This window comes from Bos mutus, chromosome 16, assembly GCF_027580195.1.
Source record: "Bos mutus isolate GX-2022 chromosome 16, NWIPB_WYAK_1.1, whole genome shotgun sequence".
Classification (NCBI taxonomy): Eukaryota; Metazoa; Chordata; class Mammalia; order Artiodactyla; family Bovidae; genus Bos; species Bos mutus.
The window spans coordinates 1,106,189-1,178,277 of NC_091632.1; positions in this window are offsets into that span (position 1 = coordinate 1,106,189).

The window sequence follows — 72,089 nt, forward strand, 5'->3', positions numbered from 1 at the left end:
ATGGACGTGAGTCTGGGTGAACTCCGGGAGTTGGTGATGGACAGGGAGGTCTGGCGTGCTGTGATTCATGGGGTCGCAAAGAGTCGGACACAACTGAGCGATTGAACTGAACTGAAGGTAACTCAGCTGATAAAGAATCCACCTGCAATGCAGAAGACCCCAGTTTGATTCCTGGGTCAGGAAGATCCTCCGGAGAAGGGATAGGCTACCCACTCCAGTATTCTTGGGCTTCCCTGGTGGCTCAGCTGGTAAAGAATCCACCTGCAATGTGGGACACCTGGGTTCAATCCCAGGGTTGGGAAGATCCCCCAGAGAAGGGAAAGGCTACACACTCCAGTATTCTGGCCTGGAGAATTCCACGGAGTGTATAGTCCATGAGGTCACAAGGAGTCAGACATGACTGAGTGACTTTCACGTTCAGAGATACATCCAGAAAATTTAAACCCATTCAGAAATTTTAAAATTTATTTATTACTTTTTTTAAAGTTCTTTTTTGTTTCTTTTCATATATGTTGGCTTTAAACCATATTTTCGATTTTCGTTTTTATTTCTAGAAATTTATTAAGTATACTTTAAAAATTTTCCTATTTGGTGTCTGGTAATTCCAACATCTGATGTCTTTTCTGTCATTTCTGCTGACTCTTGCTCATGGTACTTTGTTTCCTGATAGTTTTGTGATTCAATTTTTGTTTTGTTTTGTTATTGCTGTTTTACTTTGAACTGATTTTTTTAAAAACACCTGTTTAGGAAGTTTGAATGCCTGAGATAAAGATGAGTTCCTTCAAAGGGATTTGCTTTTGCTTCTTTTGGGCACCTGAGGGCATCGTTGTACTAGGACGACTTTAAATCTAATACCTGGCTTTAGATTTTTTAAGTACCCAGGGTGTAAGTGTTTGGGCTGCAAACTTGCATTCAAGTTCTCTGTGGTTATTGACTCTTAGAGGATAAAATCTCTTCTTCTTCTCAACTTGCACAGGATATTGAGATGAGTAATTTTTGTTGTAGTCTCCTGGTGATGATAGTTGTGGTAGGGAAATGCATAATTCCTGATTTGTCTCACACTGAGAGTGTAACACTTTGAGGACTCATTTGTACTGGGTGGAGAGGGTGGTTGAAGAAGAATCTCCTAAATCGAGATTGCCTATTTTAGATGCTCCTGGGCTTTGAGTTCTAACTTGCATGCCATGCAACACAATAAATATTGAACCTTAAGCTCTTCCAGTTTTTCTAGACATCTTATTTCTCTCCATTCTCACTTTATATTTGAATATTTCATTATTCAAAATATACCCTCTTTCACATTTTAAAATCTCTGATATTAGTGTGCAGCTTAAATTGGTGGCACCCTACAGTCATGGTCAGCCAGGGTCAGCCATAACATAGATAAATACATTTTTTTATGTGTGTGTGAATATCAAAAGTGAAGCATCAAAACTTGCAGGATAAACATCAGTGGCTTAGAAGAAAATCTTGAGGCTGATAGTGAAACATATTTTAACCCCTAGGGATCAGTGTCTACAGAGAAAAGCTGTCCTCTTAGTGAACTAGACATATTCAGCAACATTCCTGAAACATAAGTCAAAAGTCAAGTCGCCTGCGTGTTCAGTCATGTCTGACTCGTTGTGACCCTGTGGACTGTAGCCCGCCAGGCCGCTGTCCATGGGATTCTCCCAGCAAGAATACTGGAGTGGGTTGCCATTTCCTCCTTCAGGGGATCTTCCCAACCCAGGGATCGAACCTGCATCACCTGAGTCTCCTGTGTCTCCTGCTTTGGCAGATGGATGTTTTTACCACTGAGCCAACTGGGAATCTTCAAAAATAAGTTATTACTGCATAATTACAAAGTCAAGCTTAAGAGTCCAGGATCAGTGGTTTTTCATTCTTTTAGGGATTATTTTCTGAGATAATACATTACCAAGGTTCTTGATGTCACAGAGCATTGATTGTGTGGAAAAGTAACACTAATTGGCAGGTTTTAGACATAACTTCAGTGATTATAATATTAACATATAATATTAACATTTTACTTTTTATGTATGCCCGTACAAAAGAAGAGAGAAACAAGTGTAGTAAAAGAAAGGGTCTCTTCTTTAGGACACGGAAAAATTTGGCTTGTTCGTGCATTACCTCGTTTCTAGTGCTTTATGTATTTTCTTTCTCCTTGATTAGATTTGCCAGAGGCTTGTTTATTTCATAGCGTTTATATAATGACATTATTTTTATTTTCTAATAATTTTTGTTTTGGTCTTAATTATTCCCATTCTTCCATTTACTTTTGAGGAGTTTGTTGTTGCTTTTTTAAAATCTTTTTTCTCTGTCAAGGTAGAATAATATATTAGAACTACATTTTCCTTCAAATACTGCTTTGATTTATTACAAAGATTTAGACAGTTGGCATTTCTTTAGTTTTTTAAAGAATAGTAGCTAATAAAAATTGCTAATATTTGCCACACACTTTTATAACCTACAGTGCACTCTCTTTTTATGTTTTCTCTTTCTATTTGTCCACGTTCTTATTTGTGGCTATTTTCCAGGTGGTTAGGGGCTATTTATAAGAAAATACATATGCTGCTACTGTTCAGTTGTAGACGCACAATACAGCCCATAATATATTTGACTTTATTGCCTTTAATGACAACTTTCTCCATGACCGAGGATGCTCAGTTTCTACACATGAACATGTGTAGGTATTATTGTAGAAAATAAAATCTGAAATAATGTTCTACATTATGAATATTTTAGATAGTCCGTGCAAAGGCATATATTATCTGCTTAACTTGTCCATGATATTTAAGTATTAAAATCTCTCATTATAATTGTGTTTTTATTATTTTCTCATTACAAACCTATCAATCTACATAATATATTTAGATGCCAAGTTGATCCATATCAATTATTTATTATTATATTTTCATTATTGACTACCTTTTCTGATATGCAGTAACTCCACCTGTCTTAGTGCTTTTTTTGCTCTAAGTTCTACTCTATCTGACATGGATATTGCTATCATTGCTTTCCTATTTTATCAGTTTAGTTTATCTTTGGCCATTCGCTGATGTTTAGCCTTCCTAGACCTTTTGACTTTTAAATACCCTGGTTGCTCAGTGGTGAGGAATCCACTTGCCAATGCAAGAGATGCAAGAGACACAGGTTCAGTCCCTGGGTTGGGAAGATCCTCTGAAGAAGGAAATGACAACCCACTCCAGTACTCTTGCCTGGAGAATCCCATGGACAGAGGAGCCTGGCAGGCTACAGTCCGTGGGGTCACAAGAAGAGCTGGATATGACTTAGCAACTAAGCAGCAGCAATTAATAATATATTCTTTAGTTTTTAAATAATTTATGCTGTTTTGCCTTCTAATGCAGGATGTTAACTGTTTACAGTAATTTTAATTGCTATGCTTGGTCTATCTTTCTTTCTTTTTTTTTTTCCTTCTATTTTATGCTTCCTAACTTTTATTATTGTTTCTTCAGTTTTGCCTTTTAGTTTGATTTGTGTATGTTTGTCTTTTAAATCATTTTGCAAGATAAATTTAGCAGCTTGAATAGCAAACAGCTATCGTATCACCTGGTTTCGTGTCGGGAATCCGGATGTGGTCCAGCGGGGCATTTCTTACACAGGCTGTGTCAGGAGGCTGCAGCCCACTACCGCCTGGTAGCTTCAGCCTTTCGACAGCCTGACACAGAGGGGCAGGCGCTGCAGGTTGGCTTCAAGTTCATTCAGCGGCTGTTGTCAAAGGCCTTGGTGGCTTGGTTGTTGGAGGCCTTGCTCCTTACCTCATACACCTCTTAGCAGGACTGTTGATGACATGGCAGCTGGCTCTCCACAGAGCAAATGCTCCAAGAGAGACTGAGGATTCAAGATGGAAACCACAATATCTTTATAACCTAACTTCCCAAATGACTTACTATCACTTTTGCTATATATCCTATTAATCACGCAGACCAAGCCTAGGGTAAGCGGGAGAGAACAGCACAACAGTGTAAGTACAGGAGGCAGAGGCGCTGGGAGCTCTCTTGGAGGCTGCCTACCTCAAGCACCCTCTTTTTAGTTCTGCTGGTGAATATCTTAAGCCAAGAAACATACTTAATGCGATATTTACCTACTTTTAACTTTAATAAAAAAAGAATTTGCCTCCCAAATTATAGGATGAACAGTTTAGGACATTTGGCTTCTTTACCTTATAACTCTCTCATGCTTTCTCATTGTTTATTAATTTACTATGAGGCTTTGTCTGTCCTGAAGCACTTTTTCAGGACTTCCCTGTAGCTCAAAAGGTAAGGAATCTCCCTGCGATGCAGGAGACCAGGATTCGATCCCTGGGTTGGGAAGATCTTTCGGAGAAGGGATGGCAACCCACTCCAGTATTCTTGCCTGGAGAATCCCATGGACAAAGAAGCCTGGTGGGCTACAGTCCATGGGGTCGCAAAGAGTCAGACATGACTGAGTGACTCACACACACACACGAGGCTTTACAGCTTCTAAAATCAATCTCTCTTTGATATCGCTTCCTGATATCAATGAAGATGACTTGTCACTGTAGTTAATAGCACTGTTAGTCAAGTTTCCACTAGAGAAAGAGAACCAGTAGGAAAGAGGTATTAGTAAACTCATCGCAAGAGATGAACTTTTGTAATTGTAGGGACAGGCGTGAAAAGTCTAAAATCCATAGGGTCGGCCCTCGGGAATGCCAGGCTGAAATCCCTTGGTGAGCTGAATGTTCAGTCCTGGAGTGGAAGTTTGTCTCAATTCTCCTCTTATGAGCTTTTCGCTGATGAATTAGACCGACTCAGATTATTTAGAATAATCTCCTTTACCTTTACCTGTAGATATCTAGTCAATTTCTACAAAATACCTTCAGAACAATACCTAATTTAGTGTTTGATTGAATAATGGGGTTAAGCCTAGCCAAGTTGACACATAATATAGCACTTATCCTCAAAATCACTTTTCTTCAAATAGTAGCTCTCAAAGCTTTTGGTGCCTTCAAAGACATCAAATACACAAGGCCTCATAAACACTTTGCCAAACTAATATTGCTTTCCTGGTCCATTTATTTACAAATGAAACTCATATTTGAAATAAATGTGTTTATTTCCTCTCACTTTCCTTAAGTTTTGTTTTAATGGCAAAATAGAAAGCTGCTCTAATTTACAGAGAGCTTGCTTTTCTTCTCAGGTTGGAAGGTTTAGAATATTTCATTTTTATCAGTAATTTAATTTATTTATCCAAAGCCATGGTCTTGGTCTCTGCTAGTTAACTTTGATTTCTTCTGAACTTTTTTGTGTCTGATATCAGTTCTTTTAGGGGGTGAAAAAATATTCTTTTATACCTCGATTGATCACATCTGTGACTGTTTTTCTGTATTCTTTGAGACTTCTTTTATTCAAAGTTTGGTTCTGCCTTCCTCTTTCATTTTCTTTTAAAATCTACTTATATTTTTATTTTTTAATGCATTTCTCTAAATTATTTTTTGCTTCACTGATTCTACTTTTTCCTGTTGGATCCATTTTGCTTTTCACTGTTTTGCACAATTATCTGGCTTGCTAATGTGATAATCCAATCAGGTGTTGAATTGGTAAATGTGTGTGTGTTGCTCACTCAGTCCTGTCAGAGCCTTTGTGACCCCATGGACTGTAGTCCGGCTGTCCATGAAATTCTCCAGGCAAGAATACTGGAGTGGGTAGACATTTCCTTCTCCAGGGGATCTTCCTGACCCAGGCATCAAACCGGGTCTCCTACATTGCAGGCAGATTCTTTGCTGTCTGAGACACGAGGGAAGCCCAAATCGAGTCTCTGGGGTGATAAGTCACGGTCTTGTGCAGATAAGGCTAAGCAAAGGTGGGTCCAGATGCCTTTCCCTGTGTAGATGCAGAGAGTGTGTTAGTTGCTCGGTCGTGTCTGACTCTTTGTGGCCCCACCGCCTATAGGCCAGGCTCCTCTGTCCATGGAATTCTCCAGGCAAGAAGACTGGATTGGGTAGCCATTCCCTTCTCCAGGGTATCTTCTCAACCCAGGGACTGACCTGGGTCTCCTGCATTGCAGACAGATTCTTTACCATCTGAGCCACCAGGGAAGCCCCAGAGACAGCCTGTGATTTGGAGAAAGTGTTAGTCGCTCAGTTGTGTCCAACTCTTTTGCAAACCCATGCAAGAATTCTCTAGACTGGATATTCCCTTGCATCTTCTTCGGGAATTAATTTTCAGCTCGTCTCTAACATAATTTTGTGTTTCTGATGGCTCAGCTATTTCAATGGTTGAGTTAACCATGAGATAACAGGCTATTATTATTTTTATAGGGCCTCTGTTAGTTTTGTGTGTACTTCTGCCTTTAATTTCTTGAGTGTTATTGTTGATACTGAAATTTCACTGTTTCAATGATTTGTTTCTGAAACGTAGTTTATTGGAAGCCTGGGGTCTGGGCACAGTTACTCTTTGTCATTTTTCAGGAAGCCCTAAGTTTTTCATTTTACTTTGTTTACTTTTGTTAATATTATAGCAGAATGTTTGGAATAGTAGGCCAAGAGTCAGGAGAATTCTACTTCATTGCCAGCTACCCTTCTAAATACCATATATTACTTAGTCTAGTTCCTTCATTTTTATTGGCTTTAATCTCATCATCTACAAAATGTGAAAAAGAAATTGTCCATTGCCTTTTAAGAGTGTCAGGAAAAATGTGAAGGTTTATGAGAAAGTAAAGATATTCATTCCTTTTAACAACATCAGGCTGAGGACAGGGCACTGAGAGTGGGAAAAGAGGGCAGGAATTTTGAAATATGTAAAGGAAATCACTCATTCACTCTGCATTTGCTTATCATATGTCTATAAGACAGGTACTTTTGGAGTTATTTTATATAAGCTGTTTCAGATAATTCTCACAACCACTTTGAAAACTGGGTTTACTTTTTTTCACTTTACAGTAAAGAAACCAACGCTATAGTAATTCAAATAATCCCAATTCTGTACCTTTTGAATTGTGGGACTTGAATAAATTCACACAACTCAAAAGGGACCAGAACTCAAATTTTTGAAAAATAGAATTTTTTCCTCTTCACTCTAAAGTGTTGATCTACTGTGAAGAAGGCACAGCAGCAAAACTGTGGCATTGGTAGGAGATGGGGTGCCCATACTGAAATTACTCCATTCATACTTGTCTTTTTTCCTTCCACTTAAATTACAAACTATTTCAGGCAAACAGAAAATGCAGTGACAATTTAAAAGCAAGGTATTCATCACCCAGCTTGTCAAATCTTAACATTTGGCCATGTTTGCTTCAGATTTTTTTTTTTAAGAAATTAAACATTGGTATATATATATGTATTTATATAGATTTGAAAGTGTTAGTTACTCGGTTGTGTCCGATGTTTTGAGACCCCATGAACTGGGGCCTATCAGGTTCCTCTGTCCATGGAATTCTCCAGGCGAGAATACTGGAGTGGGTAGCCATTCTCTTCTCCAAGGGATCTTCCCAACTCAGGGATCAAATCCAGGTCTCCCAAAGTGCAGGCAAATTTTTTACTGCCTGAGAATATAACTATATATATATCGTTGAACCCACTTTGCACTCACTATGGTAAAATTCCTTCCTCTGTCTCCTCAGTGGTGTCCATTATGTTAGTATATATCATCTTCCTCCATGTCTTTATACATCTACTATATACTATAATATATGCTAGTGTTTTGCCTATTTCTAAATTTTATTTAAATGGTGTCACACAAAAGACAAATTGCTTTTCTATTCAAGATTATTTTTTATATATTAATATTTATTCATGCTGGCATATGTAACTAGTACATTCATTCTATTGAATTTCTTATGGAATTTATACCTCAATTTTTATTTATTTAAGGACCTATTGATGGACATTTATATTGTTAGCAATTTTCCATGTTACATCAATGCTGCAGTGAATATTCTTATACACTTCTCATTGTACACACACAAAGAGTTTTCTAGAGTAGATTTATTTATACCTAGGAATAGATGTTAATGGTGTGCAAGATCCTAGTTCTTCACAGCCTCACCACTACTTGTTTTTGTAGACTTAAAAAAAATTATTTTTTTGATATGATGAGTATGAATGATCTGTTGTTTTCATGGGTATTTCTCATAGTAGAGATTGAATTTCTTTTCTGTGTTTTCCCTTTCGCAGATTCCTTGTTCATATCTTTTGCTCATTTTTCTGTTAGGCTGTTTTTCATTTTCTTACTGTGTTATGGAGTTGTTTACATATTCTAAATACCAACCCCATGTCAATTATGTTTATTGCAAGTATATTCCCTTAGCATCTTGGCTTATTTTTCACTTTATTTATGGTGGCTTGTTTTACAGAATTTTTACATTATAGTACTTTAAAAATTGCTGTTTTTTTCCTTAAGGCTTCCACTCAATAAAAAAATTCTAGAATTTTCTCTTCTAAAAATATTAAAATTTTTCTGTTTGCATTTAGGTCTTGATCTGCCTGGATTTTTCTTTCTGTACATGATGTATTACAGATGTAATACAGATGTATTATAATTTTTTCAGTTATGGATTATTGATTTTTCTAACATTAATTTTCCAATAATTAATTTTTTGCTATACAATTTGTGGTGTCCCTTTGATCATATTTTACGTATCTACACCTATCTCTCTCTTCCGATTCACTGGCAGCCTTGACAATTCCTATACTATTATCATGGTGTTCAGTATTATGTTTTTATTATAGGTCTTTTTTTTTAAACATCACCATGACCTAAGTGGAAGTGTACACACTTTGATCCCACTCACCGATTTTGCCCACCCCCTTTCCCCCACCTCTGGCAACCACCTAAAGGTTTTGATATTTGGTGCATAAGTCCTTCTACTTTGTTCTTGTTTATAATTCTCCTGGCTATTTTTCACCTTTGAATCTTTCATGTGAAGGATTGCTGTTGTTCAGTCACAAAGTCGTGTCCAGCTCTTTGTGACCCTGTGGACTAAAGGATGCCAGGGTTTCCTGTTTCCTGGAGTTTGTTCAAACTCATGAGCATTGAGTTAATGATGCCATCCAACCATTTCATTCTCTGTTGCCTCCTTCTCTTCCTGCCCTCAATCTTTCCCAGCATCAGGGTCTTTTCCAATCAGTTGGCTCCTTGCATCATGTGGCCAAAATATTGAAGCTTCAGCTTCAGCATCAATCCTTCCAGTGAATATTCAGGATTGATTTCCTTTAGGATTGACTGGTTGGATCTCCTTGCAGTCCAAGGGACTCTCAAGGGTCTTCTCCAACACAATTTGAAAGCATCAGTTCTTTGGCTCTTAGCCTTCTTTATGGTCCAACTCTCACACCCATACATGACTACTGGAAAAACCATAGTTTGGACTATCTGGACCTTTGTTGGCAAAGTGATTCTCTACTTTTTAATATGCTGTCTAGATTTGTCATAGCTTTTCTTCCAAGGAGCAAGTGTCTTTGAATTTCATGGCTGCAGTCACAGTCTGCAGAGATTTTGGAACCCAAGAAAATAAAATCTGTCACTGTTTCCATTGTTTCCCCATCTATTTGCCATGAAATGATGGGACTGGGTGCCGTGATCTTCGTGTTTTGAATGTTGAGTTTTAAGCCAGCTTTTTCACTCTCCTCTTTCATCCTCATCAACAGGCTCTTTAGTTTCACTTCACATTCTGACATAAGGGTGGTAATCATTTGCATATCTGAGATTATTGATATTTCTCCTGCTATCTTGATTCCAGCTTGTGATTTATCCAGCCAGGCATTTTGCTGGATGTACTCCGTATGAAAGTTAAGTAAGCAGGGTGACAATACACAGTTTTGTCATACTTCTTTCCCAAATTTGAACCAGTCTATTGTTTCATGTCCAGTTCTCACTTTTGCTTCTTGACCTGCATACAGGTTTCTTAGGAGGTAAGTAAGGTGGTCTGGTATTCCCATCTCTTTAAGAATTTTCCAGACTTCATTGTGATCCACACAGTCAAAGGCTTAGCATAGTCAATGAAGTATAAGTAGGTGTTTTTCTGAAACACTCTTGCTTTTTCTATGATCCAATGGATGTTGGCAATTTGATCTCTGGTTTTGCTGTCTTTTCTAAATCCAGCTTGTACGTCTGGAAGTTCTTGGTTCATGTACTGTTGAAGACTAGCTTGAAATATTTTGAGCCTTACTTTGCTAGCTTGCGAAGTGAGTGCAATTGTACAGTAGTTTAAACATTCTTTGGCATTGTCCTTTTTTGGAATTGGAATGACAACTAACCTTTTCCACTCCTGTGGCCACTGCTGAGTTTTCCAAATTTGCTGGCATATTGAGTGTAGCACTTAGCATCATCTTTTAGGAACTGAAATAGCTGAGCTGGAATTCTATCACATCCACTAGCTTTGTTTGTAGTATAAGTTCTACAAAATAAGTCTTCTGGGATTTTGTCTGGAATCTTTTAAAATTTTTGGATTAATTCAGTGCCATCTTACTTTCTTATTAACTTTAACATTGAAGTTTTCTATGAACATAGTATGTTTTTTATTTGATTTTATGTTTTAGAATTTCTTCCATAAGATTTTTTGAAGACTTTTTCCTGTAGGTACCTTTCCCCACCCCTACTGAGGTAATAAGTACAGAAATAAGTACAGTAGCATGGATCTTGGGAATGAATAATTCAAAATATTCTGAAGAATAAGGAGAAAAAGTTTGTAAGACCTGTCCAGTTGTTGATTCTTATGATGGCTTTGTACTGTGTCAACAGTAGCTAAGCTAGAGCTACATTTCCCATAATTTCCTTCCCTGCAAAGCTTCTTGGGTAGTACTGCCCACAAAAGAAGTTTGCATGACATTTTGAAGGTAGAAATGAAGGTCACTGTAGGGCCAAGCAGTTACGTAGTTCACACATCATATATCAGTTACTGACTCATTTTGTTGGTTTGAGGCTGGTACCAACCATCTCCCACTGGATATCCTTCATTCTCTCTGAACCCTGGGCCATGTGCATGTACAGGAAGTTTTCATATATGCTAAGGAAAGCCAGCCTTTAGAGTAGGAGTACGGAGGACACACACAGTTCCATTCTGTCCTCACCGGTTGTTCTTGGTCTTTTACATCTCCCACATCACATCTACTCCTCTTGCCAACTGCTGCCCTCGCTGATCAGGCCTAGCACTCAGTGCAAAAGCAACAGACTTACACAGACGGCTTAACGGTCCCCAGGATTGTAAAGACCCAACCCCCGTAATAAATCCTTTATTCCGTCTCACTCCTAATAGTATTCACCTCTAATCAAATCCTAACTGATATAATTTCCATTTCCCTAAATGAATGTCCCAGAAGGAATACTGGAAAATAGAATGAAGAAAATGATTAATCGCATACCATCTCTGAGGGATTGAGAGAACATCTTAAAGAATTCAGGGACAGATACAGTTCTTGTAATGAAATGAGTAAAGACTGTGGAAACTACAGTGGCTAGTGTCAATGGAAAAGAGTTTGAGACATACCTCCATAGCTCAGCACAGATCCAAAATCAATGAGCAGAAGTCAATTTGGGAATGCAGGATTTATTTGGTAGTTAACTTCGTTTTTTACTGTTGGTAATTTATTTTAGAAGCCCCTTAGTATAATGCCTGGAACAGTATGCATGCTCTCAACAAAGTGTTTTGAAATGAATTGAAATTAGACTGTCTATTCTTGGCAATATTGTGAGACTCGATTTTGCCAAAATACCATTAACTAGGCCAATGAGAAATATTATTGCCCTGTGTTTGAGAGAGAAAATGAATACTTAAAGAGATAGTACAATATGGTCTCTTTTCATCTGAAAATACAGACTGGATAATAAAATCTCTGAATTTTGGAATAGGAAATAAATTTAACATAACCTTTGGTTCACATGGACTTCCCCAGTGGCTCAGATGGTAAAGCATCTGTCTACAATGTGGGAGACCTGGGTTCGATCCCTGGATCGGGAAGATCCCCTGGAGAAGGAAATGGCAATCTACTCCAGTACTATTGCCTGGAAAATCCCGTGGACAGAAGAGCCTGGTAGGCTACAGTCCATGGGGTTGCAAAGAGTCAGACATGACTGAGTGACTTCACTTTCACTTTGGTTTACAAACCGTTGAAGCCTAGCTTGAAGGATTTTGAGCATTACCTGTTTGAATTTTTTCCAAATGAGTCAAAAGGAGTTATTTAACTTGACAAAGTCAGTGGCAGTTTGTATCAGAATCATGTTCATAGAAATCTCAGTCCATTATTTACTTACTAAACAAACCTCTGTCTCTTCCCTGCAAAAATAGTTGGGTGAATTTATTTATTGTTGATTGAAAAGTTAAACTCAAGTACAGATAAGATCAGTTTCAAATTGATAAGAGATCTTTAAGGGTCCAGGCCTTACTTCATACAACAGTTTCTTCAGAAACCTGGATAAAGACCTATGAGAAAGATTTGTATGAAATCATCAGGTGACATAAACTGTACTGTATTGACCAACACAGTTAGGATTCCAAATGCTAAGTAACAAGCTGTAAATTTACAGTAGTAATTGGAAAGTCTGGCATATACATTAAATATATATAATAAGCATAGGAAGGGAAAAACTTAGTTTGGTAACAGTTCAAAAGAAAAGGGCCTAACATTTTGTAAGCCCAATGAATGATGCAAAGGAACTTAAAAAAAAAAATGTTTATACAATCTTTGGTTGTAAGAAGATGGAGGAGACTTCCCTGGTCGTGCAGTAGATGGGAATCCTCCTGGCAAAGCAGGGGACACAGGCTTGATCCCTGGTCCAGAAAGATTCCACACGCCTCGAAGCAACTAAGCCTGTGCATCACAGCTGCTGTGCCCGTGTCCCTGAGCCACAACCACTGAGCCCGCTCGCTGCCATTACTGAAGCCTCCGCCCCTAGAGCCTGTGCTCTGCAGTGAGAAGCCACCTGCATGGGAGGTCTGCCCGCTGCAGCGAGAGTCGCCCCCACTCGCCCCAAAGGGAGAAAGCCCTGGAACAGCAGCAAAGACCCAGTGCAACCAAAAATAGATAAATAAGATGGAAGAAGAAACATTTGTTTTGTGGGTGTAGATACTGTACAATTTAAAGACCTGAGACACAGCTTTAAGCGATGAGATTTCTAAATCTTTTCCAAGAAATCAAGAGAAGCAAATGCATAGCTTGTGGGAACCCCTACTACACTAGACCTTGCTTGCTTCAGATTGTTCCACCTCCTCATCGTGTACCTGCAGTGCTGTCTTCATATGTATAAAGTGTCCCCTCTGATCACCTCTTTTTACAAAAATATTATTATGTGTTTGACTGTGCCCAGTGTTAGTTGAGGCACAAGGGATCTTCTGTCTTTGTTATGGCACGTGGGATCTTTAGTCGTGACTTGAGATCTAGTTACCTGACCAGGAATCGAACCTGGGTCCCCTGCACTGGGAGCACAGAGTCCTGGCCACTGGACCACCGGGGAGGTCCCTGATCGCCTTAATTCTGTCTTTCATTCAAGCCCACCTTCAGTCCCACCCGTCTCTCAACTCTGTTCACGATAAACTTTCTCTTACTCTGAACTTCTTAGCATTTAATTTTGTTATTTAATCACTAAGTCATGTCACACTCTTTTGTGACCCTATGGACTGTAGCCCACCAGGTTCTTCTGTCCATGGGATTTCCCGGGCAAGAATATTGGAGTAGGTTACCATTTTCTTCTCCAGGGGATATTTCTGATCCAGGGATCAAACCTGCATCTCCTACATTGTCAGGCAGATTCTTTACCATTGAGCCACCAGGGAAGCCCCTCCTTAACACTTACTTATTCTAGATCTTGGCTTCCCGGGTGGCCCTAGTGGTAAAGAACCTGCCCGCCAATGCAGGAGATGTAAGAGACACAGGATTGATTCCTGGGTCAGGAAGACCCCTGAAGAAGGACACGGCACCCCACTCCAGCATTCTTGCCTGGAGAATCCCACGGACAGAGGAGCCTGGCAGGCTACAGTCCATGGGGTTGCACAGAGTTGGACACGACCGAAACGACTTAGCACGCATCCCAAATCTTATACCTTTTAGACTGTTGCTTTTGGTTAATGATAATTGTGACGATGATACGAGTGGCAGTAGTGACAAGTGGCAGTGGCAATATATAAGAATTAGTTGAGAATGAGAAAATCTTGAGGAGAGGTGACTCATTTCTAAAAAATACAGTGCTAATTGTAAAAGCTAAAGAACGAAGTAATTTGGAAAAATCGCTATTCTATTGTTGCTTTGAAATTTGGCTTTTTAAAAAATCTGTAAAATTATCTTATAAAGGGGCAACATATAAAGAAACTGAGTCCCAGTATGTTAAGTGACTTTGCCCAAGACCACTAAACAAAAGATCAATTTGATTCTGCGGTGTGCTAGGCCCTACACTATGTCTATCAGATAAGGCTCTTAGGAGTTTATGTTGTAAGAACTAGAAGCCAGCTTTAGCTGGTCTAAGCAGAAATGGAACTTATTTGGTCAACACATCTACTTATTATATATTTCTTGAGTGCTCACTATGTGCTAAGAACTTTTTTAGGCCCAGGGGATATAATAAAAAACAAAGGTCCTATTCTCAAGGAATTTACATTGTTGTAGGGAAGATAAACAATAAACCAGTGCATAAATGTACCAAAGAAATAAAATAAAGAGGAATGATTCAGATTCAGAAAAGAAAATGATTTAGAAAAGAAAAATGGAGGGCTCCAGCAGAGGAAAGGATCTGGCAGAGAAAAAGATTGCTATCTTAAATAAGGTGGTCAAGGTGGCCTGTCTTCAGTTCAGTTCAGTTCAGTTCAGTCTCTCAGTCGTGTCTGACTCTTTGCGACCCCATGAATTGCAGCACGCCAGGCCTCTCTGTCCATCACCAACCCCCAGAGTTCACTCAGACTCAAGTCCATCGAGTCAGTGATGCCATCCAGCCATCTCATCCCCTGTCATCCCCTTCTCTTCCTGCCCCCAATCCCTCCCAGCATCAGAGTCTTTTCCAATGAGTCAACTCTTTGCTTTAGCATCATTCCTTCCAAAGAAACCCCAGGGCTGATCTCCTTCAGAATGGACTGATTGGATCTCCTTTCAGTCCAAGGGACTCTCAAGAGTCTTCTCCAACACCACAGTTCAAAAGCAGCAATTCTTCAGCGCTCAGCCTTCTTCACAGTCCAACTCTCACATCCATACATGACCACTGGAAAAACCATAGGCTTAACTAGATGGACCTTTGTTGGCAAAGTAATGTCTCTGCTTTTCAATATGCTGTCTAGGCCTGTCTTATAAATGAGATTTAGGTAGAGACCTAACTGAGTGTGGAAGCAAGCCACGGTGGCCTCTTGGAGAAGAGTGCTCCATGCAGAAGGGACAGCAAGGCTGCAGGCTTAGTACAAGGAGTGTGCTCGGCACTGTGATGTGCAGCAGGGAGGCTTGTGTGGTCAAAGCAGAGCAAGTGAGGGAGAGAAGGGAAGTAAGATTAGAAAGGTAGCAAGCAACAGGCCAATCATCTAAGACTCGATATGTACTTTGAAATTTATTTTGAGTAAAATCAGAAATATGGGTTGGTTTTAATCAAAGGAGTAACAGGATCTGACTTAAGATTTTATTTTTAAAATATATCTATTTATTTATTTGGCTGTGCCAGGTCTTAGCTGGCAGCACACAAGATCTTCAGTCTTTGTTAAGACATGTGGGATCTAGTTCCCTGCCCAGGGATGGAACCCCAGCCCCCTGTATTGGGAACTGAGAGTCTTAGCCACTGGACAACCAGGGAAGTTCCCTGACTTAAGATTTTAAAAGACCACTGACTATTATGTGGAGACAGGACTGTACGGGAACAAAGATGAAAGCAGGAAGGCCAGTTAGAGGCTGTAATCCACTGAGGGATAATGGTGGCCCAGGCCTGGGGGTACCAGTAGAGGAGATGGGCCACTTTCAGAATTTCCTGATGAATTAGATACAGGGCTACAGAGAAGACTCACACACATCTCCAAAGTTTGAGCCTGGAAAACCCAAACCCTGAGAAGAAGAGTTGGATAGTTCATAGAATTTCCTGGAGACTCAAGCTCTGAAAATGGACATATAATTAAAGAGGGGGGAGGGAGTCACAACCGCTGCAAAATCATACCATGGAGCTAGTCTGATGAAGCCTTTCTTGCTGCAAGCTCTGGACATTGTATGCCATCCTGGCATGGAAACTAGATATTCTAGAATAAATTCTGTTTCCCTGCTTCTTTCTCTGCATTATTGTTTCCTGAGTCAAAACCCCAGGCTCAGATGGTAGGCAGCCACAAACACAAGGAACATCTGAGCAGCTATGTCTGAGCAGTCACTGAGGAAGGAAGCTACTGTAGCTCATTTAAGAGCTAGGTGTTTAAAGGAATTTTAAAAAACCAATCTGAGAGAATTTCATTCATAACTAAGAGCACTTCAAACTCTTCAACAGGAAGAGGAACGGTTGTGTTATCACTTGATGGCATGAAGTATCAGTAACAGACTTCCTTCTCCTTTGACCACTTGCTTCACCACAGCCCTGTGAGCCTGGGATTCTTACAGAAGCGAGGTTTGCTTTCAAGGCACCCAGGGCCCTATCTATGTATTATTTATCCTTCTTAATCATTGCAGCATCAGGGGAAAATGAAGCCTAACAACACTGTGATAATTGCTGAGAGAATCAAATGTACTTGAAAGCAAAGGGCTGTACCAGAGTCAGGCATTACTGAGCAGTAGTTTTTAAGAAGTTTTTTTTTTAATTTATTTTTAATTGGAGGATAATTGATTTACAGTATTGAGTTGGTTGCTGCCATACAACAATGCGGATCAGCCATAAGTACACACGGGTCCCCTTCCTCCTGAACTTCTACCCACCCCACCCCATCCCACCATCCAGGTGTCACAGAGCACCAGGTTGAGCTCCCTGTGTCTCACAGGAGCTTCCCACTGGCTATCGATTTTACACGTGGCAGTGTATATATGTCAATGCTACTTGCTTTAAGAACCTCCACAAGAGCTTACAAACTCTTCCATGGAATTGTTGAAGGCCTTGAAAAACAAAGTTTGAAACCACTGGATAATTCAAAGAACACCAGATGGAATATCGAAAGACCAGAGTTGTCACTGTGCTGTTGGGGTTAATTTATTACATCCCCATAAAGTTTAATCTCTGTAAGCCCTAGTTTTTCTTCTATAAAATTGAAAATTAAAAAAATCACCATTTCACAGTGCTATCATAAGGATTAAATGAGAGAATGCACGTAAAACCTATCTGAAGGATGAATAAAGTTTCCTATGAAGTTAAAATGTACTCTTGCCTGGGAAATCCCATGGATGGAGGAGCCTGGTAGGCTGCAGTCCGTGGGGTCACTAAGAGTCAGACACAACTGGGCGACTTCAGTTTCACTCTTCTCTTTTCATGCACTGGAGAAGGAAATGGCAACCCACTCCAGTGTTCTTGCCTGGAGAATCCCAGGGACGACGGACCCTGGTGGGCTGCCGTCTATGGGGTCGCACAGAGTCAGACAGGACTGAAGTGACTTAGCATAGCGTAGCATAGCATGAAGTTAAAATAACTTACTTTCCACAGGCACAGGAAACCAAAAATTTTAAACCTAAAGCACTTAGGTACTATACCTGCGTTGCCTGGGACACTTCTGTCGTCCTGGAAGATATGGAGGCCCTCATGGCACCTTGCCTCAAGAATGTTACAACAGCACTGATGACAGGACCCAACTTGCAACTTTCCTGTCCCCATCATTTTAAACAGGCCATGAGTTGTCTGTGCTCTGGCCTGCGTTAATGCCTCGACGTGTTAAGTTGGTGTGAATTGAGAACTCCCAAGTGGAGGTGTTAACTTATGCACACCATTGTCATGAGGAGCCCTGCCTAGCTCTACTCAGAGATGGCTTGCTTGTTCTTCCTGTGCCTGGCAGATCCAGGTGCTGCTTTTCAATTTCCCCTGCTGCTGCTGCTAAGTCGCTTCAGCTGTGTCCAACTCTGTGTGACCCCATAGACGGCAGCCTACCAGGCTCCCCCATCCCTGGGATTCTCTAGGCAAGAACACTGGAGTGGGTTGCCATATCCTTCTCCAATGCATGAAAGTGAAAAGTGAAAGTGAAGTCGCACAGTCGTGAAAGTGAAGTCGCTCCGACTCTTAGCGACCCCATGGACTGCAGCCCACCAGGCTCCTCCATCCGTGGGATTTTCCAGGCAAGAGTACTGGAGTGGAGTACCATTGCCTTCTCCGTCAATTCCCCCACTGGGTCCTAAAGCCTCCCTCTCAGAGACGTGTCCCCAGCACTGGGTAAAAGCTGATTAGCTAGAAAATTCCCACCAGTCTTCTCTGGCAGCATAGGAGCCATTCTGTGGTTTGTGACTGAGTCACTTGGGGAGACCTCCTTTGGGTGGTCGCCTTTGTTTAGGACTCACTTAAGGCCCACAAATTGCTCTGTGGGCTCCTCCAAACTTCTCTTCTGTGAGTTAGGCACGGACATTTCCCCAGGTTTCCATGGTACTTCCTGCCTTGGGGAAATGCTCTCTCAGGTCTGACCACAAGAAGGATGAAACTTACAGGGCATCTGAGCCCTGTTGAAGACCTGGAGCGAAGTAAGAGTTAATGGAGGCAGGCCTTGGACACCGCCTGCTCAAAATGAGAAAAAGAGAGGAGAGTGTTGTCTGTGTGTGTGAGGCAGCAAGTAAGGTTACCGTGTCTATATTTTGGCATTGAATGTGAAAAATATTTTACAATTAAAATATATAATATATGTGAAATGACTTATGTATGAATTGTTTGTCTGGGACTCTTATAGTTCTGAACATGTGAAACAGGGAAAAGAGATGAAAGCAAGCCTTCTGACTTCCTGCATTTTAAAAATGAGTACCCAGAAAATCTTGTGGAAGAGAATAGGTGGCTTTCAGTCTCTAAGCTTCATGGTGACTCATGGAATCCTCTTCTTTTGTCTTGTATACAGGAAGGGATTTGCTAGAAGGAAAGTTGTGAATATTTTTCACTAGACTTTGTTTTCCCATCTATGTTCCATGCGTATTACTTTAAAAATCATGTGTAGCTAGGTTCTGCTATATAAGGTCAGAGACAGTGCCTGTCTTCTAAGGCATTAAGTACATCTATAAAATAGGTGTACTTATGAAGTTCCAACCTGCAATAACAGAGAACCCAAACCAAAATAATGGTGAAGTAGGAGTAAGATCACTTTATGGCAAATAGATGGGGAAACAGTGGAAACAGTGACAGACTTTATTTTTGGGGGGCTCCAAAATCACTGCAGATGGTGATTGCAGCCATGAAATTAAAAGACGCTTGCTCCTTGGAGGAAAAGCTATGACCAACCTAGACAGCATATTAAAAAGCAGGGACATTACTTTGCCAACAAAGGTCCATCTAGTCAAAGCTATGGTTTTTCCAGTAGTCATGTATGGATGTGAGAGTTGGACTATAAAGAAAGCTGAGTGCTGAACAATTGATGCTTTTGAACTGTGGTGTTGGAGAAGACTCTTGAGAGTCCCTTGGACTGCAAGGAGATCCAACCAGTCCATCCTAAAGGAAATCAATCCTGGATATTCATTGGAAGGACTGGTGTTGAAGCTGAAACTCCAATACTTTGGCCACCTGATGCTAAGAACTGACTCACTGGAAAAGACCCTGATGCTGTGAAAGATTGAAGGCGGGAGGAGAAGGGGATGACAGACGATGAGATGGTTGGATGGCATCACTGACTCGATGGACTTGAGTTTGAGTAAACTCCGGGAGTTGGTGATGGACAGGGAGGCCTGGCGTGCTGTGATTCATGGGGTCACAAAGAGTCGGACATGACTGAGTGACTGAACTGAATTGAACTGAACTGAGGAGTATGATGTTTTCATGAAAAAGATTTTAGAGTTGAGAATGAAGAAAAACTTGACAAAAAATGTTAAGTGTTCAGTGTCCAGGGGAAGTGTCAGCTGAGAGGTGTCCTGGTGTTAGTCGCTCTGCTGCTGCTGCTGCTAAGTCGCTTCAGTCGTGTCCGACTCTGCTACCCCACGAACTGTAGCCCACCAGGCTCCTCTGTCCATGGAGTTCTCCAGGCAAGAGTACTGGAGGGGGTAGCCATTTCCTGTCCTAAAGGAGAGGGAATTACAAGATCTATTTGAATAAAATTAATTCTTTTTACTGTCTAGCCTCTAGTTTGGGAAAAAGACCGTTTTGATAGAGAGATGTCAAGGGCTTTTAGGGCCCTGGTGGGGTGAGTAAAGACGGTTAATTAAACAGTTCTCTTTCACTCTGACAAATCACAGCAGCACCGGATTTGTGGGGTACTAGTGGGCTCACAAGATGCTGACTTTCTGGAGGTGGTTTCTGCTATGTGCCTCAGACCTGGAATTAGGTCACTTTGAAGGTTAATTGTCACATCACCAATCTGCAGCTGGAAGGGCCCTTGCAGATCTGGGAAACAAGATACCATCAAGGCTGGTTTGTGCAGAACATTGAGCCTTGCCATCAAGCAGGAGAAAGGAAGGCGAGCAGGGGGCTGCACAGGAAGGATGCCACCCAGGCAGGGGGGCGCTTACGTTCTTACACCCATCAGAACCTACATCTTTGTGTGGAGCAGAGACCACAAGTTTATACCCGTCACTCAAACTGAAGGTGATGCAGGGCCTCAGTTATCCCGAATAAAGACATCACAAGGTGGTCAACTCTAAACTTTAAGAAAAGAGCACTTGGAATTGGAGCCAGCTCTGGAGCTGATACATAGGAACTTTTTCTGGACACTTCCCTTTGACTTTATACTGCTTTGAACAATCCATTTGATTTATGACTCATGTGAAAATAAGACTAAACAAAAATTATTTACCAGACACCAGCAATATGTACAACATTATTCTAGACCGTGTAAGGACTGTTAAAAAAAATTATGAAATCTGCATTTTTATACATATGCATACTTTCCAAAGTGTTTTCAGATCCTTGCAAGATTTTATCCTTATAACTTCTGCTTATCCTGTCCAGGGAGTGTTCTCATACTAGCTTTACCTTGTTATATTTATTTCAATATTTATATGTATGAATTTTTGAAGTTGCATGCGTTTGTACTTGTCTCTCTATCTTTGATATATGTTTAGGTATGTGCATCTTATGTTAGACTGATTCTTAGAGCAGGTACCTTTATTAACCAGTTGCCCTAAAAGTTTCCTGAGGATTGGAACTGTTTTATCCAATAGATTGAGAGGCACAGTGGAGACAGGGGCTCCCCGGGAGCTCGGCAGTAAGGAATCCTCCTACAGCACAGCAGATGCAGGAGACACAGTCTCGATCCCTAGGTCGAGAAGATCCCCTGGAGGAGGGCATGGCAAGACGCTCCAGTATTCTTCCTGGGAAAATTCCGTAGACAGAGGAGCCTGGCAGGCTACAGTCAATGGGGTGGCAAAGAGTCAGACAGTACTGAAGCGGCTGAGCATACACACACAGAGGCAGAACCTAAGAAAACTTACTCACTTAAAAAACTTTACATATAATAAAAGTCACTATTTTTGTGAGTACAGTTCTATGAGCTTTGACAAATGTATGCAGTTATGTTAATACCACCTCAATCAAGACATAGAACAGTTTCTCCCCCTGACAAATCCTTTCATGCCACCCTTTTATAGTCAATCTCTCCCAGCCCACCTCCACCCTCAACCCCTGATCTGTCTTCTGTCCCTATAATTTTGTTTATTTCAGATGTCATATAAGTGGAATCACACATATGTAGCCTTTTGATTCTTTCAGTTATCATGCCTTTTAGATCCTTCCATGCTATTGCATGTGTCAGGAGTCTGTTCCTTTTTTTGCTGAGTAGTGTTCCATTTCAGGAGAAGGCAATGGCACCCCACTCCAGTACTCTTGCCTGGAAAATCCCATGGATGGAGGAGCCTGGTGGGCTACAGTCCATGGGGTCGCTGAGAGTTGGACACGACTGAGCGACTTCACTTTCAGTTTTCACTCTTATGCATTGGAGAAGGAAATGGCAACCGACTCCAGTGTTCTTGCCTGGAGAATCCCAGGGACAGGGGAGCCTGGTGGGCTGCCATCTATGGGGTTGCACAGAGTCGGACACGACTGAAGCGACTTAGCAGCAGCAGCAGCAGCAGCAGTTCCATTTCATGTATATGTCATAGTTTGATCATTCTTTCAACAACTAAAGGACATTTGGGTTGTTTCCAGTTTTTTGTGACAATGAATAAAGCCATCGTGAACATTTATGTACAAGTTTTGTATGCACATAAATTTTCAATTCTCTTGGTTATATACATAGGCATGGGATTGATGAGTCATATAGGAACTGTATGTTTAACTGGAAAAGTAACTGTCTATGAACCTGAAGTTGTTCTAAAAATATAAAGCCTTTAATAAGAAAAAAAGATAAAGAAGGTGTCAAATTTTCCCATAGTAGCTGTTCCACTTTCTGTTCCCACCAGCGTGTGTGAGAGCTCTGCTTGCTATGTATCTTTGTCAGCACTTGTTACTGTCTGATTTTTAATTGTATCCATTCTGATAGGTGTGTGGTAGTTCCTCATTGTGGTTTAATTTGCTCCTGATAACTAATGTTGATCATCTTTTCTTGTGTTTATTTGCCGTCTACATATCTTCTCTGGTGAAGTATCTCTTCAAATGTTTTGGCATTTTCTTAATCAGCTTGTTTTATTATTGAGCTTTGAAAGTTGTTTATATATTACGGATATAAGTCCTTTGTCAGATGTGTGTTTTTTAAGAAAAGTAAAACTTCAAGCTGGCTTAAATGACAAATCAGCTCACACAATTAGTTGTAAGATTCAGAGGTATAATGTGCAGACTTCAGGATCAGTGAAATCCAGTTTCTCATTATTTTCCTTTATTTCCACTCTGCATCCTGCTGTGCTAGCTTATCTTAGGCATAGCTTTTCTGATGGTGACAAAATTGCTGCAGTAATCCCAGATCTCACATCCCTAAACCACACTGTCCAGAAAGAGGGAGGGCTAGCTTAAGAATGAGAGATCTTCTTTAACAATAACCCCACTAAACTCTGCGTGTCTCCTTGGCCTGAAATGGGTCAGGTGCTTATCATGAAGTAATCTCCATGGCCAAAGGAATGTCGTGAGCTGACTGGGTTAAGCAGTGTGGAGGCAAACTTATGCCTTGAGGTCTCCTAGCATCTTTTGATCACCTTTTTCCTTGTAGGGGATTTTCTGCCACTATGAGTACTATCTCCTCAAAAGAGAAGCCAGTGTCTTACTGTTTCAGTGGCCCTTGTAGTTATGGCACAGGCATGAAAGTGGGCTCACTAATCAGATGCTTCTGTGAGATATTTTGATTGTAAAGAGAGCAGGATGAGAAAACAAGGACCATGAGGGGTCAATTTTCTTACTAGGGACTTCCCTGCTGGTCCAGTGGTTGTGAATCCACTTGCCAGTACAGGGGACACAGGTTTGATCCCTGGTCTGGGAAGATCCCACACGCCATAGAGCAATTAACCCCGTGTGCCGCAACTACTAAACCCTTGCTCTGCAACAGAAGAAGCCACCACAGTGAGAAGCCCATGCATTGCAACAAAGGGTAGAGCCCACTCACTGCAACTAGAGAAAAGCGTGCGCAGCAGTGAAGACCCAGCACAGCCCAAAATAAATAGATTAATTAATTTAAAAAAAATTTCTTAATAAGGCGGCAGCAGAGGTCCAATCATTAATTTGTTAAGTGGGATTGGGCCCTAACTAAGTTAATCCATGCAAAACTAAGTCAGTAAGACCCTTGACTCATAGAACTATAAAGCTATGACCTCTGTGGATTTTCCTGTTTCTACTTCACTTGTTTCAGACTCCTAGACGTGTGAGGATTAGGATGCTTCTATCTCTGAGAGATCTAGGGAAGGTGGAGGGAACCTGTGGGGTTAGGGACTTCCCTGGCTCTCCATTTTAAGTATTACTTTGCATCAGAGGTAAGGTTTTGCATAGGAAAGTTCCATGCAAAATGGGGATGGTGGAGGAATACTGGGAGAAAAGGAGATGTTACCTCGTTAATTGGAGAAGGAAATGGCAACCCACTCCAGTATTCTTGTCTGGGAAATGCCACGGACAGAAAAGCTTGGTGGGCTACAGTCCATGGGGTCACCAGATTCAAATATGGCTTAGTGACTAAACCATCACCACCACCAACCACCTCATTAATTTTAGATAAACCAGTGTGGCTGGAAGTTAGGAAATAGAGGCAGGAACAGCATATGTTTGAACTAGAGAGGGAAGCAAAGCCCAGGGCATGTTAGGTTTTATAAGGCATGTACCTCATTCAACCCTGTGACCTGAGTGTGAGTAGTGATGCCACTTACTCTGACAGGAAACCCTGGAGGCAGAGGTTGAGAGGAGAGAGCTGATAGTGAATGTGAGGCGACTGCCATATCCTGTCGGTTAGGCAATTGGATCTATGGATATAGAAGCTCAGAAGACATAGTCATAGGCAAATTGTTAACATGAAAAGGCACAGGGTGGGAATTTCCTGGCTTGCTTTATATATGCCGTATGAGAGTGTATAATGAGTTTGACAGGTAGGCTTCTTGGTAGCAAGAGACAGAAATCCTATTTAACTACCTTGGAGAAAACCAAGAATTTTTAGAAGGATATTGGTATAATTGTGTGGTCAAGGAAGATTTGATGAACCAAACTACAAGAAGAACAGAAATGCATCTAGGCTAACGTAACAACTGAAATGGCAGACTTTGATAGCTTTTATAATTTCTTCTCTTTTCCTCATGTTCTCTTAAAGCTTACTGGCTTCCTCCATATGGAAGTCTTAAGACACAGTTATAAAGCGACACACGTCAGGTGGTCCCAGGCAACACAGTTTTCGTTGCTGTTCAGTTGCTCAGTCATGTCCAACTCTTTGCATCCCATGGACTGCAGCATGCCAGGCTTCCCTGTACTTCACTATCTCCCAGAGTTGGCTGTAACTCATGTTCATCAAGTCGGTGATGCCATCCAACCATCTCATCCTCTGTCATCCCCTTCTCCCCCTGCCCTCAATCTTTCCCAGCATCAGGGTCTTTTCCAATAAGTCAGCTCGTTGTATCAGGTGGCCAAAGTATTGGAACTTTAGCTTCAGCATCAGTCCTTCCAATGAATTTTCAAGGCTGATTTCCTTTAGGATTGACTGGTTTGATCTCTTTGCAGTCCAAGAGACTGTCAAGAGTCTTCTCCAACACCACAGTTCAAAAGCATCAGTTCTTTGACGCTCAGCCTTCTTTATGGTCCAATTCTCCCATCTGTACATGACTACTGGAAAAACCATGGCTTTGACTATATGGACCTTTGTTGGCAAAGTGATGTCTCTGCTTTTTAATACGCTGCCTAGGTTTATCATAGCTTTTCACCCAAGGAGCAAGTCTTTGAATGCCATGGCTGCAGTCACCCTCCACAGTAAGCCCAAGAAAAGAGTCCAAGGAAACAAAGCCTGTCACTGCTTCCATTTTTTCCTCATCTATTTGCCCTGAAGTGATGGGACTGTATGTTTTTTGACATGGCTTTAAATGCAGGTAAACAAAGAGACTGACTCTCTTAACAGACACAGCTTGAAAATCATGGACAAAAAATTACTAGCCTGGCTTGGGTCACACCTCTCCCTGGACCAGCTGACTGTGGAGTGTGGTGGGGTGGTGTTTTGCTGAAAGTTTTCACTTTGGTCTTAGGTTCAAAGGATTTGTTAACAAAAATAAGCCACTTGTTATATACAAATAAATAATACAAATATTTATTAGAGAATTATAGAGCTCAATTTCAATATACTAACATTAAAAGAAAAGAGAAATAGAAACAGCAGAGGATACACCACCAAACTGGGTTTTGACCAACATCCAGATTTAGTCAGCTCTAGGAAGTCCCATGTCACAGCTCATCTGGAGTCCCAGCTGGGAAAAGGTCCCAGGCAGCACATCTGCCCAGTTTAGGCTTCCCGCTTATAATCCCAGGATGGTCACAAACTGATATCATTATCAATCTGTGACCAAATTGCTGCTCTAGTTTCATGTTAATGCTATTTGTTTTGTTGTGTAAAACTTGGAATGTAGCTAAGCCTGGGGCTTGGTGGACTAGGCCCCCTCCAGGGGCTCAACAATCTCAGGATTTCTGTCCCATCTTACCTGTGGTTCTGTAAGTCTTGCACTCACAGCAAGCAGTCACTCACAGTCACTCCAAGTCAGGGCAGTGTCCAGGGAGGTTAGAAGCAAGGTCTGAGGGCTGCTTTGCTTTGTCTCTGAAGCCTAAACAAGACTATTCATTTAATTTCCCTAACAGGTGTTGGTGGTGTATCACATGGCAGAATAAAAACTAAACATTCTGTATCATGATTTTGGTCTAGCTATTCTGATAAAGATCCAAAATAACAATGGGTTAATTGAAATAGAAATTAAGTTTTCGCATGTAAATACCAGACTTCCTGGTGGCTCAAACGGTAAAAAATCTGCCTGCAATGTTTGAACCCTGGGTTGGAGGAGGAAATGGCAACCCACTCCAATATCCTTGCCTGGAAAATTCCACGAACAGAGGAGCCTGGCAGGGCACAGTATAGAGTGACGCAAAGAATTGGGCACGACTGATAAATTTTACGGTACAAAATTTTACTGTACAAAAGCAAATATTTGTTAAGTATGAGAAAAAAAAAATCACAACAAATTACTGGACCTTTGGAGTTTTTACACATGGACATCATCAGATGGTCAATACCAAAATCTTTGCAGACAAAGATGGAAAAGCTCTATACAGTCAGCAAAAACAAGACCAGGAGCTGCTATGACTCAGATCATGAACTCCTTATTGCAAAATTCAGACTTCAATGGAAGAAAGTAGGGAAAACCACTACACCATTCAGATAGGACCTAAATCAAATCTCTTATGATGATACAGTGGAAGTGACAAATAGATTCAAGGGATTAGATCTAATAGACAGAGTCCCTGGACAGAGGTTGGTGACACTGTACAGGAACTGCAAAAAGGCAAAATGGTTGTCTGAGGAGGCCTTACAAATAGCTGAGAAAAGAGAAGCTAAAGGCAAAGGAGAAAAGGAAAGATATACCTATTTGAATGCAGAGTTCCAAAGAATAGCAAGGAGAGATAAAAAAGACTTCTTCAGTGATCAATGCAAAGAAATAGAGGAAAACAATAGAATGGGAAAGACTAGACATCTCTTCAAGAAAATTAGAGATACCAAGTGAACATTTCATGCAAAAATGGTCTCAATAAAGGACAGAAATGGTGTGGACCTAACAGAAGCAGAAGATATTAAGAAGAGGTGGCAAGAATACACAGAAGAACTACACAAAAAAGATCTTCATGATCTAGATAATCACGATGGTGTGATCACTCACCTAGAGCCAGATATCCTGGAATTCGAAGTCAAGTGGGCCTTAGGGAGCATCACTATGAACAAAGCTAGTGGATGTGATGGAATTCCAGTTGAGCTATTTCAAATCCTAAGGGATGATCCTGTTAAAGTGCTGCACTCAATATGTCATCAAATTTGGAAAACTCAGCAGTAGCCATAGGACTGGAAAAGGACATTTTTCATTCCAATCCCAAAGAAAGGCAATACCAAAGAATGTTAAAACATAATTGCACTCCTTTCACACGCTAGGAAAGTAATGCTCAAAATTCTCCAAGCCAGGCTTCAGCAGTATATGAACCATGAACTTTCAGATGTTCAAGCTGGATTTAGAAAAGGCAGAGGAACCAGACATCAAATTGCCAACATCCACTGGATCATTGAAAAAGCATGAGAGTTCCAAAAAAAATCTCCTTCTGCTTTATTGACTACACCAAAGCCTTTGACTGTGTGGATCACCACAAACTGTGGAAAATTCTTCAGGAGATGGGAATACCAGACCACCTGACCTGCCTCCTGAGAAATCTGTATGCAAGTCAGGAAGCAACAGTTAGAACTGGATATGGAACAGCATACTGGTTCCAAATCGGGAAAGGAGTATGTCAAGGCTGTATATTGTCACCCTGCTTATTTAACTTATATGCAGAGTACATCATGAGAAACACTGGGCTGGAGGAAGCACAAGCTGGAATCAAGATTACCAGGAGAAATATCAATAACCTCAGATATGCAGGTGACATAACTCTTATGGCAGAAAATGAAGAAGAACTAAAGACCCTCTTGATAAAAGTGAAAGAAGAAAGTGAAAAAGTTGGCTTAAAGCTCAACATTCAGAAAACTAAGATCATGGCATCTGGTCTCATCACTTCATGGCAAATAGATGGGGAAACAATGGAAACAGTGACAGACTTAATTTTGGGGGGCGCCAAAATCACTGCAGATGGTGACTGAAATTAAAAAGATGCCATGAAATTAAAAGATGCTTGTTCCTTGGATGAAAAGTTATGACAAGCCTTGACAGTACATTAAAAAGCAGGGCACTACTTTGCCAACAAAGGTCTGTCTAGTCCAAGCTGTGGCTTTTCCAGTAGTCATGTATGAATGTTAGAGTTGGACTATAAAGCAAGCTGAGCGCCAAAGAATTAATGCTTTTAAACTGTGGTGTTGGAGAAGACTCTTGAGAGTCCCTTGAACTGTAAGGAGATCCAACCAGTCCATCTAAAGGAGATCAACCCTGAATATTCATTGGAAGAACTGATGCTGAAGCTGAAGCTCCAATACTTTGGCCCCCTGAAGTGAAAAACTGACTCATTGGAAAAGACCCTGATGCTGGGAAAGATTGAGGGCAGGGGGAGAAGGGGACAACAGAGGATGAGATGGTTGGATGGTACTGACTCAATGGACATGAGTTTGGGTAAACTCCAGGAGTTGGTGATGGACAGGGAGGCCTGGTGTGCTGCAGTACATGGGGTTGCAAAGAGTAGGACATGACTGAGTAGAACTGGACTGAACTGAACTTGGAATTTCAGGTCTCTTTCCTCTGAGATCTCTAGCCAATTTGCCAGGCTTGCTTCGTAATTGCAATGTTCTTTTTAGAGCACTTCACAACTCCCAGCAGCTGCCAGAACTCACCAAGCTTCAGGCAGGTGAAGCTTCAATCTGTGGCTTCACTGGCCTCATGGTATATCTGCCTCTGTGCTGAGGTAAAGTTCTACTCCCTTTCAAGAAGAAAAGAATAGATATCCCACTAACAATCTCTCCCACCAGCTTATTATGCATAACCCTATAGGGCATTATTTGGATTTATGGGTAAGGGTTTCAGAAAAGTTACATCAGCCTAATACTGAGAGAAACTTTAATGCAGTCAATAGATATGATGGACAGTATTTAAATGTGTGGAATTATTTGTGCCTGGAGGTAATTGAACCGATACCATTCACGAGTATGTCTTAAGGAGAATTTAAGCAACAGTTCAGTAGGGTTTATTTAGGTTAAATGAACTTTAAGTATAGTGAAACACAGAGGACATAGACTTCAGAGTAAAATAGATCTGGGATTGAGTCCCCATTATTCTTCTAGCTAGTAAAATGACAACGGGCAAATCGTTAAACTCTGAACTTCTATTTCCTTTTCTATAAAATGAGGACAACAAGACTTATTCTTCTAGTTTTGTATAAGGGTTAACTGTGAATGGATTTAAAATATGCAAATAGGTGCATAATAATACATCTCAATATAAATTATTTTCCTCTCCTCCTGTTCCTTTCCAGTACCAAGATACTATGATCCTATATGGGATCTGACCTTTGTTTCGAAAGATAAAGAGGATTAAGATGAGCACGGGCTTCACTTGTGGCTCAGCTGATAAAGAATCCGCCGGCAATGCAGGAGACCTGGGTTCTATCCATGGATTGGGAAGATCCCCTGGAGAAAGGAAAGGTTACCCACTCCAGTATTCTGGTCTGGAGAATTCCCTGGGCAGTATAGTCCATGGGGTCGCAAAGAGTTGGACACGACTGAGTGACTTTCACTCAAGATGAGCACAGAGGGAGAGAACATTCTGAACAGAAAGACTGACAAAGTGATGTGTTAATTTCTCATTTTTGTCCAACTTTCCTTCTCCTTTTTAAGGTACTGTTCCTTTTCCAACCATAGTACAAGTAATTTGGAGGCAATTTATAAGTCACAAAACAATCCTTTTATCACCCAATTTCTCCATTCTTATAGTCATAATTATTCATACCTTGAATGGCAGAAGTAAATCTTCAAGCAATTTCTTTGATGAAGGCAAGTAAGTATTCTATTTATGGAGCCCTCGCATATCCGAGAATACTTTTTTGTTGTCTTTACCCAGGAACATTCTTTGGGTATAAAATACTGTTTTGCAAATCTGTTTAATGTCTAGCTTAATAGAAGATAACTCATTCATTTCTGCATTCAATCTGTTGTGATATGTTGTAGTGGTTAGTATACATAAAGAAAATCTGGCCTCACACAATTATGAAAATATCGAAAGTGGAGAAGTATTTTTATATTTTAAGATAATTCAAAATATTCTTCTTTGATATTATACCAAAATTCAATGAATGGTACCTAAAGGTTTCCTAAAGGTTAATTGCATCATGAAACTGAAAACCACTTCAATAATTTCAATTCATACTCTGTTAAAGAAGGATCTGTTGACCTATCTTTCACTTTGAATGAATTTTTATCTGTCATAATTTTGTAACATCATCATGCATTTGGTCATTTGGAAATTATTGGCTCGCTGAGTTATGTGTATCTTCCAACTGTTAACATATTTCAATTAAACAATATAGGGAAAAAATCACTTTAATTTGCATTAGCACTGATATCAGAAAAGCCTTTAAGTATTAAGGATCTGAGCTCAAAGTGACATTCACAACCTTTCTAACATTTTCATTTTCACTTGAAATCTCAAAGTTTTTACTAGCAACAAATACTGTCAATTGGCTCATTTTGTTCATTTTCAAGAAAATGTCTGCCAATACCCCAGTCTCTGTAACAACGGTTTGTCAGTCATGTTTTCCAGTAAAAGGTAATACATGAAAAAAGTGGTTAGTTCAGCTTGTGACTCAGTCCCATAAGTGCTTTTCTGTTGAGACAATTATCACACCCTAAGAGGGGAGAACAAACCCGACGCCATACTGGGTCCATCCCCCCAGCACTTCGAGCTCTGCTGCTGTGCTTAGTCATTCTGGCTCTGCACCTTTGTAAAAGAATGTTGCCTAGCCTCCATTCACGAGCCTCTCCCTCCCAAGCTTGATCTTTAAAGCCACAATATTTTTCATTCATATAGAGATTAAAAGTTGCAGAGCAGAAAATAATTTATCTTGTTGGAGGTTTACAGGACCATCGTGACCAGACACACGGGAATAACTCCAAGTGCAAAGGCTTATCACAGGCCCTCTGGGGGCTGGCCAGCACCAAGAAGGCTGCAACAACCAGCCAAACACCCTCCCCTTTTAGTATAGGAAAATACCCAATCATAATTCAGGTAAGGTAGTTATGTGGAACACTAGCCCACTGTCTTCTCATTCTGCCTGCTTTGTTGACAGTCACTCTTCTTGCTTTTCGGTTTATTCTCCTGTCATTTGGCGAGCAGCGTGAGATTGGACTTGATAACAGTACTTCACCAGCAAAGTGCATTGTGTTTATTTCCTATTTGCCACGTAGAATATTTTTTAAATGTGCACTTAAGATTCAGGTACCCCACTCGTGGGGGCTACTTCAGTGATGAGTTTGAAAAAATGGGCATGAGTAGTTTCATCTCTTCATCTAGGAAGGGGGCTGGCTTTTAGAGAGAAGAACCTGCTGGTTATCTCTTCGATGCCGTAAGATGCAGGGCCAGGCCTTGCCTCTGTAGTAATCTGCCGTGTCCTCAGTTGTGCGGTCATGTCAGACTCTTTTCAACACCAAGAACTGTAGTCAGCCGGCTCCTTTGTCCATGGAATTTTCCAGGCAAGAATTCTGGAGTGGGCTGCTACTCCAAGGGGTCTTCCTGACCCAGGGGTCAAACCCACGTCTCTTGTGTCTCCTGCATTGTAAGGAGGCCCACATTTAAGAGGTGTAACATCAAAGACCCCAACATCTGAAATGTCCATGGGGTTGCAGAGACTCAGACATGACTGAGCGACTGAGCCACAACTATCGGTAAATAAATAGGGAGTTAAATTCTGGATGACAAAATATATACACAAAGAGGCTTTTGGTGAAGTAAAGTGTGTATCTTTGAACTTTAGAGTATACTGAACATGTTTTAACCTTAGCTATTTAAGAGGTTGTATTATGCCAGGAGGGTTTTCACAGCTTTTAACTTCTGCAAGAGGCTTTAAGTCTTCTTCTATTTTGTCTCATATTTTGACTTTGGCAGGCAACTAAAGCTTATGTCAGGACATTGCAGCTTATTCTTCTACAAAGCAAAGCTGCACACTTGCACCCTTTGGGCCTTAAGCAGAGATACGCACTCTGTCGAGACACATTCCTCAGCTATGCCACTTCACAGGCCTCAGGTGGCCTCCGGGCATACACTGTTGCTGCATCCTGAACATTTAACTATGGCACTGATTGAAGTCCACATATGTGGAACCCTTGGAGACATCAGCAGAACTGGTAGATCTAGAGGATTTAGTGAGCAGGTGTAACTGGGGTAAGAATTTAAATTCTAGAAGAAAATGAATATTTCATTATGTAGTTCTTTAAGGAACTGATTGGTGGGCAGAAAAATGTTTGTGCTTTTAAAATACAAGCCAGTCAAATCTGTGTGAACTACAAAACACTTGTGATGATTTGTTGCTGTTCAGTGGCTCAGTCACGTCCGACTCTGCGACCCCATGGACTACAGCATGCCAGGCTTCCCTGTCCTTCACAGTCTCCCAGAGCTTGCTCAAATTCGTGTCCACTGAGTCAGCGATGCCATCCAAACATCTCATCCTCTGTCATCCCCTTACCCTCTTGCCTTCGATCTTGCCAGCATCAGGTTCTTTTCTAATGAGTCATGTCTTCATATCAGGTGACCAGAGTATTGGAGCTTCAGCTTCAGCATCTGTCCTGCCATTGAATTTTCAGGGCTGATTTCCTTTAGGATTGACTGGTTTCATCTCCATGTAGTCCAAGGGACTCTCCAGAGTCTTCTCCAACACCAGTTCGAAGGCGTTGATTCTTTGGTGCTCTGCCTTCTTTACAGTCCAGCTCTCAACAATAGTACGTGACCACTGGGAAGACCATTGCCTTGACTATACAGACCTATGTCAGCAGAGTGATGTCTCTCTTTTCAACACACTGTCTAGGTTTATCATAGCTTTCCTGCTGAGCAGCAATCATCTTCTGATGTCATGGCTGCAGTCACCATCCACAGAGATTTTAGAGCCAAGAAGAGGAAATCTGTCACTACAACCACCTTTTCCCTTCTTATTTGCCATGAAGCAATGGGACCAGATACCATGATCTTTGTTTTGTAATATTTAGTTTTAAATATTATTTAACTATTTAATATTATTTTAAATATTTATTTAATATTTAGATTCTTCTAGGTCAAAGCAAATGGCATCTGGTGATCATTGCAAACTGATATAAATTTTTCAAAAACTCCCTTGCAAAATCAATAGGTGCATAAAAGCTATTTTGATTTGGCCCAAGCAATATACTTCAACAGTACATGAACCGTGAACTTCCAGATGTTCAAGCTGGATTTAGAAAAGGCAGAGGAACCAGACATCAAATTGCCAACATCCACTGGATCATTGAAAAAGCGTGAGAGTTCCAGAAAAACATCTCCTTCTGCTTTATTGACTACACCAAAGCCTTTGACTGTGTGGATCACCACAAACTGTGGAAAATTCTTCAACAGATGGGAATACCAGACCACCTGACCTGTCTCCTGAGAAATCTGTATGCAAGTCAGGAAGCAACAGTTAGAACTGGATATGGAACAACACACTGGTTCCAAATTGGGAAAGGAGAACATCAAGGCTGTATATTGTAACCCTGCTTATTTAACTTATATGCAGAGTACATCATGAGAAATGCTGGGCTGGAGGAAACACAAGCTGGAATCAAGATTGCCAGGAGAAATATCAATAACCTCAAATATGCAGATGATCCCACCCTTATGGCAGAAAATGAAGAAGAATTAAAGAGCCTCTTGATGAAAGTGAAAGAGGAGAGTGAAAAAGTTGGCTGAAAGCTCAACATTCAGAAAACAAAGGTCATGGCATCTGGTCCCATCAATTCATGGGAAATAGATGGGGAAACAGTGGAAATAGTGACAGACTTTATTTTTGGGGGCTCCAAAATCACTGCAGATGGTGACTGCAGCCATAAAATTAAAAGGTCCTTGCTCCTTGGGCAAAAAGTTATGACCAACCTAGACAGCATATTAAAAAGCAGAGACATTACTTTGCCAACAAAGGTCCATCTAGTCAAAGCTATGGTTTTTCCAGTAGTCATGTATGGATGTGAAAGTTGGACTATAAAGAAAGCTGAGCACCGAAAAATTGATGCTTTTGAACTATGGTGTTGGAGAAAACTCTTGAGAGTCTCTTGGACTGCAAGGACATCCAACCAGTCCATCCTAAATGAAATCAGTCCTGAATATTCATTGGAAGGACCGATGCTGAAGCTGAAAATCCAATATTTGGCCACTTGATTTGAAGAACTGACTCATTGGAAAAGATCCTAATGCTGGGAAAGATTGAAGACGGGAGCAGAAGGGGATGACAGAGAATGAGATGGTTGGATGGCATCACTGACCCAATGGACATGAGTTTGAGTAAGCTCTGGGAGTTGGCGATGAACAGGGAAGCCTGGCATGCTGCAGTCCATGGGGTCACAAAGAGTCGGACACGACTGAGCGACTGAACTGAACTGAAGCAGTATACCTTGTCTACAATGATATCTATAATTGGAATACACTATCTGATAAATTTTATGACCCACAATCATCCTCCAGGATCACAAGCTAAACAGATGTGTTGCATGGGGATATTTTACATAGCAACATCCCTGCACATACAAAGCTAGGAATCAAGGAGAAAAAATATTCTTGTGTGGGCTACATTTTCTGGTCATAATGAGATAGAATTAGAAATTAATAATAAAAAGATAATTTTAAAAGCACATGTTTGAAAATTTTAAAACACACCTCTCTCTATAGACTTAAATGGAAAGATCAAGATATATAGTTGAAGTAAATAAACCAAGATAGTATTTGAGGTGGCAAGAATACACAGAAGAACTGTGCAAAAAACATCTTCATGACCAAGATAATCACGATGGTGTGATCACTCACCTAGAGCCAGACATCCTGGAATGTGAAGTCAAGTGGGCCTTAGAAAGCATCACTACGAACAAAGCTAGTGGAGGTGATGGAATTCCAGTTGAGCTATTTCAAATCCTGAAATCCTGTGAAAGTGCTGCACTCAATATGCCAGCAAATTTGGAAAACTCAGCAGTGGCCACAGGACTGGAAAAGGTCAGTTTTCATTCCAATCCCAAAGAAAGGCAATGCCAAAAATGCTCAAACTACCGCACAATTGCACTCATCTCACACACTAGTAAAGTAATGCTCAAAATTCTCCAAGGCAGGCTTCAGCAATATGTGAACTGTGAACTTCCAGATGTTCAAGCTGGTTTTAGAAAAGGCAGAGGAACCAGAGATCAAGTTGCCAACATCCTCTGGATCATGGAAAAAGCAAGAGAGTTCCAGAAAAACATCTATTTCTGCTTTATTGACTATGCCAAAGCCTTTGACTGTGTGGATCACAATAAACTGGAAAATTCTGAAAGAGATGGGAATACCAGACCACCTGACCTGCCCCTTGAGAAACTTGTATGCAGGTCAGGAAGCAACAGTTAGAACTGGATATGGAACAACAGGCTGGTTCCAAATAGGAAAAGGAGTACATCAAGGCTGTATATTGTCACCCTGCTTATTTAACTTATATGAAGAGTACATCATGAGAAACACTGGGCTGGAAGAAGCACAAGCTGGAATCAAGATTGTCGGGGGAATATCAATAACCTCAGATATGCAGATAACACCACCCTTATGGTAGAAAGTGAAGAGGAACTCAAAAGCCTCTTGATGAAAGTGAAAATGGAGAGTGAAAAAGTTGGCTTAAAGCTCAACATTCAGAAAACGAAGGTCATGGCATCTGGTCCCATCACTTCATGGGAAATAGATGGGGAAACCGTGGAAACAGTGTCAGACTTTATTTTTCTGGGCTCCAAAATCACTGCAGATGGTGATTGTGGCCATGAAATTAAAAGACGCTTACTCCTGGGAAGGAAAGTTATGATCAACCTAGATAGCATATTCAAAAGCAGAGACATTACTTCACCAATCAAGGCCCATCTAGTGAAGGCTATGGTTTTTCCAGTAGTCGTGTATGGATGTGAGAGTTGGGCTGTGAAGAAAGCTGAGCGCTGAAGAATTGATGCTTTTGAACCATGGTGTTGGAGAAGACTCTTGAGAGTCCCTTGGACTGCAAGGAGATCCAACCAGTCCATTCTAGAGGAAATCAGTCCTGGGTGTTCTTTGGAAAAAAATGATACTAAAGCTGAAACTCCAATACTTTGGCCGCCTGATGCGAAGAGTTGACTCATTGGAAAAAACTCTGTTGCTGGGAGGGATTGGGGGCAGGAGGAGAAGGGGACGACAGAGGATGAGATGGCTGGATGGCATCACTGACTCAATGGACGTGAGTTTGAGTGAACTCCGGGAGTTGATGATGGACAGGGAGGCCTGGCGTGCTGTAATTCATGGGGTTGCAAAGAGACGGACATGACTGAGTGACTGAACTGAACTGAATACTATTTGTGTAAAAGAAGAAAATATATATTTGTATGTATATATAAAAATTATTTGGAAATACATCTTCCCAAATCTAATAGTGAATACTTGTATTAAGGGAATATATGAAACCATGTGGATAGGATCAGTAGTAGGATGGAAACTTTGAATAGAATGCCATTTGGCATTTTTCATTTTTTATTTCTGTGACTATATTAAACTGACCAAAAATTAAGTGCTTAAAATTATTTACAAAACATATTTTAACAATTCCTGAGCCAAAAAAGAAAATATAATAAGTTAAAATACATTTAGAACTGAATGAAAATAAAAAATTTGTACATTTTGAAATTTGTAAGAAGTAGCTGAAACCAAAAAGAACTTTGATAGTCTTAAATACATATACTAGAACACAAGATAGATTGAGATTAAAGAGGAAAAAAAAATCCCCTTTAAAAAATTAGCAAATAATAATGCAAATTCAAGGAAACACTTTAATTATATTCTATTTCTGACTATATAATGAAGTTAATCTGAACAAATCTACTGTTTCAATTAAAATTCTGAGTGAAATATTATCTTTAAAAACCTTTTCAATGTGTTATCAGACTGGCATAAAAGAAATCACCAAATTCCCATAATGAGTTGCAAAAGAAATTCTAGAAGTTCAATGTTCTAGCATCCACTGAGGTTTTCTGACCAGGGATTAAACTTGAGATATGGCTACGAAAGCCCAGAATCTTAGCCACTCGGCCACCAGGGAGCTCCCCCTGACTTCCGTTTTGATAGCTCTGTGGAACAAAGGGCCTCTCAATAGTAAATTAAAGATAATTTACTAGGGATGAGTGAGTGAGAGTCGCTAACTTGTGCCCAACTCTTTGTGACCCCGTGGACTGTAGCCCACCAGGCTACTCCATCTATGGGATTCTCCAGGCAAGAATAATGAAGTGGGAAGTCATTCTTTCTCCAGGGGATCTTCTTGACACCAGGATCAAACCTGGGTGTCCTGCATTGCAGGCAGACTGTTTACCATTTGAGCCGCAGGGAAGGCCCAGGTTAATAGAAGATGCTTTCTTATAGTTAGGACTCAAAGGAGAGAACCCTCAGTGGTAAACAGAAATCAAATTATGTTCTTAAAAAAAACACAGGTGACAAGAAGCATACCCAGTTTGAGCTAAATGCTGGAAAGAAAGAGAAGAAAATCTCCCTGGATAATTTATATGAAAAAGCCACCTACAGTTGTAGCTCAGTCACTAAGTCATGTCCAACTCTTCCCGACCCATGGACTGCAGCACACAAGGTTTCCCTGTCCTTCACTGTTACTCAGAGTTGGCCCAAACTCATGTCCATTGAGTTGATGATGCCATCCAACCATCTCATCCTCTGTCACCCCTTCCACTTCCTGCTCTCAATCTTTCCCAGGATCAGGATCTTTTCCAATGAGTCAGCCCTTTGCATCAGATAGCCAGAGTACTGGAGTTTCAGCTTCAGCATCAGTCCTTTCTATGGATATTCAGGATTGATTTTCTTTAGGATTGACTGGTTTTGTCTCCTTGCTGTCCAAGGGACTCTTAAGAGTCCTCTCCATAATCACACTTTGAAAGAATCAACTCCTTGGTTCTCAACCTTCTTTATGGTCCAACTCTAACATCCATACATGACTACTGGAAAAGCCATAGCTTGGACTATTCAGACTTTGTTGGCAAATGATTTTTTTGCATTTTAATATGCTGTCTAGGTTTGTCATAGTTTTTCTTCCAAGGAGCAAGCACCTCTTAATTTCATAGCTGCAGTCACCATCTGCAGTGATTTTGGAGCCCAAGAAAATAAAGTCTGTCACTGTTTCCACTGTTTCCCCATCTATTTGCCATGAAGTGATGGGACCAGATGCCATAATCTTAGTTTTCTGAATATTGAGTTTTAAGCCAGCTTTTGCACTCTCTCTTTCACTTTCATCAGGAGGTTCTTTAGTTCCTCTTTGCTTTCCGCATTTAGAATGGTATCATCTGCATATCTGAGATTATTGATATTTCTCTCTACTATCTTGACTCCAGCTGTGCTTCATCCAGATAAGCATTTCACGCGATATGCTCTACATAGAAGTTAAATAAGCAGGGTGATGATATACAGCCTTGATGTACTCCTTTCCCAATTTGGAACCAGTGTGTTGTTTCATGTCTAGTTCTAACTTGCTTCTTGACCTGCTTACTGGTTTCATAAGAGGCAGGTCAGGTGGTCTGGTATTCCCATCTCTTTAAGAATTTTCCACAGTTTGTTGTGATCCACACAGTCAGAGGCTTTAGTATAGTCAGTGAAGCAGAAGTAGAAGTTCTTCTGGAATTCTCTTGCATTTCTGTGATCCATCGGATGTTGGCAATTTGACCTCTGATTCCTCTGCCTTTTCTAAATCTGGCTTGTACATCTGGAAGTTCTTGGTTCAGGTAGTACTAAAGCCTAGCTTGAAGTATTTTGAGGATTACCTTGCTCAAATGAGAGCAATTGTATGGTAGTTTGAACATTCTTTGGCATTGCCTTTCCTTGGGATTGGAATGAAAACTGACCTTTTCCAGTCCTGTGGCCACTGCTGAGTTTTCCAAATTTGCTGACATATTGAGTGCAGCCCATTAACAGCATCATCTTTTAAGATTTGAAATAGCTCAGCTGGAATTCTATCACCTCCACTAGTTTTGTTTGTAGTGATGCTTCTTAAGGCCCACTTGACTCACATTCCAGGACATCTTGTTCTAGGTGAGTGACTACACCGTCATGGTTATTCAGGTCATTAAGATCTTTTTTGTATAGTTCTTCTGTGTATTCTCGCCATCTCTTCTTAGTATCTTCTGCTTCTGTTAGGTCTTTACCATTTCTGTCCTTTATTGAGCCCATCTTTGCATGAAATGTTCTCTTGGTATCTATAATTTTCTAGGAGAGATCTCTAGCCCTTCCCATTCTATTGTTTTCCTCTATTTCTTTGCATTGATCACTGAAGAAGGCTTTCTTATCTCTCCTTACTACTCTTTGGAACTCTGCATTCAAATGGGTATATCTTTCCTTTTCTCCTTTGCCTTTCACTTCTCTTCCTTTCTCAGCTATTTGTAAGGCCTCCTCAGACAGCCATTTTGCTTTCCTGCATCTCTTTTTCTTGGGCATGGTTTTGGTCACCAGCTCCGATACAATCTTACGAACCTCCATTCATAGTTCTTCAGTCACTCTATCAGATCTAATCTCCTGAATCTATTTGTCACTTCCACTGTACAATCATAAAGATTTGATTCCATTCATACTTGAATGGCCTAGTGGTTTCCCTACTTTATTCATTTTAAGTCTGAATTTTGCTATAAGGAGCTCACAATCTAAGCCACAGTCAGCTCCAGGTCTTTTTTTGTTGTTGTTGACTGTATAGTGCCTCCCCAACTGTGTATAGTGCCTACAAAGGGTATAACCAATCTGATTTTGGTATTGGCCTTCTGGTGATGTGCCTGTGTAGAGTCATCTCTTGTGTTGTTGGAAGAGGGTTTTTGCTATGACCAGTGCATTCTCTTGCAAAACTCTATTAGCCTTTGCCCTGCTTCATTCTGTATTCCAAGGCCAAACTTGCCTGTTACTCTAGGTACCTCTTGACTTCCTACTTTTGCATCCCAAACCCCTATGATGAAAAGAACATCTTCTTTTGGTGTTAGTTCTAGAAGGTCTTTTAAGTCTTCATAGAACTGTTCAACTTCAGCTTCTTTGGCATTAGTGGTTGAGGCACAGACTTGTATTACTGTGATATTGAATGGTTTGCCTGAGAAAGGAACCAAGATGATTCTGTCATTTTTGAGACTGCACCCAATTACAATGTTTTGGACTCTTTTGTTGACTATGAGGGCTACTTATTTCTTCTAAGGGATTCCTGCCCACAGTAATAGATATAATGGTCATCTGAATTAAATTCACCCATTCCCATCCACTTTAGTTCACTGATTCCTAAAATGTCAATGTTTATTCTTCCTATCTCCTGTTTGACCACATCCAGTTTACCTTGGTTCATGGATCTAATATTGCAGGTTCCTAGTCTTCTTTATAGCATTGGACTTTACTTTCACTGCCAGACACATCCACAACTGGGTGTCGTTTCTGCTTGGCTCATCGTATTCATTCTTTCTGGAGCTATGTCTTTGCTCTTCCTCAGTAGCATACTGGACACCTATTGACTTAGGGGACTCATCTTTCGGTGTTATATCTTTTTGCCTTTTCATGGCATCTAAGATTTTCCCAGTGATCTCTGCCTTCTGACATTTACACTCTTGTATATAGTCACCTCCTACATTGAATAGACTTACTTTAGTAATAGAAGGTTACAGAAATGACTGTGTATGATCTCTGAGTCTAGATCACATAAAATATTGTGGTTCCTACTTTGTTTTTTTCTTGGAAAACTCATGCTGGGAGAAATTAGCTCCATGTAATGAAGACTCTCAACCAATCTTACAGAGAGGCAAAAAACTGAGGCCTCCTCCTGGAAGCTAGCACTAGTTTGCCAGGCCTGTGAGTCAGCCACCTTGGAAGTATTAATATATCCTCCAGCCCCAGTTACTTAACTTTTAGGTGACTGGAGTCCTTGCTGACATCTTGAATGCAACCTCAGGTGAGACAGTGAGATAGAGCTACTCTCAGATTTACAAAGACCTTGGAGAAATAATAAATGCTTATTGTTTTAAGCTGCTAAGTTATATAATTTGTTACACAATAGATAACCAAAACACAGTCCTCAAAAGATTTTTGGTCTGAATTTCTGTTGCTGATGTAGTTAGAAAAAATTCAAGTAGAAATGTGACAACTGACAGAAACAAATACAAGCTATCTTGCTGCTGCTGCTGCTGCTAAGGCACTTCATTCGTGTTCAACTCTGTGTGACCCCATAGACGGCAGCCCACCAGGCTCCTCCGTCCCTGGGACTCTCCAGGCAAGAACACTGGAGTGGGTTGCCATTTCCTTCTCCAATGCATGAAAGTGAAAAGTGAAAGTGAAGACGCTCAGTCGTATCCGGCTCTTAGCGACCCCATGGACTGCAGCCCACCAGGCTCCTCTGTCCATGGAATTTTCCAGGCAAGAGTACTGGAGTGGGTTGCCATTGCCTTCTCTGCAAGCTATCTTAGGAACAGCATATTTTCAACCAAAGCCTCCAGGGTTACTGAGGATAAATTTCAAGGAAAATGATCAAGAATTTTCAGGATTGTTGAGAGATATCAATCCTCAGATCCAGAAAGTCCAACAAAATTCAGGGAGGATAAATAAAAAGAAATTCAATGGAAACATATCACAACTTAAATGCAAATCAGAAAAGAATAAGAGATGATCTTAAAAAGCAGAGTAAAATCAAAGTATAACAAAGGAAAAAATTTTAAAACATAAATTAGTGAAATAGAGGGAAAAAATGACACCACTGAGGGATCTATATAAACAAAGCAGACATTAAAATAGACAAACATAAAAATAATAAAACTTAATAAATAAGTTTACATATGAATAATATCAGAAATGAAAAGGGGGACAATTTATTTTACATTAAAGTCTAAATATTATAGGAGATTATTATGAGAAACTATGTCAATAAATTAGTAAATGAAATGGACTGCATATTAGGATATATTTAATTATAATTTAGAATAGATTGGGGGCAGATAAGAATGCCTTCTACATAGGCTTGGAATAAATCACTTTTTAAATAAACTTGTTTGAGATAAAACATTCATACAGAAAAGTGCATAATTCAAAGTGCACAGTGGCTAAATCAAGTGCACAACTCAATGTATTTTTCACAAAGTGAACACATTCAAGTAATCAACACCCAGATCAAGATACAGAAACTTCATTTTGGCAGGAATAATTTAAAGCTTAATCATCAAAGTAGGAAGTCAAGAGATATCTGGATAACAGGCAAGTTTGGCCTTGGAGTACAAAATGAAGCAAAGCAAAGGCTAACGGTGTTTTGCCAAGAGAACACACTGGTCATGGCAAAACCCTCTTCCAACAATACAAGAGATGACTCCACACATGGACATCACCAGATGGTCAATACTGAAAACAGACTGATTATATTCTTTGCAGCTGAAGATGGAGAAGCTCTATACAGTCAGCAAAAACAAGACCAGGAGCTGACTGGGGCTCAGATCACGAACTCCTTATTGTGCAATTCAGACTTAAGTTGAAGAAAGTAGGGAAAACCATTAGGCCATTCAGGTATGAACCGAATCAAATCCCTTACGATTACACATTGGAAGTGGCAAATAGATTCAAGGGATTAGATCTGACAGACAGAGTGCCTGAAGAACTATGAATGGAGGTTTGTAACAGAGACTGCAGTTCACAGGGTCACAAATAGTCAGACATGACTGAGCGACTGACCACACATACTTTCTAGACCTCACTGAAGTGAAGAGCCCAGGGTCTCCTTGAGTTGAAGAGCTATAGGTGAGAATTTGAAAAAGTCAAGGCATCTTTAATTCATAGGGTAAATTATTGGAGAGGAGAGAACTGCAGCAATGTACAGAGGAGTTCTCTTTAGTCTTCAGTTGAATGCTGATCAACGTATGGGTGTGGAAAAGTCATAAACCAGTGAAAAAACAACTGGGCAGAAGCAGCAGAATAATTAAATACACAGGATTAAAAACAGTTCATATTCCCAACAAATCAGAGTGGAACAAACTTGTGATACACAAGCCTTAGATAGAATACTGCTGCTGCTGCCGCCAAGTCGCTTCAGTCGTGTCCGACTCTGTGCGACCCCACAGCCGGCAGCCCACCAGGCTCCCCCGTCCCTGGGACTCTCCAGGCAAGAACACTGGAGTGGGTTGCCATGTCCTTCTCCAATGCATGAAAGTGAAAAGTGAAAGTGAAGTCGCTTCAGTCGTGTCCGACTCTGTGCGACCCCACAGCCGGCAGCCCACCAGGCTCCCCCATCCCTGGGGTTCTCCAGGCAAGAAGACTGGAGTGGGTTGCCATTGCCTTCTCTGAGATAGAATACTAGTAAGTATTAACTCAGTAGAGGGACCAATTTAGAATCAAACAGTTCTGATTTTACCTAACAAAGCTAAAAGCAATCCTTGAAAGAACCAAACTGTTTCCTAGTAACTTAACAGCATATCAGAATAAACTCAACAATATTTAAAGACTGCCCCCCAAAATCAGCATCCAATAATGTAAAATTTGTAATGCTGCTGCTGCTGCTAAGTTGCTTCAGTCACATCCGACTCTTAGCGACCCCATGGACTGCAGCCTACCAGGCTCCTCCGTCCATGGGATTTTCCAGGCAAGAGTACTGGAGTGGGTTGCCATGTAATATCTATCATTAAATAAAAAATGACCAGATATGCAAATAAGCAGCAAAATAAAAACCATAATGAGGAGAAAAGTCAGTCAATGGAAACATACTCAGAAATGACACAAACGATAGGCATATACTTCATAATTTCTAAAAGCATGTTGAAAGACATGGAAGCCTTTTTTAAAAGTTCACATAGAAGTTTTAGGGATGAAAATAGACTGGATGGGATTTGTATTTGTTGGCTAGGGCTGCCATACTAGAATGCCACAGACTAGATCACTTAAACAACAGAAGTTTATTCTCTCACTGTCCTGGAGGCTGAAGTTAAGATGAAGTGCTCAGCAGAGTTGGCTTCTGGTAAGGACTCTCCTACCAGCTGCACGTGGCCACCTTATTGCTGTGTCCTCACATGGCCTTTTCTCTGAATTCATGTACTCCTGGTATATCTAACTACTCTTTTTGTTGTTTTATTTTATTTTTGGCTGCACTGGGATTTCATTGCTGCACACAGTCCTTCTCTAGTTGTGGCACAGGGGGACACCCTTAACTGTGGTGGGCTTCTCACTGCAGTGGCTTCTCTTGTTTCGGAGTGCAGGCTTTAGGCATGCAGGCTTCAGCAGCTGCAGCATGAGGGCTCAGGAGTTGCTGCTCATGGGCTCAAGAGTGTGGGATCAGTAGTTACTGTGTCCACTGTAGTTGCTCCATGGCACGTGGAACCTTCCCAGACTGGGGATTGAACCCAAGTCCCCTGCATTGGCAGATGGATTCTTAACCACTGAACCACCAGGGCAGTCCTTCTAACTCTTCCTATAAGGACACCAGTCCTCTTAGATTAAGGCCCCACTGTTATAGTCTCCTTTAACCTTAATTACTTCCTTAAAAGGCCCTATCTCCAAATAAAGTAACATTGGAGATTAGGGCTTTGCAATATTAACTTTGAGGGGGACACAATTCAGTCCACAGCAGGATTAATAGCAGATTAGACACAACAGAAAAATAATTAGAAAATTTGAAGATACAGCCATGAAAACTATACAGAAGGAAACATACAGAAAGAAAAAGAATACTGAAAAAAACAAAACATCAGTGAGGTGTGGCCAACTTCAAGTGACCCAATATGCATAATTAGAGTCCCTAAAGAAATGAAGGGCAGGCAGAAGAAACATTTGAAAGACTAATGAGGGACTTCCCTCGCAATTCAGTGGTTAGGACTCAATGCTTTCACTGCTAAGGCCTGGGTTCAATCCCTGATTGGGAAACTAAGATCCTGCAAGCTATGTAGCATGCCCAGGAAGAAAGAAAGCCTAATGAATAAAAAATTCTCTAAATTGGTGAAAACAATAAATTCAAGAGTCTCAGCAAATCCTAAATCCAAGAAACAGGGGCAAAAATACATCATAGTCAAATTGCTTAGAACTATTGATAAGATTTAAGAGAAGACCTTAAAGAATTTGCCTGCAATGCAAATTCAGGAGACCTGAATTCAATCCCTGGGTTGGGAAGATCCCCCGGAGAAAGGAATGGCAACTCCAGTATTTTTTTCCTGGAGAATTCCATGCACAGAGGAGCCTCGTGGGCCACTGTCCATGAGATCACAAAGAGTCAGAGACGACTGAGTGATTAGCACCTTCACTTTTCAAGACAAAACCTTAAATCTTAAAAATCAATCAGATTAAAAAAGACAACTTGTATATAGAATATAAAGATGATAGTGGGAGCAGATTTATTATCTGAAACAATACAAATCAGAAGAGGGTGAAGCAATAGCTTTACAGTACTGCAAGAAAAAACTATCAATCTAGAATTCTACACCTAGAGAAGAAATTTCAAAACAATTTTTTCAGTATACAAAAGCTGAAAACAAATTATACCAGCACATTTGAACTACAAGAATTTAAAGGAAGGAAGTCTCCAGGAAGAAGGAACCTATAATCAAATGGAAATCTGAATCTACACCAAAAATTGAAAAGCGTGGGAAATAATAACTATTTGGGTGAATATAAAAAAGCTTTAATTTTTTTTCTTGAAATTTCTTTAAAAGATAATTGACTTTTAAAGCAAGCATAACAAATGTAATATAGAATTTATAACATATGTAGAAATAAATTATATGATAGCAATAGAACAAAGACCAGAAGTGGAGAAATGAGAGAAGTATACAATTGTGGTTCTTATGCTATTTGTGAAATAATGTTGTTTCAGAGTAGACTTTGATAAGTTAAATGTGTATACTGTAGGCCACAAGTAGGCCTGCTGAAAACAAAACAAAGCAGAAACTCAAAGCGCTAGAGCCAAAAAGGCAGTAAAGAGATAAAATAAAATAATAAAAAATGCTCAATCCAAAAGAAGGTAAAAAAAGAGAACAATGAATAGATGAAACAAATAGAAAAGAGCAAATAAGTAGCTTTTAATCTAAAAAAATCAATAAACAGTTTACAATTAAATTTTTTAACGTCCCAATTGAAAACAAAGATTGTCTAATTGGATAAGCCAGCAATTTGACAATCTTTGAATATCTATCTACATACAGTCTTCAAGAACTGACTTTAACAAAGACACAAATAGGATAAAACCAAAAAAAATTAAAATGATGTATCATGCTAATACAAAAGCAAAGAAAGCTGAAAAGCTTCCAAACTTTCAGAATGACATTAAGGACTTGCAAAAATCTGTTTCTCAATAAAGGCAATGAGAAGTCTGGAAAAAACTGTGTTTTTGTTTGTTTGTTTTGTTTAATCTCCTTGCAGTCCAAGGGACTCTCAAGAGACTTTTCCAACACCACAGTTCAAAAGCATCAATTCTTTGGTGCTCAGCTTCCTTTATGGTTTAACTCTCATATCTGTATGTGATGTGAGAAAAACCATAGCTTTGACTAGACAGGCCTTTGTCAGTAAAGTAATGTCTCTGCTTTTTAATATGCTGTCTAGGTTGGTCATAGCTTTTCTTCCAAGCAGCAAGTATCTTTTAATTTCATGGCTGTAGTCACCATCTGCAGTGATTTTGGAGCCCAAGAAAATAAAGTCTGTCACCAGAGAACCTTGTTAAAACGCAGTTTCTTTTTTTTTTTGCAGTTACAGGAGCAAAGGGTTAGCATGTATAATACAACCCAACCTCTGCCATTATTCTCTCATTCTGGGGAACCACATTATAAGAACTACAGCATTGTTATATTAATTATTTGGATAAGAACAATAATAGCACTGCCATCAACTTTTATTAAGCACCAGGTTGTGTGCCAGTTGTTTTTAGTGTAATATTTTCATTTTTGTCTAAGTCTCAAATTAAGCAAAACATGAGAGCATTTTACTGCCATACAACAGATGAAGATAATTCATTGGGTTTGGTTAATTTGTTCAAAGTCGTGTCATTAATGATTAGTGGAGAAGGAATCTGAATGAAGGATGCATGGGTTTCCTTGGGTTTCTTCTCATGCTTCTATTTACATTTGATTATATTCAGTATTATCCATAATAAATATTTTATTTTTTTTTTTTTTTTTATTTGATAAATTTAACACCTTTTATTGCCATACCTCATTTTACTGTGCTTTGCTTTAGTGAACTTTATAGATACATGGTTTTTTTTTTTTTTTCCTTGTTAATTTTCTGTTTAGTTGATCTATCCATAAGTGTGAGTGGGGTATTAAAGTCTCCCACTATTATTGTGTTATTGTTAATTTCTCCTTTCATACTTGTTAGGATTTGTCTTACATACTGCGGTGCTCCCATGTTGGGTGGATATATATTTATAATTGTTATATCTTCTTCTTGGATTGATCCTTTGATCATTATGTAGTGACCTTCTTTGTCTCTTTTCACAGCCTTGGAAAAAACTGTTAAAATCAATGTTTTCAGACTATCGAAATTAAACATAGGATTTCAATAATCTGAGCAATTTTTGTCAGAAAACAATGACTGAATCTCAGTAAGAACAATAAGGTTAAGGGCATTTTAACTTTCCTTAATCCAATACCTCCCTTTCCAGCTTCAAAGTGTTATTAAAAGCCAATATAGTAGTAGCTACTATAGTGTAGTAGCTATAGTAGCTGTGAAAACCAGCAGACTAGTAGCTATTGAAGCAGAGAGAAATGGGTTTGGAAATTCCCCAAGGCCCCAGTACCAGATAATTTTCACTACCTTATTTGTCTGGCAGCCCAATGAAAATTACTGTCTCTCTTTTTTTTTTTTTTTTAATTTGACCTGAATCTGAACTCAACCTCTGCAAATAGCCTTATCCACAGGGCATTTCTCAAAAACAATCAGTGGCAGTTGTTTAACATCAAAGCTTCCTGAGGTGTTAACAGCTGGGGTTAACAATAAATTGACTTTAAAATCTTAAAATAGAAAATTGGAGAATAAGATGTCCATAGAGAGACATGAAAAAATAGTCCTGGCAATCCATGAGGCCATGTGCATGCTATATGCATGCCCAGTGAAGACCTGAGAAGGCCCTCATGTCTCACTGCTGGCAGACCTTTAGACTTTGCCCAGTTAAGAAGTGAAGGCAATGAGTGGTGTAAACTGCCTGACATCATTGAAACTGTATTCCAATACACACATAGAGTCATTAAACAAAAGCTGGTTCAAGATGTTTGGGGAAATCTCTGTTCAATCACTATCTGGATGCCAAACTGAGTAGAAATTTCATATGATAAAGATACAGACTTTGTAAAATTAGTCCAAGAAAGTCACTAAACAATTCCTGAGGGAGTGTGGATATAATTCACAGAGTTACCACATTCAGTTCAGTTCAGTTCAGTCGCTCAGTCATGTCCAGCTCTTTGCAACCCCAGGGACTGCAGCACACCAGGCTTCCCTGTCCATCACCAACTCTCAGAGCTTGCTCAAACTCATGTCCATCGAGTCAGTGATGCCATCAAGCCATCTCATCTTCTGTCATCCCCTTCTCCTCCTGCCTTCAATCTTTCCCAGCATCAGGGTCTTTTCCAATGAATCAGTTCTTCCCATAAGGTGGCCAAAGTGTTGGAGTTTCAGCTTCAGCATCAGTCCTTCCAATGAATATTCAGGATTGATTTCCTTTAGGATTGACTGGTTTAATCTCCTTATAGTCCAAGGGACTCTCGAGAGTCTTCTCCAACACCACATTTCCAAAGCATCAATTCTTCGGCATTCAGTTTTCTTTATGGTCCAAAATGTTGCCACATTATATCATTTTAACTGTCCAGTTCAACAACAAAAAAATTATGAGATATGAAAAGAAACTGAAAATATGTCCCCTATGTAGGAAAAAAGAGTCAATAGAAATGTTATCTGAGGAAGTCCACATGTTGGGCTTGCAAGACAAATACCTCAAACTTACTATTATAAATATGCTCAAAGAAGTAAAGGAATTGTGTGCCTAAAGAATTAAAGGAATATGAAATCTTGTCTTACTAAAGAGAGAAAGTAAATAAAGAAATTATACAAAATAAACAGAAATTCTATAGTTGAAAAGTACAATTACTGAAATGAAAAGTTCACTAGATGGATTCAACAGCACATTTTAACATGTAGAAGAATCAGAGAACTTGAAGAAACGTCAATTAAGATTATCCATCCAAAGGAATTTAAATTAAAAAAAAAAAATGAAGAAAATGAACTGAGTCTCAGACCTGTGGAACACCATTAGGTGAAACAACATAAGCATAACTAAAGTCTCAGAAGGAGAGGCGAGGGAAATGAGCAGAAAGAATAGTCAAAGAAATAGCCACTAAATTGACTCAGTGGCTGCACATCCAAGAATCTCAATGAGTGTTCAAAACAGACTTAGTGGGTTCCACATCTTGACATGTCATAGAAAAACTGTCAAAAGGCAAGTGAGCATTTTGAAAGCAGAAAAGAAAAATGAACTCATCACATATAATAGATCGTCAATAAAATTAACAGTAAAATGGAATATTCAAAGTCCTAATAGAAACAGACTGTCAATCGAGAATTCTATATCCAGCAAAACTGTCCCTCAAAAAAGGGAGAAATTAAAATATTCCCAGATAAACAGAAATTGAGATAATTCATCACTAGCATACCTGATCTACAAAAAATACCAAAGGGAGTCCATTGTGCAAAATGGAAAACATAAATTCTATTTCATTAATTGCTACAGTAAATATTATCAGACAAAACAATTTTTTTAATTTAGTTATTATTTTATATTGGGGTACACTTGATTTACAATGCTTTCAAATTGTGGTACTGGTGAAGACTCTTGAGAGCCCCTTGGACAATAAGGAGATCAAGCCAGTCAATCCTAAACAAAATCAACCCTGAATATTCATTGGAAGGACTGATGCTGAAGCTGAAGCTCCAACTTTGGCCACCTGATGTAAAGCGCCAACTCACTGGGAAAGACCCTGATGCTGTGAAAGATTGAGGGCAGGATGAAAAGGGGACGACAGAGGATGAGATGGTTGGATGGTATCACCAACTCAATGGGCATGAGTTTGAGCAAACTCTGGGAGAGAGTGAAGGACAGGGAAGCTTGGCATGCTGCAGTCCATAGAGTCACAAAGAATTGGATATGACTTTGTGACTGAACAACAACAAAAAAAGATTCCAATGAAAGGCAGATGTTAGCAGGAGGGATAAAAAAGACATGATCCAACTGTCTACAAGAGATAGACTCTAGATTCCAAGATACAAAAAGTTGAAATTGAAAAGACGGAAATATATATTCTATGCAAATAGTAACTGAGGACAGCTGAGGTGGCTATACTATTATCAGACAGAACAGTTTTTTTTTTTAATTTTTTTTTAATTTTATTTTGAGGCATACTTGATTTACAATGTTGTGCTAGCTTCAGGTGTACAGCAAAGAGGTTCAGTTATAAATAATCATATATCCATTCTTTCTGGGATTCTTTTCCAATATAGGCTATTGTAGAACATTGAGTAGAGTTCTCTGTGCTATACAGTGGGTCCTTGTTGATTATCTATTTTACATATAGTACTTTTATATGTGGATCCCAAACTCCTAATTTATACCTCCTCCCTGCAACTTTTCCCCTTTGGTAACCATAAGTTTGACTTTGAAGCCTGTGAGTCTGTTTCTGTTTTGTAAATAAGTTCATTTGTATCATTTTTTAAAGATTCTGCATATAAATGGAATTATATGGTAATTATCTTTTTCTGTCTGACTTACTTCATTCAATATGGCAATCTCTAGGTTCATCCATGTTGCTGCTAATGGCTTTATTTCATTCTTTTTTGTGGTTGAGTAATAGTCCATTGTTTAGGTGACCACATCTTCTTTGTACATTCCTGTTGATGGACATTTAAATTACTGCTATGACTTGGCTATTGAAAATGGTGCTGCAGTAAACACTGGAGTGCATGTATCTTTTTAAAGTATGGTTTTCTTTGGATATCTGTCCAGGAATGGGATTGTTGGATCATATGATAGTAATTTATTTAATTTTTAAAGGAACCTTTAAACTGTTTTTCATAGTAGTTGTATCAATTTACATTCCCACAGTGTTGGAAGGTTCCCTTTTATCTACATCCTCTCTGGCATTTATTGTTTGTAAATTTTTTGATGATGGCCATTCTGACCAGCATGTGGTGATAACTCATTGTAGTTTTGATTTGCATTTATCTAAGAATTAGTGATGTTGAGTACCTTTTAATGTCTTTTTTGGCCATATATATGTCTTCTTTGGAGAAATGTCTATTTAGATCTTCTACCAGTTTTTAGATTGGGTTGTTGTTCTTCTGTTTTGTTTTGTTTTTTTGTTTTTTGGAGTTGCACGAACTGTTCGTATATTTTGGAAATAATCCTGTCTCAATTGCTTTGTTTGCAAATATTTTCTCCCATTATATAGATTGTCTTTTGTTTTATTTATGGTTTCCTTTGCCATGGAAAAGCTTTTAAATTTAGTTAGGTTTCATTTGTTTATTTTTGTTTTTATTTTCATTACTCTAGGAGGTGGATCCAAAAAGATATTGCTGCAATTTAAGACAAAATAGACTTTCAAAACTTTTTATTTTGTATCAGGGTATAGTCTATTAACAATGTTGTAATAGTTTCAGGTGAATAGCAAAGGGATTTGGCCATACATATACATGTATCCATTCTTCCCCAAACTTCCCTCCCATCCAGCCAGCAACATAACACTGAGGAGAGTTCCAGGTGCTATACAGTAATCCTTGCTGGTTGCATGTGTGTATGCCAAGTCATTTCAGCTGTGTTGTATCCATGGGATTCTCCAGGCAAAAATACTCAAGTGAGTTGCCATGCCCTCCTCCAGGGATCAAACTGCAACACTTACGTCTCCTGCATTGACAGGTGGATTTTTTACCCCTATTGCCACCTGGGAAGCCCCCTTGTTGGTTGCTGCTGCTGCTGCTAAGTCTCTCCAGTGGTGTCCCACTCTGTGTAATCCCATAGATGGCAGCCCACCAGGCCCCTCCATCCCTGGGATTCTCCAGGCAAGAATACTGGAGTGGGTTGCCATTTCCTTCTCCCCTTGTTGTTTAGCTATTTTAAATATGTCAGTATGTACATGCCCATCCCAAACTCCCTGATTATCCCTTTCCCCCTTCCTTCTCCCCAGCAACCATAAGTTTGTTCTTTAAGTATGTGAGTCTAAGACAAAGTATTAATAGATTTTTAAGGGAAAATTTTCTCACTTCCACTGTATAATCGTTAAGGATTTGATTTTATTTGAATGGTCTAGTGGTTTTCCCTACTTTTTTCAACTTCAGTCTGAATTTGGCAATAAGGAGTTCATGGTCTGAGCCACAGTCAGCTCCTGGTCTTGTATTTGCTGACCGTACAGAGCTTCTCCATCTTCAGCTGCAAAGAATATAATCAATCTGATTTCGGTGTTGACCATCTGGTGATGTCCATGTGTAGAGTCTTCTCTTGTGTTGTTGGAAGAGAGTGTTTGCTATGACCAGTGCATTCTCGTGGCAAAATTCTATTAGTCTTTGCCCTGCTTCATTCTGTATTCCAAGGCCAAATTTGCCTGTTACTCCAGGTGTTTCTTGACTTCCTACTTTTGCATTCCAGTCCCCTATAATGAAAAAAACACCTTTTTTGGGTGTTGTCCTAGAAGGTCTTGTAGGTCTTCATAGAACCATTCAACTTCAGCTTCTTCAGCATTACTGGTCAGGGCATAGTCTTAGATATTGAATGGTTTGCCTTTTAAATGAACAGAGATCATTCTGTCATTTTTGAGATTGCATCCAAGTACTGCATTTCAGACTCTTTTGTTGACTATGATGGCTACTCCATTTCTTCTAAGGGATTCTTGCCCACAGTAGTAGACATAATGATCATCTGAGTTAAATTCACCCATTCCAGTCCATTTTAATTCATTGATTCCTAAAATGTTGACATTCACTCTTGCCATCTCCTGTTTGACCACTTCCAATTTGCCTTGATTCACGGACCTAACATTCCAGGTTCCTAGGCAATATTGCTCTTTACAGCATCGGACCTTACTTTCATCACCAGTCACATCCACAACTGGGTGTTGTTTTTGCTTTGGCTCTATCCCTTCATTCTTTCTGGAGTTATTTCACCACTGATCTCCAGTAGCATATTGGGCACCTACTGACCCGGAGAGTTCATCTTTCAGTGTCCTATCTTTTTACCTTTTCATACTGTTCATGGGGTTCTCAAGGCAAGAATACTGAAGTGGTTTGCCATTCCCTTCTCCAGTGTACCACCTTTTGTCAGAACTCTCCACCATGATCCGTTCTTCTTGGGTGGCCCTACACAGCATGGCTCATAGTTTCATTGAGTTAGACAAAGCTGTGGTCCTTGTGATTAGATTGGTTAGTTTTCCGTGACTTATATCTGTGAAATAGATTTAAGGGACTAGATCTGATAGACAGAGTACCTGATGAACTATGGACGGAGGTTCATGACATTGAACAGGAGACAGGGAGCAAGACCATCCCCAAGAAAAAGAAATGCAAAAAAGCAAAATGGCTGTCTGAGGAGGCCTTACAAATAGCTGAGAAAAGAAGAGAAGCAAAAAGCAAAGGAGAAAAGGAAAGATACACCTATTGGAACCCAGAGTTCCAAAGAATAGCAAGGAGAGATAACAAAGCCTTCCTCAGTGATCAGTGGAAAGAAACAGAGGAAAACAATAGAATGGGAAATACTAGAGATCTCTTCAAGAAAATTAGAGATACCAACGGAATATTTCATGCAAATATGGACTCGATAAAGGACAGAAATGGTATGGACCTAACAGAAGAAGAAGATATTAAGAAGAGGTGGCAAGAATACGTAGAACTGTACAGAAAAGATCTTCATGACCCAGATAATCTCGATGGTGTGATCACTTACCTAGAGCCCGATACCCTAGAATGTGAAGTCAAGTGGGCCTTAGGAAGCATCACTACAAACAAAGCTAGTGGAGATGATGGAATTCCAGTTGAACTATTTCAAATCCTGAAAGATGATGCTGTGAAAGTGCTGCACTCAATATGCCAGCAAATTTGGAAAACTCAGCAGTGGCCACAGGACTGGAAAAAGTCAGTTTTCATTCCAATCCCTAAGAAAGGCGATGCCAAAGAATGCTCAAACTATCACACAATTGCACTCATCTTAATGCTAGTAAGTAATGCTCAAAATTCTCCAAGCTAGGCTTCAGCAATACATGAACCACAAACTTCCAGATGTTCAAGCTGGATTTAGAAAAGGCAGAGGAACCAGAGATCAAATTGCCAACATCTGCTGGATCATCAAAAAAGCAAGGGAGTTCCAGAAAAGCATCTACTTCTGCTTTATTGACTATGCCAAAGCCTTTGACTGTGTGGATCACAACAAACTGTGGAAAATTCTGAAAGAGATAGGAATACCAGACCACCTTACCTGCCTCTTGAGAAACCTCTATGCAGGTCAGGAAGCAACAGTTAGAACTGGACATGGAACAACAGACTGGTTCCAAATAGGAAAAGGAGTACGTCAAGGCTGTAGATTGTCACCCTGCTTATTTAACTTCTATGCAGAGTACATCATGAGAAACACTGGGCTGGATGAAGCACAAGCTGGAATCAAGATTGCCAGGAGAAATATCAATAACCTCACATATGCAGATGACACCACCCTTATGGCAGAAAGTGAAGAAAAACTAAAGAGCCTCTTGATGAAAGTGAAAGAGGAGAGTGAAAAAGTTGACTAAAAGCTCAACATTCAGAAAACAAAGATTAAGGCATCCGCTCCCATCACTTCATGGCAAATAGATAGAGAAACAGTGAGAAGAGTGGCAGACTTTATTTTGGGGGCTCCAAAATCACTGCAGATGGTGCTTGCAGCCATGAAATTAAAAGACGCTTACTCCTTGAGAGAAAAGTTATGACCAACCTAGACAGCATATTAAAAAGCAGAGACATTACTTTGCCAACAAAGTCTGTCTAGTCAAGGCTACAGTTTTTCTAGTAGTCATGTATGGATGTGAGAGTTGGACTATAAAGAAAGCTGAGCACCGAAGAATTGATGCTTTTGAACTATGGTGTTGGAGAAGACTCTTGAGAGTCCCTTGTACTGCTTATCAGTCCATCCTAAAGGAAATCAGTCCTGAATATTCACTGGAAGGACTGATGTTGAAGCTGAAACTCCAACGCTTTGTCCACCTGATGCGAAGAGCTGACTCATTTGAAAAGACCCTGATACTGGGAAAGACTGAAGGTGGGAAGAGAAGGAGATGACAGAGGATGAGATGGTTGGATGGCATCACCGACTCAATGGACATGAGCTGGTGATGGACAGGGAGACCTGGCGTGCTGCAGTCCACAGGGTCACAAAGAGTTGGACACGACTTAGTGACTGAACTGAACTGAACTGAAGAGAAAAATTGTTACTAGAGATTCAGAAGGACTTGTTATAATGATAAGATAGTCTGTCAGTAATACATAATAATTATAAACTTATCTGTACATAACAATCAAGTCTTAAAATACATAAAGTAAAAATTGACAAAATTGAATTAAAACTATTGATAATTCAACAATAACAGGTCGAAATTTTAATACCCTTCTTTTAATAATGAATAGAAGAACCAAGCAGAAGCTCGACAAGGAAACAGAAGACTTAAACAACACTTTAAAGCAAGTAGACATGATAGATATATATAGAACACATCATTCAACAACAGTAGCAAGCATTCTTCTCAAGAGCAGCATCTGGAATATTCCTTAGGATCAACCATATGTAAAAGTATAAGCCTAGCCTCAATAAATTTAAAGGAAAGAAATTTGGGGAACTCATAAATATGTAAAAATTAAGCAACATACTAATAAATAACCAGTTTGAGACATAAGATATCTTCTCTTACCCTCTCACCATCACTGTTAAACATTATATATATCAGAGGAATTAGACAAAATGAATAAATAAGTAAAAGGCAGCCATATTAGAAAGTAAGTAAAAGTAATCAGAGATGATAAGGTCTTACATAGAAAATACTAAAAATTTCACATACACCCACACAAACTCATTTAAACCAATAAAGAAGCTAATTGAGAGTGTGTATTGATACAAGGTCAATATGCAAAAATCAGCAGTACTTACAGACTCTACCAATGAACAATCTAAAAATGAAATTATGAAACACTTCTATTTACAATAGCATCAAAATAAACAAATAAATAAAACACTTAGAAATAAATCAAACAAAAGAAAGGCAAGACTTACACATTGGAAACTACCAAACATCAATAAAAGAAATTAAAGAAGACTTAAATAAGTGGAAAGATATCCATATCAATGGAACGCTTAATATTGTTAAATGGTGTGTGTGTGTGTGTGTGTGTGTACTTAGTCGCTCAGTTGTGTCTGACTCTTTGCAATGGATTGCAGCCTGCCAGGTTCCTCTGTCCATGGAATTTTCCAGGCAAAAGTACTGGAGTGGTTAGCCATTCCCTTCTCCAGGGAATCTTCCCTACCCAGGAATCAAACCCAGGTCTCCTGCATTGCATGTGGATTCTTTACTATCTGAGCCACAAGGGAAACCCTGTTAAGACAATAATTCTACCCAAATTGATCTACATATTGAAGGCAATTCCTATCAAAATCCCCTCTGGCTTTTGTGTAGACATTCGCAAGGTGATCCTAAAATACATATGGACATGCAAAGGACTCAGAAGAGTCAAAACAATCTTGAAAAAGAACAAAGTCGGAAAACTCACACTTCACAATTTTAAGACTTGTTTTCAAAGCTAAATTAAGATAGTGTGATACTGGCATAATGATAGACATGTTGATCAAAGGAATAGAATTGAGAATCCTGAAATAAACCCATACATCTATGACATGACTGATTTTTAATAATGGTGCTAAGACCATTCAATGGGAAAAGAATAATCTCTTCAACAAATGGCTTTGTGTCAGTCCCAGCCAATTCATAGTGATGCTAGGAATGCCTGAGGCACCTATCTGGGTCCATATTACTCGTAACAAACCACCATAGACATTTTCCTCCCTGGACCAATGTTGTGGCTGAAACAGCCATTTTGGTTTTTATTATGTCTGTAGGATGCACTTTAGCAAAAACCATCAGGGAACTTTTTGAGGAAGATGATTTATTATTTCCAGACTTCTCTGGTGGTCAGACAGTAAAGAATATGCCTGCAATGCAGGAGACCTGGGTTTCATCCCTGGGTCAAGAAGATCCTCAGGAGAAGGGAATGGCTACCCACTCCAGTATTCCTGCCTGGAGAATCCCATGGTCAGAGGAGCCTGGCGGGCTACAGTCCATGGGGTCACAAAGAGTATGGCAGGACTGAGCAGCTAATACTTTCACTCATAGAAAGTGTACAAGAAAACCTGAAGGGCCCACAGAAAGGTACAGGAACAGAGAGAAAGTGCAGACTTGGGGCTCTGAGATTATTGGAGTCCAAGAATGGAGTGTTTAGGGTTTTGTGGGTTCACTTTCTATTGACTAATTTAAAGCACAAGAGTGGAAATTATGTTCTGGGAAGGAATAAGTGAGATCACCCGAATAGCCAATTATCTAGGTTTCCCAGTGCTTTTTTTTCACATTCACAATTAAGAATAGTAACAGCTTCATATTATTCAGATGGAATACATTAAATTATTTTACTTGCAGGACTCTGCTTATCTTTTCTCCTTGATTTGTTTAGAAGAGAATTAAGGTTGGTTTGCATTTCCTGGATACATGAGAACTCTTCTTAGGCAAAAAGCAAAAACAAACTAAAAACTCAGAACCATGCTAAATGACAGGGAAACATTAAAAGTTGAGTTAAAAATCACCTGGGCATAATCAAGCATCTTACTTGGGAGACTCAGTGACAGAATTTTTGTGCACCTCACTAAGACTCAATGCTTTCTGAAAGAGGTGACTGCCCAGGTGGAGGCAGCCTTATTCTTATCTGGTTGTTTTGCTAGTAGCTGTGTCATATAGTTGGCATCATGTTTATTCGAGATGATATCTTTAGAAATAGATGACTCAGCAATCCAAAGGTTAACATTAGGCACTTATCTTACAACAAAAAACTTAATATCAGGCACTTACACCGTAAGGTGCTGGAGCAACTCGATAAAATTGAATTGGGGTTGGGGATTACAGGGAAGCAAGGAGACACGATCACACTAATGGTTCTTAGATCTTGTACAAAGTGGCTACTACACCTATCGGCATTTTTGATGGGCAGAACGAGGTTAATGCAAGAGCTAGTGTAATAATGAGTCTTTTCTGGTGGTGTGCAAAATAGGATTGAGCTAAAGGTCTTCAATATTCTCCATTTTTGTAGTAGGTTTTACACCAATTTTGGAAGGGTATAGCCAGAATGATAGACTTTTAAGGATAGGACTTTTCTTTATGTGTCCCCCACATCTGTACTGTGTTTGGTCTAGTGGGTCGGGGCTCTTTTTGAAAAACATGCTGACTAGAAGACCCTAAGAGACAGGAGGTGACTGAGACAAAAGCAGAATCTAAGGTATGTCTGATTTTCCTACCACTGAAGACATTTCTTCACTCCAAGGAAGAGAGTTACAGAAATGTGGTGGAGTTTATGAAAGAAAATAAATTTGTTTTTGCAACACAACTCTCTTTTGTGTTAAGGGCAGTTGTGGGCAAGCTTGTGCAGCAATATCTGAGAAGGGGTGTCATTTTGATGGCCAGATTTTGTCCTTTGTCTTAAATCCTCTCTTCCAAGCTGAAACTGAGCAATTGTTCTTCTAGTGTTCCTTTTGCTTATAATAGGGACAGGTTCTTTATCTAGACATAATGATGTCCTTGTTTTAGTTTTATCTAGTTACTTCATCTCAAGAGCTATGAATTTGGTCTATGTATTTTTCTCAAACTATCTTCTCAGTGCTCTGAAAGATCATGTAATTTATTTTCTTAAGTATTTTTTAAATTGGAGGATAATTGCTTTACAATGTTGTGGTGGTCTCTACCATGCATCAATGTATAATTATATACATATCCATAATTATAAATATGTATTATATTTATATATAATTATATACATATCCCCTCCCTCTGAAGCCTCCCTCCCTCTACCATTCCACCCCTCTAGGTCATCAGAGAGCACCAGCCTGGGCTCCCTGTGTTATATAGCAGCTTCCAGCTATTTATTTTATACATGGTATATGTACATCAATGTTACTTTCTCAAGGTCTCCTAGCTTCTCTTTTTCCTGCTGTGTCCACAAGTCCATTCTTCATGTCTGCGTCTCCATTTCTTCTCTGTAAAAATGTTCCATCACTACTATTTTTCTAGATTCCATGTTCTTTGAGACCCCATGGACTGTAGCCTGCCAGGTTTCTCAGGGATTCTCCAGGCAAGAGTACTGGAGTGGGTAGCCATTCCCTTCTCCAGAGGATCTTCTCGACCCAAGGATCTAACCTGGGTCTCTTGCATTGCAGGTGGATTCCTTATCATCTGAGCCATCAGGGGAGCCCATATATATCTTAATATATGGTATTTGTTTTTCTCTTTCTGACATACTTCATTCTGTATAATTGGCTCTAGGTTCATCCAGCTCAATAGAACTGACTCAAATGTGTTACTCTTTATGACTGATATTCCATTGTATATATGTACCGTATCTTCTTTATCTGTTCATCTGCAGATGGACATCCAGATTGTTTCCATGTCCTAGCTACTGTGAATAGTACTTCAATGAACATTGGGCTACATGTGCCTTTTTGAATTTTGGCTTTCTCAGTGTATATGCCCAATAGTGGGATTGCTGGGTCATATGATAGTTTTATTCCTAATTTGAAAAAGAATCTTCATACTGTTCTCTGTAGTGTCTGTACCAATTTACATTCCCATCAACAGTGTGGTAGGGTTCCCTTTTCTCCACATTCCACATCCTCGTCAGGATTTGCTGTTGGTAGTTTTTTTGATGATGGCCTTTCTGATTGGTGTAAGGTGATATCTAATTGTAGTTCGATTTTCATTTCTCCAATAATGAGTTATGTTGAGCATCTCTTCATGTGTTTGTTGGCCATCTGTATGACTTCTTTGAAGAAATGTCTGTTTAGGTCTTCTGCTCATTTTTTAGTTTTGGCTATTTGTTTTCTGATATTGAGCTGTATGACCTGCTTATATATTTTGGAAATTAATACATTGTCAGTTGCATTGTTTGCAATTATTTTCTCCCATTCAAAGGGTTGTCTTTTCACCTTGTTTATAATTTCCTTCCCTGTCCCAAAGCTTTTAAGTTTAATTTGGTCTCATTTGTTTATTTTTGTTTTTATTTCCATTGCTCTAGGAGATGGGTCAAAGAGGATCTTGCTGTGATTTTTGTCAAAGAGTGTTTTGCCTATGTTTTCCTCTAGGTGCTCTCTAGTTTCTGGCCTTATATTTAAGTCTTTAATCCACTGTGAATTTATTTTTGTGTATAATATTAGGAGGTGTTTTAAACTGATTCTTTTACAGGTAGCTGTCCAGTTTTCCCAGCACCACTTATTGAAGAGTCTGTCTTTTCTCCGTTTATTCTTGCCTCTTTGATCAAGGATAAGTGCCTATAGGCGCGTGGGTTTACTTTGGGCTTTCTGTCTGCTCCATTGGTCTATGTTTCTGTCTTTGTGCCAGTACCATACCGTCTTGATTACTCTAGCTTTGTAGTATAGTCTGAAGTCAGAAAGGTTGATTACTCCAGCTTTCTCAAGATCCCTTGGCTATTTGGGATCTTTTGTGTTTCCATACAAATTGTGAAATTTTTTGTTCTAGTTCTTTGAAGAATAACATTGGTAATTTGATAAAGATTACATTGAATCTGTAGATTGTTATGAGTTGTATATTTTCACAATATTGATTTTTCCAATCCAAGAACACGACTTATCTCTCCAACTGTTTGTGTCATCTGGTTTCTTTAATTTTGTTATTGTTTAGGTGCTCAGTTGTGTCTGACTCTTTGTGACCCCACAGACAGCAGCATGCCAGAGTTCCCTGTCCATCATCATCTCCCAGAGTTGGCTTAAACTCATTTGCATTGAGATGGTGATACCATCCAACCATCTCATCCTCTTTCATCCCTTTTTCCTCCTGCCTTCAATCGTTCCCAGCATCAGGGTCTTTTCAAATGAGTCAGCTCTTCGCATCAGGTGCCAAAGTGTTGGAGCTTCAGCTTCAGTATCAGTCCTTCCAATGAATATTCAGGACTGATTTCCTTTAGGATTGACTGGTTTGATCTCTATGCAGTCCAAGGGACTCTCAAGAGTCTTCTCCAACACCACAGTTCAAAAGCATCAGTTCTTCAGCGTTCAGCCTTCTTTATGGTCAACTCTCACATCCTTACCTGACTACTGGAAAAACAATAGTGTTGACAATACAGGCCTTTGTCAGCAAAGTAATGTCTCTTCTTTCTAATACTCTCTCTAGGTTTGTCAAGGAGAAGGCAATGGCAACCTACTCCAGTACTCTTGCCTGGAAAATCCCAGGCACGGGGGAGCCTGGTGGGCTGCCGTCTATGGAGTTGCAGAGAGTCGGACACTACTGAGGCTACTTAGCAGCAGCAGCACCAGCTAGGTTTGTCATAGCTTTTCTTCCAAAGAGCAAGCATCTTTGAATTTCATGGCTGCAGTCAATGTCCACGGTGATCTTGGAGCCCCCAAAAATAAAGTCTGCCATTGTTTTCACTGTTTCCCCATCTATCTGCCATGAAGTGATGGGACCAGATGCCATGATCTTCATTTTCTAAATGCTGAGCTTTAAGCCAACTTTTTCACTCCCTTCTTTCACTTTCATCAAGAGGCTCTTCAGTTCCTCTTCACTTTCTGCCGTAAGGGTGGTGTCACCTGCATATCTGAGGTTATTGATATTTCTCCTGGCAATCTTGATTCCAGCTTGTGCTTCCTCCAGCCCAGCGTTTCTCATGATGTACTCTGCATGTTAAGTTAAATAAGCAGGGTGACAATATACAGCCTTGACGTACTCCTTTTCCTATTTGAAATCAGTGTGTTGTTCCATGTCCAGTTCTAACTGTTGCTTCCTCACCTGCATACGGATTTCTCAAGAGGCAGGTCTGGTGGTCTGGTATTCCCACAGAATTTTCCACAGTTTGTTGTGATCCACACAGTTAAAGGCTTTGGCATAGGCAATAAAGCAGAAGTAGATGTTTTTCTGGAACTCTCTTGCTTTTTCGATGATCCAATGGATGTTGGCAATTTGATCTCTGGTTCCTCTGCCTTTTCTAAAGCCTGTCCATTGCTCCCTGTTTGGTTGTAAATATTGCTTCTTGACCTGCATACAAGCTTTGTAGGAGGCAGGTAAGGTGGTCTGGTGTTCCCATCTCTTTAAGAATTTTCCAGAGTTTGCTGTGATCCACACAAAGGCTTTAGCATAGTCAATGAAGCAGAAGTAGAAGTTCTTCTGGAATTCCCTTGCTTTTCTATGATCTAATGGATGTTGGCAATTTTAATCTGGTGTCTCTGCCTTTTCTAAATCCAGCTTGTACATCTGAAAATTTTTGGTTCATGTACTGTTGAAGACTAGTGTGAGTATTTTGAGCATTACCTTGCTAGCTTGTGAAATGGTGCAATTGTACGGTAGTTTCAACATTCTTTGACATTGTCCTTCTTTGGGACTGGAATGAAAATTTACCTCTTCCAGTCCTGTGACCACTGTTGAATTTCCCAAATGTGCTGGTATATTGAGTGAAGCACTTTAACAGCATCATCTTTTAGGTTTTGAAATAGCTCAGCTGGAATTCCATCACCTCCAGTAGCTTTGTTTGTCATGAAACTAACTAAGGCCCACTTGACTTGGTACTCCAGGATGACTGACTCCAGGTGAGTGATCATACCATCATGGTTATCCAATAATACTTTTTTTATACAGTTGTTCTGTGTATTCTTGCCAGCTCTTCTTATATCTTCTGCTTCTTTTAGGTCCATACCGTTTCTGTCCTTTATTGTACCCATCTTTCAATGAAATATTCCCTTGGTATCCCTTATTAGAGCAACCTCTAATCTTTCCCACTCTATTGTTTTCCTCTATTTCTTTTCATTGTTCACTTAGGAAGCATTTCTTATCTCTCCTTGCTATTCTTTGAAACTCTGCATTCAGGTGAGTGTATCTTTCCTTTTCTCCTTTTCTTTTTGCTTCTCTTCTTTGCTCAGCTGTTTGTAAGGCCTCCTCTGACAACCTTTTAACATTTCTTTTTCTTGGGGGTGGTTTTGATCACCTTCTCCTGTACAATGTTACAAGCCTCTTTCCATAGTTCTTCAGGATCTCTAGTAGATCTAATCCCTTGAATCTATTTGTTACTTCCACTGTACAGGCATAAGGGATTTGATTTCATTCATACCTGAATGGCCTAGTGATTTTCTCTACTCTTTTTAATTTCTGTAATAAGGACCTCATGATCTGAGCCATATTCAGCTTCAGGTCTTGTTTTTGCTGACTGTACAGAGCTTTGCCAACTTTGGCTGCAAATCAATCTGATTTCGGTATTGACCATCTGGTGATGTCCTTGTGTAGAGTCATCTCTAGTGTTGTTTGAAGAGGATACTTGCTATGACCAGTGTGTTGTCTTGACAAAACTCTGTTAGCCTTTGCCCTGTTTCATTTTGTACTCCAAAGCCAAACTTGCCTGTTACTCTAGGTATCACTTGACTTCTTACTTTTGCATTCCAGGCCCCTATGATGTAAAGGACATCTTTATTGTGTGTTAGTTCTAAAAGGTCTTGTAGGTCTTCATAGAATCATACAACTTTAGCTTCTTCAGCATTAGTGGTTGGGACATAGATTTTGCATTCCTGTGATATTGAATGGTTTGCCTTGGAAATGAACTGAGAACATTCTATTGTTTTTGAGATTACACCCAAATACTGCATTTCAGACTCTTTTGTTGACTATGAGGGCCACTCCATTTCTTCTAAGAGATTCTTGCTCACAGTAGTAGATGTAATAGTTATCTGGATTAAATTACTTCATCTGATTTCTTTCATAGATATCTTGCAGTTTTCTACATACAGATCTTTTATCTTTTAGGTAGATTCATTCCTAGATATTTTATTCTTTTCATTGCAATGGTGAATGGGATTGTTTCCTTAATTTCTCTTTCTGATTTTTCTTTGTTAGTATATAGGAATGCAAGGCATTTCTGTGTATTAATTTTATATCCTGTGACTTTACTATATTCTTTGCTTAGCTCTAGTAATTTTCTGGTGGCATCCTTAGGGTTTTCTATGTATAATATCATGTCATCTGCAATCAGTGAATTTTACATCTTCTTTTCCAATTTAGATTCCTTTTATTTCTTTTTCTTCTCTGACTGTTATGGCTAGGACTTCCAAAACTATGTGAAATAATATTGGAGAGAGTGGGCTTCCTTATCTTGTTTCTGATTTTAGAGGAAATGCTTTCAGTTTTTCACCTTTGGGAATAATGTTTTCTGTGGGTTTGTCATATATGGCCTTTATTATGTTGAGTTATGGTCCTTCTATGCCTATTTTCTGGAGACTTTTTAAGAATTACTATAAACTGGTGTTGAATTTTGTCAAACGCTTTCTCTGCATCTATTGAGGTATCATATAGTTTTCATCTTTCAATTTAGTGTATCACATTGATTCACTTGCATATATTGAAGAATCCTTGCATCCCTGGGATAAAACTGACTTGATCGTGATGTATGATCTTTTTCATGTGTTGTTGGATTGTTTGCTAGAGTTTTGTTGAAGATTTTTGTGTTTATCTCCATCAGTGATATTGGCCTGCAATTTTCTTTTTTTGTGGCATCTTTTTCTGGTTTTGGCATCAGGGTTGGTGGCCTTGTAGAAAGTGTTTGGCAGTCTCCCCTCTCTGCAATTTTCTGGATGAGTTTGCACAGAATAGGTGTTAGCTCTTCTCTCAACTTTTGGTAGCATTCACCTGTGAAGTTATCTGGCCCTGAACTTTTGTTTGTTGGAAGACTTTTGATTATACTTTGTTTTTGTGCTTGTGATTGGTCTGTTCATATTTTCTATTTCTTCCTGATTCAGTCTTGGAAGGTTATACTTTTCTAAGAATTTGTCCATTTCTTCTAAGTTGTCCATTGTATTGGCATATAGTCACTCATAGTCTCTTATGATCCTTTGTATTTCTGTGTTGTCTGTTTAATGTCTTTTTTTATTTCTAATTTTATTGATTTGAGTCTTCTCCCTTTTTTTCTTGGTGAGTCTGGTTAATGGTTTGTCAATTTTGTTCATTTTCTCAAAGAAGCAAGTTTTAGTTTTATCGATCTTTGCTATTGTCTCCTTCATTTCTTTTTCATTTACTTCTGCTCTTTGTGATTTCTTTCCTTCTACTAGCTGTGGGGTTCTTTGCTCTTTTTTTTCTAGTTTCTTTAGGTGTAAGGTTAGGTTGCTTCTCTTGCTTCTTTAGGTAGGTTTGTATTGCTGTAAACTTCCCTTTTATCACTGCTCTTACTGCATCCCACAGTCCCACAGGTTTTGAGTTGTCATGTTTTCTTTGTCATTTGTTTCTGGGTGTATTTTGATTTCCTTTTCTGATTTCTTCAGTGATCTGTTGGTGATTCAGAATCGTTTCCCCTGTAATTTATACCTAATCATATAGCATTGTGGTCAGAAAAAAATGCTTGAAATGATTTCAATTTCTTAAAGCTTGATTTGTAACTCAAGATACGATCTATCCTGAAGAACTTGAGAGAAAGCTGAAATCTTCTTTTTTGAATGAAATGCCCTGTAGATATCATTTTGGTACAACTGGTCCAATGTATCATTTAAAGCTTGTGTTTCCTTATTAATTTTCTGTCTGGTTGACCTGTCCACTGGTGTGAGTGAGATATTAAAAGTTCTCCACTTTTACCATGGTACTATCGATTTCCCCTTTCATGTCTTTTGGTATTTGCCTTATGTATGGAGGTGCATATACATTTATAATTGCTATATTTGTTATATTGTTGTATTTGTTATACAATTGTTATATTTTATATCTATATATAAATTGTTATATTGTTATGTCTTCTTCTTGGATTCATCCCTTGATCATTATGTGTTGTCCTTCACTGTCTCTCTTTATTTTAAAGTCTATCTGATATAAGTATTTTTGTTTCCACTTTCTTTTGATTTCCATTCACATGGAATATCTTTTCCAGCCCCTCATTTTCCGTCTGTACGTGTTCCTCAACCTGAGGTGGGTCTCTTGTAAACAGCATATATAGGGGTCTTGATTTTGTATCCATTCAGCCAATCTGTGTCTTTTGGTTGGAGCATTTAGTCCATTTACATCCAAGGTACTTTTTGATATGTATGATCCTATTGCCATTTACTTTATTGCTTTGGGTTTCTTTTTGTAGGCCTGTTTTTTCTATAATGTTCCTTGTCTAGAGAAGTTATTTCAGTATTTGTTGTAATGCTGGTGCTGAATTGTCTTAATTTTCACTTGTCTGTAAAGCTTTTGATTTCTCCTTCAAATCTGAATGCAATTCTTGATGGATAGAGTAATCTCGGTTTTAGTTTTTTTTCCTTTCATCACTTTAAGTGTATCCTGTTACTCCCTTCTGGCCTGCAGAGTATCTGCTGAAAGATCAGCTGTTAGCCTTAGGCAGATAGCCTTGTACGTTATATTTTGTTTTTTTCCTTGCTGATTTGAATGCCTGTTCTTTGTGTTTAATTTTGTTAGTTTGATTAATACGTGTCTTGGTGTGCTTCTCCTTGGGTTTACCTGTATGGGACTCCCTGGGCTTCCTAGACTCCATTTTAGGGAAGTTTTCCACTATAGTGTCCTCAAACATCTTCCCATAGCCTTTGCTTTTGTCTTCTTCTGGGAGCCCCGTGATTCGAGTGTCAGGGCACTTGTGTTGTTCCAACGTCTCCGAGACTGTCCTCACTTCTTTTCATTCCTTTTCCTTTGTTCTGCTCTGCGTCAGTTACTTCCGCCATTCTATCTTCCAGCTCACTTATCTGTTCTTCGGCTTCAGTTATTCTGCTTTTGGTCCCCTCTAATATATTTTAATCTGTTATTTTGTTGTTCATTACTGATTGTCTATTTTTAAATTTTTCTTCTGCTGCTGCTAAATCGCTTCAGTCGTGTCCAACTCTTTGCGACCCCATAGACGGCAGCCCACCAGGCTCCCCCGTCCCTGGGATTCTCCAGGCAAGAACACTGGAGTGGGCTGCCATTTCATTCTCCAATGCGTGAAAGTGAAAAGTGAAAGTGAAGTTGCTCAGTTGTGTCTGACTCTTAGCCACCCCATGGACTGCAGCCTACCAGGCTCCTCTGTCCATGGGACTTTCCAGGCAAGAGTACTGGAGTCGGGTGCCATTGCCTTCTCCTTAAATTCTTCTAGTTCCTTGTTAAACATTTCTTGTATCTTCTTGATCCATGCCTCCAGTCTATTTATCTGTGCCTCCATTTTATTTCCAAGATTTTGGATCATCTTTGATATTACTACTCTGAATCCCTTCTCATGTAGACTGCTTATTTTCTCCTCATTTGTTTGGTCTTGTGGATTTTTACCATGTTCCTTCATCTGCTGCTAGTTTCTCTGTCTTTGCATTTTGTTTAATTTATTGTGTTTGGGATCTCTTGTCTGCAGGCTGGAAGGCCATATTTCCTCTTAATTGTGGTGTCTGCCCACCAAGGGTGGGGTTGGACCAGTGCCTTGTGAAGGTTTCCTGATTGGTGGGTCTTGTGCCTGTGTTCTGGTGGTTGGAGCTGGATTTTTGTCTCTCTGAAAGGCAGTGCCATGTCCAGTAGTGTGTTTGGGGGTGTCTATAGGCTCACTATGGCTTTGGGCAAACTTTCAGCCTTTCTGGGCATGGTTGTGTTACTATTTTGCTAAAGGTTTGGTATGAGGCATCTGGAGTTTGGTGGCCTTTGGGTAGGACTCGGTGTCAGTGTTGATATGGAGGCCCCTGGGAAGGCTCTTGCCTTGCTAGTGTTCCATGTAGTTGGGAGTTCTCTGGTGGGCCAAAGTCGTAGACTTGGGTCTCTCACCTCGGGAGTTCAGGCCCAACCCCTTATTGTAGCACCAAGACTTCACAGGCCACACAGCCCAGAAAACAAAACTCTAAGACTAATGGTGAAACAGCACAAAATCAAAAACATGGAAAAGATTGCAGTATAACTAATAAGTGATGTAAAAATAGGAAAATAAAAGGAAATGAATTTATTTTTAAATAGGATGTTTTTTAAAAAGGAAAAAGTAGGTTATAAAAAATAAAAATTAAAGGAACAATTTAGAACAATATGAAAAAGAAACAGAACATTAGAACAAAAGAAAAACAAAAAGAACATTAGAACAATATGAAAAAGAAAAAAGAGAAATATTAATATATTTAATGTACAGAGAGCAGTAATGAGAAGAATATCCTTGTGATTCCTCTGTTTTCCTGCTCCAGTCCATTTGCCTGTGGAGAAAATCCTCCAATATTCCTAGAAAGATCTCTGGACCTGTTGTGGGCAGTGTGGGCTCAGCTCACACTCAGATCTTGCCTCACTCCAGCTTGTACTTGCTCTCAAAGTCTACAGTTGCCCCTAAAGTCCATGGTCTCGGTCTGATTATGGGGATTTAATCTGCTGCATCTGCTGCTGCAGGGGCAATTTCCCCTTCTCTCCTTTACTCATGCAGCCCCTGGTGTTCTGCTTTGGTTTGGGGTCCGCCTCTGCTTTCGGTCACTGTCCAGCATCTGCTGTGCTCCCAGACACAAGGGGCTGGAAGTAGTCGCTTTCTAGGTCTCTCTTAGTTGGGTTGGGGAGAGGGAGAGGCACATCAGACGCAGTTGAGTGTGTGGGGAGCGCCTGCCACGGTGGGGACCTGCAGGGGGTCACCACAGTCTGAGGCTTGTCATCCGCCTCCCTAGGGGTGTTGGCCCAGGCTTGTGGGATGCCTGGCAGAGCCAAGCTGCTAAGGGTTCCAGGAACACACGGGTAGCAACCCACGGCTGCTCACAGCTTGGCGGTAGCTGCAATCCCTGGGCAAGACTGTAGCAGCCCCTCGCTTTCAGTCTCTGGCACGTGCTCCACCTCTCTACCTCTGCAGCTGGGGACTGCAGCTGTTTTGCCCCTCTTCGATATCCACTGACGCAGGACCCAGTGTTCTGTGAGTGCAGGGTCAGAATGTTTCTTTGGGAGTGATATTTTGTCTCTCTGGAGGTTGCAGGCTATTCCCTGGACTCCCTCAGCTGTGTCATACAAGCCGTCTCAGAGTATCTTCATGGCTGCCAAACCTGGTCCTCTCCCTGAGGTCTGACCCCCAAAGCCTGAGCCTGAGAACCCAGCCCCCACTTGCTGTGGACACATGAGCTGCTTCTCGGCTGGAAAGTGCCGTTCGGCAATGATCTCTGTGGTGAATTTTCTCTATTTGCCTTTCCCAGCCCCCACTTGCTGTGGGCACATGAGCTGCTTCTCGGCTGGAAAGTGCCATTCGGCAATGATCTCTGTGGTGAGTTTTCTCTATTTGCCTTTCCCAGCCCCCACTTGCTGTGGGCACATGAGCTGCTTCTCAGCTGGAAAGTGCCGTTCGGCAATGATCTCTGTGGTGCATTTTCTCTATTTGCCTTTGAGGCACCTGTAGCTTCACTCGTCACTGTGCTCCCCCTCAGGTTTCAAAGCTGCCTCCTGATCCTGCTTGCGAGGGGGTTTCCTGGTGTGCAGGTACTTCCTCCTTCACTACGTCCGTCCTCCCTGAGGTGCAGATCCCTTCCTCACAGTCTTTTGTCTTCTTTTTTATCTTTTGCCCTACCTCATTCTGAAGAGATTGACTTGCCTTTTTGGAGGTCTGGGTCCCTCTGCCAGCATTCAGAAGGTGTTCTGTAGTTGTTCTGCGTGCAGTTTTTGATATATTTGTCAGGGGAGAAGGTGATCTCCCTGTCTTATTCCTCCACTGTCTTGGTCCAGAAGTCTGATTTTAAACATAGGCCTTCAAGGGGAAACTTACACTTCTCTGTGTCTTTGAGAGGTAAATGTTCTACCTGATCTTCCTAGGGCATTCTGTGTGTGTGTGTATGTGTGTTTTGAAAACCTGACTTCTGCCATACTGCTGTTTGAAGTAAACTCTCTGGATTTTACTTTGGTGACATCCTTTCCCACTCTTTTATGGGGAAACCTCTTGTGTCTTATTGGTTGGAATCACTACTAATATATATTTTATTAAGGGGCAAATGATGGATACTTTTAAATTGAAAAAGCGTCTAAGTTGGTGGATTCTAGAGCACTCTCATTATAAACAGCTGTTTTTTTGGTACCTATAAAAATAAAATTAAAGGTGGAAAAAAAGAAATATATCTAATGGCTAACCTAAGAATTTCTTTAGTTTAAAACAAAGAAAAAAAAAAAAACAGCTTAGGAAGCTTTATTTGTGGTGTTCATTTTCTCTCAGTGGGTCTTATAGTTTCATTTATCTAATGCTAATAGAAAATCAGCATATATTTTTAAAATTTTTTTGGTTATGCTGCGTCTTTGTTGTAGCACACAGACTCCTTGTTGCAGTGTGCGGGCTTCTCTAGTTGAGGCGCATGCGCTCTCTAGTTGCGGTGTGCGGGCTTAGTTGCTCCACAGCATGTGGGACCTTAGTTCCGTGACCAGAGGTCAAACCCACATTCCCTATATTGGAAGGTGAATTCTTGACCACTGGACCACCAGAGACGTCCCAAAACATTAGAATAATTAATGATAACAGGGAAAAAAATGTTGTAAGGAAAGTCTAGATACTTTTTCCAACAAGGTAGAAATTGTACAAAGTACTTATTTCAAATGAATAAGGAAATATTTAGATGGTTATTTAAAATAGGATAAATAAAATGGACATTTATGTGATTAGAACACAAAGCTTTGATATTACGTAAAGTGAAAGTGGAGAGTGAAATAGTTGGCTTAAAGCTCAACATTCAGAAAACAAAGATCATGGCATCCGGTCCCATTACTTCATGGGAAATAGATGGGGAAACCGTGGAAACAGTGTCAGACTTTATTTTTCTGGGCTCCAAAATCACTGCAGATGGTGAGTGCAGCCATGAAATTAAAAGACGCTTACTCCTTGGAAGGAAAGTTATGACCAACCTAGATAGGATATTCAAAAGCAGAGATATTACTTTGCCAACAAAGGTCCGTCTACTCAAGGCTATGGTTTTTCCTGTGGTCATGTATGGATGTGAGAGTTGGACTGTTAAGAAGGCTGAGAGCCGAAGAATTGATGCTTTTGAACTGTGGTGTTGGAGAAGACTCTTGAGAGTCCCTTGGACTGCAAGGAGATCCAACCAGTCCATTCTGAAGGAGATCAGCCCTGGGATTTCTTTGGAGGGAATGATGCTGAAGCTGAAACTCCAGTACTTTGGCCACCTCATGCAAAGAGTTGACCATTGGAAAAGACTCTGATGCTGGGAGGGATTGGGGGAGGAGAAGGGGACGACAGAGGATGAGATGGCTGGATGGCATCACTGACTTGATGGACGTGAGTCTGAGTGAACTCCGGGAGTTGGTGATGGACAGGGAGGCCTGGCGTGCTGCGATTCATGGGGTCGCGAAGAGTCGGACACTATTGGAAGACTGAGCTGAACTGAAGGTTAAATGGGCCAAAAGTGACCCTCCTACTGGTCCTCAACGTTAAAAATCCAAACAAGTCTTCTCTATTTACCTTACATATATGTGTGTGTGTGTGTGTATGTGTGTGTACGACTTAAAAAAAAATTACACTGAGGTGCCTGACCAGCAATTATTTGGGGCAACAGTTAGGCCAAAGGGCCTGAGTTCCTTGGCTGAAACCCCACTCT